The sequence below is a fragment of the Malania oleifera genome, chromosome 7, assembly GCF_029873635.1.
Source record: "Malania oleifera isolate guangnan ecotype guangnan chromosome 7, ASM2987363v1, whole genome shotgun sequence".
NCBI classification, from domain to species: domain Eukaryota; kingdom Viridiplantae; phylum Streptophyta; class Magnoliopsida; order Santalales; family Ximeniaceae; genus Malania; species Malania oleifera.
The window spans coordinates 16,016,773-16,088,861 of NC_080423.1; the positions used below are offsets into that span (position 1 = coordinate 16,016,773).

A 72,089-nucleotide genomic window follows, 5' to 3' on the forward strand; every position below is an offset into this window, starting at 1 on the left:
ATAGTTGTCGAACCTCGTTAAAAATTTTGTGTTTGCGCTCCCTCTTCCCTACTCTGTTTAATTTTCGTACTTTACTTTCTACACTTGTATGTTTATGTTCAATTTGTGCTGAATGTTATAATTATTTTAAATATTTGCATACATTATTATTTGTGGGATTCATGCTTGCTTAGAAATACCCTAGGTTGTGTTATACTGATTGTGGAATTAAAATATGGATAAATTAACCTAGAAAGAATTTTTAAATACTCAATTCAATCCCCCCACCCCCCGCCCCCACCCCCCTCCTAGGAATACACGATAACTCTCACACAACTATAGATAAGCCATCATTTGTCATCTTCACTACACTAAAATCACGCCCCTGTCTATATAATGAGAAGATATCCTTTTTGGAGGTTACATGAATGGAGGCATCACTATTTATCATCCAACTAGCCTCCTAGCAAGTAAGATTATTTTCATCATTATCACAAACAATAGAAAACCATCAAAAGTAGTATCAACTACATCTTTGTCTTCATATTTCTTGTCATCTTTTTCTTTTTCTTTTGCTTTTTCTTCCACTATCGACAATATTTCTTCATGTGAACTTTTTTACCAAAAAAAAAGCATTCAACGTCTTTCTAAGACCTCTGGTTTTACTTCTCCCCTATTTTTTGTGATGAGAGATTCTAAATGAAAAGATGAATATTGAAGAGCTTGTAGTTTTTCTCCTTGTATCTTCATTCAACAAGCTACCTTTTTACTATTGGACACAACTCCTTCAAAGACTGAGTTAGCGATGGAAACTCTAAAAGTCCCCTATTTATTTGCTAAAGAACCAAAAGGCCATAAAGCATAAATGCCATCATCAAAAGAAATGTTCATAGATGTTAACTAATTTATAACTCATTGCATTTCATTGAAATGATCAATAATGGAGGTACCATCCTTGTATTTCAAATACATCAACTTCTTATCATATACAATTTATATCTCCTATTTTTCTAACATAATGTTCAGCTGGTTTTATCCAAAGTAAATGTGCATCAATTTCATTGGTCACATGGTTATGGACATTATCATCAACCCATTAATTGTCGAATATAACCACATATTTGTCTATTCAACAATTTCCAATTGTCCTTAGTTTTGTCACTAGATTTGGCCAACTCGCCAAGAATAGGAGCATGAGAATTTTTGTGATAAAGAATGTTCTCCATTTTTCCTTTCCAAATTAATGGGACAATTACTCCCACTCAAACTATCAAATTTCAACTCTATCAAACAAGAAATCGTCATCAAATTGTCAATATCAAGTGGAAGGGCAACTTTACTAAGTCAAACGTATGATTTCATGTAGAGATTTCAACTTTTCCTACATAGCCATTAACCACTATTCTTTGTGCTAGTTTTCTGGGGCTTCATAATAAAACTTTGGTTCTTGATCTCCCATTAGTGGCCATTATAGATTCATGTGGGGAATACCTACTTGAGGGTTGGCAGTACCTTGCTGATCTCTTTAATATGTATCAAATGAAATTGGTGACACTCTATGTTCTGTAATTGGCTACTTATATAGCTCAATTACCTCATCAGTTGACTATATGTGGATCAACATCACCTAGATCAGCTTGATCATCATGTGGATCATCTCTAACTTGAGTCTTATACGATTTCATGTAGAGATTTCAACTTTTCCTACATAGCCTTTAACCACTGTTCTTTGTGCTAGTTTTTTGGGGCTTCCTGATAAAACATTGGTTCTTGATCTCCCATTAGTGGCCAATATAGATTCATGTGGGGAATAACTACTTGAGGGTTGGAAGTCCCTCGATGATCTCTTTAATATGTATCAAATGAAATTAGTGACACTCTATGTACAATAATTGGCTACTCATCTAGCTCAATTACCTCATCAGTTGACTATACGTGGATCGACATCACCTAGATCAGCTTGATCATCATGTGGATCATCTCTAACTTGATTCTTATATGATTTCATGTAGAAATTTCAATTTTTCCTACATAGCCTTTAACCACTATTCTTTGTGCTTGTTTTTTGGGGCTTCCTGATAAAACTTTGGTTCTTGATCTCCCATTAGTGGCCAATATAGATTCATGTGGGGAATACATACTTGAGGGTTGGAAGTCCTTCGATGATCTCTTTAATATGTATCAAATGAAATTAGTAACACTCTATGTTCTGTAATTGGCTACTCATATAGCTTAATTACCTCATCAGTTGACTATATGTGGATTGACATCACCTAGATCATCTTGATCATCATGTGGATCATCTCTAACTTGATTCTTATATGATTTCATGTAGAGATTTCAACTTTTCCTACATATCCTTTAACCATTGTTCTTTGTGCTAGTTTTTTGGGGCTTCCTAATAAAACTTTGGTTCTTGATCTCCCATTAGTGGCCAATATAGATTCATGTGGGGAATACCTACTTGAGGGTTGGAAGTCCCTCGATGATCTCTTTAATATGTATCAAATGAAATTGGTGACACTCTATGTTCTGTAATTGGCTACTCATATAGCTCAATTACCTCATCAATTGACTATATATGGATTGACATCACCAAGATCAGCTTGATCATCATGTGGATCATCTCCAACTTGAGTCTTATTCATCCTTTATGCGAAACCATTCAATTGAGGAGTTCTTGGAGAACTTTTTAATATCAAACACCCAAGCTATATCGTACTCATCAAATGGGCCTAAATATTCACCCCCATTATTGAATTAGACAAACTTCAATTTTCTGCTCATATCTCTTTTAACAGCAGCTTGGAATTTCTAAAATTGTTAAACATATCCTACACGTAGTCTTTGGTTGTAAGGTGTATAACCACACTTTCTTGGCATGATTATTGATAAAAGTAACAAAGTATAAGTCACCATTAAGTGTTCTAGTTTTTCATAGAACCACACATATGTGAATGCACCAAATGTAAAATATTCAATTTTCTAGATGGAAGAGCACTTTTAAAGGATACTCTATATTGCTCCCAAACTAAACAATCTTCACAAGACTTTGGAGACATAATTATCGATTTTGGAAGAAGCTTTTTCCTAAGTAGAAATTCATGTCCTTATTGAATTATGTGCCAAAGTATTTTATATCACAACTCCAAAATTGAATCATTCTCCATTGCATGAATTATGCCCTTAAATAGCTTTGCCTACATCAACTGTACAACACCTTTTTTCCTGTAGTCAAAACTGTAACGCCCCGAACCCTTAAACCCGAGTCCGGTGCGTTATACCTGATAATATCCTGATAGATCATAATCTATAACATACGCAGCGGAAAACATAAATCATAATCTCCATATAACATATACCATAATACCAAAGTTTTCTATTTTCTATCTATAAATTCATAAAAACCAACCATCACCTGCATTTCCATAAATACATACATCTCCAAAACATTTCAGTATGTTCACAAACATTCCTTTCATAACTGACTTAAAACATAAAGACATAAAACATAAATTTTATACATCCCAAAATTAACATAGAAATATACCCTTTTCTTTTTCTATTCCCAAATAATGCTATAAAAATCTTGAGCTCTTAAAGCTCGATCTCGAGGAAATCCTAAAAAAGATAAATTCATATTCGGGTGAGACACATTTCAATAAAGGAAGAAATAATATATTAAAACAGTGTGTGGCCAACATGAGTTTATAATCAACATAATATTTAACATTTGCAAATCTTTAACATAATTTATGAAATCATTCCCTGAACCTAATCAAACAAATGCAAATGTTTAACCCACGCGATTATCCGATGATAGGGGTGATTACCCGCCTATACAAGTAGCACCTCTCTGCTCTAATATTTAGGCAACCCAAAGGTCGCAATTAAAGCATACTAGGGCACTCACCTTACTCAGTAAGCTCTCAAGTGATAAATTGATCTCGTACTCACACAGTTCATACAAAATTTTATCGGCAAAGGCCCTAAGGATAGGGAAATCTACCCGCCCATACAAGTAGGTTCCCTCTACCCTAGTACGTTATGTTGCTACTGCCACATCTGTAGCTACTAGTGCACTCGCCTTACTCAGCAAGCCCTCAAGCAAAAGGTACGCCTCGCCTAATCGTAACATGTTCTACGTACATACATACTTCTAATATCATAATACATCATTTTTTTTTTCCATTATTATTCAATCATACACATTTGTTCATATTCATAGCTTAACATTGCATTGCATTTTACTTTAAGTGACTCTTTCCCATTTGTATCATTCACGTTTCACATTTCATTTCATTCCATTGTCATTTCATTGCATAAAGTTTTCATTTCATTCCTTTGTACTACAACTGCTCTTTAGCCATCATCAGTTAGTTCACATAGAAATGCGCTAGAATCTAACACAACTCCTTTTAGCTGTTATTAGTTAGTCTACATAGAAATGAACTAGATCTGCTAACATGGCTGTCTTTCAGCTGTTTTACATTTACATGGTTGCATTTAACATACACAGGCAACATTGTTCATATCACATTTTATTTTTATTGCTTTACTTACTTAACCTGCATCTCATACATTTAACATATATTTGCACAGAATCTCATGCCACATAGTTTAGCAGTAAAATTCATACATTACATTGCATGTAAAATAAGCCAACCAACATTTAACGTTTATATACTGAAAATACCTTTCATTCCTTACATAATTACACTGAAAATATTTTTCCACTTTCATCCGTTCATTTTCGCATATACATATATAATAAACAACCCTAAATTCGAAAAAAATACAATTTAAACAGTTGGCATTTTACCCATATCGAAACATATACACGTACATATAACACAATTTATTTTTCCATTGAATTCATAAAAATTTTTATTTAATATATATTTTTTCCCTTACCTGATTTCTTGAACTACGCCAACAAGGACCTCAAAAAATACGTGCGGCGCTCACCCGGACCCTGAATCAAAAATCCTAATTCCATTAAATAAATCCTAAATAAAATATTATTTTAATACTTCCTAGACCCTTAAATACCTAATAAATAATTATACCCTTAAATATAGTCAAATTATCAAATTTCTCAAATCTCACTCTCGCTTTGGAGTAGGGTCTAGACAATACCAATTGAAAATTTATCCACGTCAAAATTTAGTATGATGTCTTGAATATGTACAAAGATCAAATTTACCATTGTTAGTTTGCAAATGTACATCTCCAATACCTACAACTATAGATAAGCCATCATTTTCATCTTCATCACCCTAAAATCGCCTGTGCATATAATGAAAAGAAATCCTTTTTGGAGGTTACCTGAATATATGGAGGCATCACTATTTATTATCCAACTAGCCTCCTGCCAAGTGAGATTATTTTCATCATTATCACAGACAATAGAAAACCACCAAAAGTAGCAGCAACTACTTCTTTGTCTTCATCTTTCTTGTCCCTTTTTCTTTTTCTTTTCTTTGCTTTTTCTTCCACTTTCGAGAATATTTCTTCATGTGACCTTTTTTTACCACAAACAAAACATTCAATGTCTTTCTAGGACCTTTGCTTTTTTTTTCTCCTCTATTTTTTGTGATAAGAGATTCTAACTAAGAAGATGAAGATTGAAGAGCCCACGGTTTTTCAATCTCCTTGTATCTTACCTATTGGACACAACTCCTTCAAGGACTGAGTTTGCGATGGAAGCCCTAAAAGTTTCCTAATTATTTGGTAAATAACCAATAAGTCGCAAAGCACGTACTTCGTCATCAAAAGAAATGTTCACAGATGTAGTTAACTGATTTATAACTCGTTGCGTTTCATTGAATGATCAGTAATGGAAGTATCATCCGTGTATTTCAAATTCGATCATCAGCCCGTTTATCATATACAATTTATTCCTCCTTCTATTTTACTAGCATAAAGTTTAGCTTGTTTTTTTCCAGAGTAAATGTGCATCAATTTAATCGGTCGCATGGTTATGGACATTGTGATCCACCCATACAACCACATATTTGTCTATTCAACGGTGTCCAATCATCCTTAGTTCAGCCACTGGGTTTGGTCAACTCACCAAGAACAGGAGCACTAGAACTTTTGTAATAAAAAAGGTCCTCCAATTTCCTTTCCAAATTAATGGGTCCCATTCAAACTAGTCATTCTACTGGAGTGTTCACCTCCACGACCACACGCTAATAACCAAGCTCTAGTCTTATCCATAATAGCCCAACATAAACCTTCTTCTTAACCAACCAACAGTAATTAGTAGAATAATTAATTACCAAGTAATCAGGAACAAACGATACAGAAAGTATCGATTTAATTTAAATAAAATCACTTAAAATTAATCATTCAAATTGTACAAAACATAACGTGATTAGGCATTTAATTTAAACCTTCCATCAGTGAAACCTAGATTTTACATCGTGAAACTTTCTCTTAATGAATTGTTTGGGGCATAAAAATGTATATTAAATTAGCAATTCAGAACATACGAATAGTAACTTAGAAAGATGTTTGGACGGTGGCCCAGGCGGTGAATAATACAGACAGGGTGGTGCAGGGCACGCATGCCCGTGAATAGATAGATGTGTGGGAGGGAGGCGAGACCAGCGGTCAAGTGTGTCAGGGGCGGGCATTGACCACCCATCCTCCTAGCTCTATTCAATTCCAAGCTCTATTAATGGGAGCGAGTGGTGAGTACACCCCAGCCACGCAGTGCATCGTACATAAACGCAAACCACCGGCAAGCACCTGCCGGCCCTCCCTCTGCTTTAACACTGACCATATGATATCATCCGTGCACAAAAATCCATGCCTCTACTGCACATACATACAGTGCATATGTATGGCCTCTTCCATCTTTTATCTCCTCAAAGTACCCAACGCCTCTCTTTCCTCTTCATCTCGAAACCATAAAGCTAGCTACCTGGCTACAAGACAAAATCTACGAATCCTTGTTTGGTTGCCCACACTGCACACTTTATTTTTTCAGAGAGGTGAATCTCTAAGTTGCCTCGCTTCAATGGTGATATTTATTATCATAGCGCGGCATATTTTGAAAAGTAATTCTAAAATAAAATGATTGACGGTTTCATCAAATCGTCGACGATCACATTCGTCTGCTACAGATTTAAATGACGAAGATTGGTGGCAAATTATCACAATGAAAACTAACAAGCGTCAAGTATCCAAAATCATTTATCTCAGGATCATATATGGCAATATTTCAATTTTTTTTCTCAAATCATGGGATTTATAAATACCCATGCTAGCTTGTGTCCTCTCTAAAGTGCTTAGTGTTCACGGTTCAATAATTTGAATAAAAATATCATTGTTCTTCGTGTTTGAGTTTTTCTTTAATATTGAGAGGAAAAATAATGATTAATGAGGTGAGATTTGTATATGTTTGATAAAAAGTCAAATATCTTTTAAGTGGTAATGTAATTGAGATGGAGAGATAGTGGATTGGTTGTTAATAGACTTGTTATGTTAATCTGTCAAAGGTGTATATGATAGCGATAATGAGAGAGTTGTAGAAATTGTAGAAATCATAAAAAGAAAAAAAAATGAGAAAGGTGATCAAAACTATATTAGAAGAGACAAAGAGGAGGAGGAGGAGAAAGAAAGGGATAGAATCAAGGAAGTAGAAATAATAAGCCATAGAAATAGATGGATGTATAAAGTGGCCTAGAGGTCAAAATGATGGCCGGTTGTTTGTCATATGGCATGAATTGAGTTGAATAGGGTCCATTACAATTGAAACTAATCGCATGTTTATACCATTTTTAAGATAAACTTTTCAGTTAAAATTTACTCCAAATTGTCCACAGAACATAGTTATGGTTACAATGTAGTGATTCAAATTATATATATATATATATATATATAATTAATTAATTAATATTAATTAAATAATTATATATATGAATATAATATCATATAATATAATATAATAATAATATTTTTTATATATATATATATGTAAAGGAATGTCTCAGGAGCTTCCTAAGACATCCTTTCCTGACAACAGAACACACCCCCCTTCTCGCCACTCTCTCTCATCGTCTCTTTCTCTACTCAGATTCTCTCTTTCTCTCTCTCTCTCCTCAATTTTCTCGGCGAAATCTGCGCCAATTGAAGAATGGAAAATATCTCTGGATTCAAATTTCAGTTACCAACGTTTTAATCGTGGAGATTTCGTGATTTGGGCATCGTAAGCACTATTCCTAAGATAAAGTAAGGGGAATAAATTATGTCAGCTTATTTTAAAATTTTAACCAATTAAACTGAGAATATGAGTACGGTAATGTAGTATATGATTTTCTGAATGATTTAGGCATATGGAAATTGATTATTATATATGTATTTGGGAAAAATTAAGTGAGCAGGGTGATCAACTCATTTTTCCTGAAAAATGTATATTATGGGTTTAAGTAAAATTGTGTAGATGATCATACCCTTATTTTCAGTAAAATATATTTTTCCCGGATAGTTTATAAGATTATGAATTAAGCATTGAAATTGTGTGGCATGAGAATAATTGGTTATAACTGCAAAAATAAATTGGTTGGAATATATTTTGTGATGTTAGGTAGTGAAAGTGTGATTTTATACAAGAATGTGATTTTGCACTGAGTTATGAAGATATACCAAGTTGAGATATTATACCGAGACATGATTACATATAGAAATGTAAATTTATACTGAGTTGTGAATTTGATAGTTTGATATGATCATGTGAATGATTAGGCACTATACATCTACCACCTACGAAAACACATGGTAACCCTTACCTTACGCACTATACACCTCCCTACAAATAACGCCAAAAGTCATGCACACAAATTATTAAATATAAAACATATAATCATAAAACATAAATCATATATTCATAATAATAACACAAAAATTATAAAATATAAAACATATAATCATAAAACATAAAAAAATATATATATTTTTTTATGATAACAACACACAAACTACACTTGGGACAACCAAAATTTACAAATAAAACTACACGACGTAAACACTCACCGAAACATACTGATGTTTGTTAAAGTAATTATGGAAAATAGTTGATTGGGAGACGGCGGAACAAAACGCCTCAATCTCAATAAATGTGTGATATGAATATCTTATTGGGGGACGACGGAACGAAACGCCTCAATCTCGGCGAATGTATGATATAAGTTGCTGAATTCGAGGACGGCGGTACAAAACGCCTCAATCTCAGCGAGTGCAGGATATGAATGCTGAATTGGGGGATAGCGGTACAAAACGCCTCAATTTCAGTGAGTGCTTGATATATACAGATCATGTAATTTGTATATATTTAATGAATAGGGCTTTTAAACCAAATTAGGATCTGAAAAGAAATATGTGTTATGATATTATATGGGTGTGAGTACAGTTTCTCATTTTAAGTTAATTGATGGATGTATAATGCTCATACTAAAACTCATTTGCCACACACTGGTAATAATTTATTCTGTCTTACTAAGAGGTGTCTCACCCCAATAAATAATTTTATTTTTCAGGATCACTAAGAAAGCAAGTTTAGGATCTCAGGGTCAAGGTGTAGATATTACAGATAGGGTAAGTGCTAATATGGATTGGCGTATATGAATGTTTTGGTAACTTTTGGGATATAATTTGTTTTCGGGAAAATGTATTGTTATGGTTGGGAGATAGTACTCTGGTATGTATAGTATTTGGAAAGGTTTATTTGAGCTTCCGCTGACTATGTGATGGTACAAATGTTATGTTTTAAACTTTATAAATATATGTTTATTATTGTTATTATATCAGAGCATATTTTGGGGGCGTTACATACAAGTCATAAATTCAAATCATTTATAGGTTTAATTATAAATTGAAATTTTTTCTAAATATTAATGGTTCAATTATTATAGCTAACTTTCACGCTCAATAATTGTTTGTCCTATATATCGTTGATAACTAGGCAATCTTCACTTGATGATTAGAGGACCTCTGTCGCTTGGATTGGTAATTACTTGATGATTGTTTGGATGCTTTGGCGACAAATGGATTGCCTCGCATGAGTGATTGTCATATGTCGAAGCAACACTCTTTATATGTGTTGCCTATGTGACCTGTCATTGTGGTTCTTATGGTGATGTGGAGGTCAGCGATTTGCCTTTATTTAGCATGTTCCTAGACAATTGTCATAGGTAGGTAACCATTGCCAGATTTCAGGAAGTGCATAGAGATGACTCAAATAATATGGATAAATATAATTTGTTGAGCCGCCACTAAGCTACTATAAAAGAATTGACAGTCATGATCCCATGAACGCTACCAACTAACTTCAAATAGTTTCAAATTGAATTACACATGACAAGCAATCAGCTCCCATTTTTTATTATTACGTGTCTTTATATATTGAATCCACACACGACCATTTGGAATGTCGTTCATCACACCTCAAAAAATTCAAGGAGACACATGCCCTTGCCCCATCTCTTAGCTCCATCTCAAGATTAATTGTAGTTTGTATTTATTTTTATTGAATTACTAGCCATTAGATATAGAATACACCAATGTCCAATATAAAATTTTATTCAAGGGTACAAGATTGATTTCACCTCTGAAAATTTGAAAAAATTAAATTAGCCCTCCTCAAAATTCCATCTCATGATTGATTTTATTAAAATTTTATTCAAGGGTACACGATACTAAATCCACTCGTGTCACGTGGAATTCTATTCAAAGATACAAGTTTCATCTCGCCTTTGGAGACTCAAAGAGACACATACAGCTGCACGCCCCTTCTCCAAGCTTGTCTTGAGATTTATTATAGGTATTTTGCAAAGAAGATAACATATAACCATGCAACTCAAATTATGGAATGAGACATGCATCCAATGTAAACACCCGAATCTGGAAATTAAAATAAAATAAATATAAAAGAAATAAATAAAGGAAAATAAAAAGAAAAATTGAGGGGGAAAATGGATTTTTGGCCGGTTCAGGAGAAAACTAGCAACAGTTTTTTGAAGAGGAGAGAAAACTGGCGACAATTTTCGAAATTTACTACGGGACGGTAACTAGTAAATGGTAAATTTGGCCCAGTTAAAGAGAAAACTTGAAATGATTTTCTGGAGGCCTGGGGAAACCGACGACGGTTTTCTATGCAGAGGTGGCTATAAAGATAGTCCTGCGAGCATTTCTCAAAGGAAATCAAAATTTCCATTTCTTCCTCTCTGAAAACCTACGGTTCTTCCCTTTATTTTCTTCGATTTATGCTCCATTAAGGCTTATTTTGACCATCCAAAACCACCACGGGGTTCGTGGGATCTTTCTCTGCAAAGCTACTGGAGCAAATCGTTGATTTGGGATTTTGGGGCACCATCCCAAAATCGGGATAAGGGAAATATTTTAAAGTTTTATTATTAAATTGAAGTATATGGAATTTTGGAAGAATTAAATGAGTATTGTTTTGAGATTTGAGTAAGTTAGGATTTTTGGAATACAGAGTCTTGTATCCTGTTCAATTTAAAGCGGAATTTCGAGGAGCAAGTAAGGGGAAAACGTTATAGTAGCTTTTTAATTAATTTTAACCTGTTAAATTTGAGTATAAAATTATATATATATATATATATATATATATATATATATATATATATAGGTATAATTATCTAAATGGGTAGACTGTTGGAACAAAAATGATTTTAATGATGTATATTGCATTTAGGGAAAATTCTGTGGTATGAAAATAACTTTCATAATTAAATGATTGCAAGTACTGCTTGATTACGATTGTTGTTTGCGTATGACTACTGATTGGGTTATAAATTCTATTGGTTGTGAATACTGCTCAACTATGAATATTGTTTGATTGTGAATAATGCGGTAAAAGTGTTGATGTGCCTGGGTGATTGGTTATGCAATGGATGTGTAATGTTCTCTGGTTTATGTAAATTGCGATATAGCATTGGTGGTGGTATAAGGAGGTCGTTATATCGTACCTGATATAAATTGTCATATAACTTTGGCAGTGGTATGAGGAGGTCATTATATGGGCATTTATATTAAGGGGGTAAAACATTGGCAGTAGAATGAGAAGTTTGTTTTACCGATTTACTATGAATGAGGTTGTGTGTGTGTGTATTTGTAACCTGTGTGGTTGTAGTGCTTGTGTGGGCTATGGTGTATTTTGTGAAGGTGTTAGTCTTGTGTGATCAGTCCTGTGTGGACCGTGTATTTTATGAAGGTGTTAGTCATGTGTGGAATAGTCTTGTGTGACCATGTGTTTTGTATGAATAAGAGTCCTATGTGGACTATATTTCCTACGTGGATATGGACCCTGTGTGGGTGTGAATGAAGATTGTGTGTATGAATCTGTGTGGATGTGGGTTCTGTGTGGACTGTATCACTTGTGTGGTTGTGGACCCTTTGTGGGTCTGTATGAAGTAAGTGTGTATATGCGTGTATACATGGATCTCTATGAAATGATGGCAGTGGATGCGTGTGACTATAATTACATAAGTATTTATGGTAAAGTAGAATTCTCCACCCCAGGGCTTGCTGAAAAAGGCGAGTGTCCTAGTAATTTTCTGTTGGTACTAGAGCAGAGAGAATCTACTTGTATGAGAGGGTAAGCTTCCCTATTCTCAGAGACTTTGCCTAAATACATAACCCGAGGGCTAACTAAGTAAAGTGAGTGTCCTGGTATTAGTATTAGAGCATAGGGAAGTTACTTATATGAGTGGGTAGTCTTCCCTATTCTCGGGAATTATCAGTGAAAATAACTATAATTGTGTGTATAATAACAAATGATAGTGTTGTTATTGGTGATGTGATTTCTCAGCTTCTATGTTATTGATTATTAGATAATTATTTTTGGTATGTATTAAACTCTCTGCCACACTGTTATAACTTTTTTTTCCTTACTGAGAGGTGTCTCACCTCGTCGATTTATTATTCTTTTTAGGTCTTTCAGGTGATCGAGCTTATAAAGCTCTCGGGCAGGGTTTAGTTGTGAGTGTTTAAAAGAGCAGGTTTATAAACAGTTTTATGTTAAAATTTTCCTTGTTATGTAATATGGAGGATTTGTTATACTCTTTTATGGGTTTGTATATCGAACTCAGGTATTTTGTTTGAGATTGCTTAATTAGTTTTGCTACGTGAATGGTATCATAGACACCATATTGGTCTCATAACACTCTAAACCCCACTTGGTGGGTTCAGGGCGCTACATCCAAAGAGAGGATTTTACTAGATAATCCACCCATTAGTTTAAATGACTATAAATACCCCTATTGAGATTCCCATCATGGAGGAGACATGCGCGCGCACACATGCAGATGCAAAAAAAAAAAAAAATAGAGAAAATATGTCAAATAAACATAAAAATGGTCATAGAATGCACCAATGAGAGTCTAAAATGCTTCCAAGAATTTTTATGAAGTTTTTTTTTTTTTAACTTTTGCCTTTTAAAAAAATGTTAGAATAATTTTTTCACAAATATTTATTTTTAAAAATTTAAAATTTTATGAGAACTTATGAACTTAAATATTTTTAATTTTAGAATTTTTGGGAATTTTCTAGTATTCCTTTTTTTGTGCATTTGGTATCTTTATTATTCTTTGAAAAACTAAAAATAAAAATTATTTTACACAAATAAGCCCAAAATTTTTGCTCCGTGACTTTTTTAAAAATTATTAATTAATCCGTACACACAGGTCATTCAATTATTAGGAAACAATAATACAACATTTAATAGTATAAATTTCGAATATTTGATTTAGATTTGAATGTATTTGAACAAATTTTAATATAATTTTATATTACATTTCATCCAAATCCAATACAAATTCAAATTTAAAACTTCTCCAAACATAGATTAAATGTAACCATAATAATAATAATAATAAACTATAAATATTAGTTGTAATTTAGAACTTGGAAAAGGGTAAAAGTACTTACTAACCCTATTTTTGAAAACTTAAAATTTAAATTAAAAATTGAAGTAGAATAAAATATAAATCATACTGAATTTAATTCAAATAAAGGCAGGTGAAACATAAAATCTAACTTCTAGACACATAACTTAAGGAAATTTAAACTTAAAATTTTATGGTGTTATATAATTTAGGGAGTCCGCATCACTCACCATTGTCTTTAAAATTTGGGAGACAGAAACTGCGATTGAGCTGGGCCAGACTTACGGTTTGGGCTTTGGAGCCGCAGCAAACGTGATTCTATGTGGTATAAATATAATTTGAATGTCAGCAAGTCGCAGTAGTTGAGATGGCCGAGTTGGTCTAAGGCGCCAGATTAAGGTTCTGGTCCGAAAGGGCGTGGGTTCAAATCCCACTCTCAACAAAAACAAGACTTTTGTGACTTTTGTTCTGGCACTAAGTAGTGCAGTCATGTGGGTCAAAATTAATTATAAGCTACTTAGAAGTTAAAGATAGTTACTAAAGAAAATGAGGGTAGAGATGAATAAACAAGATAGAGTATATATATATGTCTTACAATTACCTTTATATGTTTATTAGAAATCTCTCTCTATATATTCATTTATCCAACAATTTAGGGTTTAAAATGAAAAAATCTTAATAAAATAATTCAAAGTCTTAAATTAATTATATGAAATTTTTAGAATATATTAATGGAAATCTAAGAATCTAATCTTGTCTAATTGAATGAACCCTAAATAAAAAAGAGAAAGCTAAAAATTGAATTAGCACCACAAATCTTATTTATTTGAGCTAAAAGCTAATGATGAGTGGATGCAAGTCCTAAAACTCTACATTTAGTGTTTTTTTTTTTTTTTTTTTTCCAAGTTGAGTGGGAGCTATAGCCCACACCCGAACATAAATCTAAGCCTTACAATTGTGATTACTAGGTTTTTAAAAAATTTTACAATTAATCAGTCAGAATCACTAACTGATACATTATTAATTTAGACATGACATTGTATTACTAATTAAAAAAAAGATGTCAACTCCTTACTACGTTCATTCTAAAAATATATATAATAATAACGCACCTTACAATTGTGATTACTGGGTTTTCATGTTTTGCAATCGCTTCACAATAAACTTATTTGTAATTTTATTATAAAACTGTCTCTGTATAAGTAAATAAGCAATCATTTGTCCAACAATTTAAGGTTTAATATGGGGAAAGATAACACTTTAGAGCACATTTGAAATTAGGATTCATAATAAAATAACTCAAAGTCTTAAACTAATTATATGAGATTTTTAGAAGATATTAATAGAAATTTAAGAATCTAATTTTGTTTATTTGAATCAACCCCAAATAAAAAAGAAAGTTAAGGCACTCCAAAACTTATTTATTGAACTTAAAGCTAATGATGAGCGGGGCCAAGTCCTAAAAACTCTACTAGTCCAAGCATATTGCATGTATATTATTTAGTGGCTTTTTGCAAGTTGAGTGGGGACTACATCCCGCACTCACATGAACATAAATCCACCCCTACCTCCTACAATGATGATCTCATTCCATTATCGAAATAACTCAACTACTGCCGCCGTACATGGATGATTACCTTCCTCATGTCATCTTTGTAGTCATCTACTAAAACCATTTACCAACTCCATCATTTTCATTGTCAAGAGGTCTAAATTTCCCACAAATTTTTTATCTGCTACTTGATTCGACGAAGCTAATAGTCAGATTTGCTAGTGTTTTCCTATAGGTATAGAGTTAGTATGGTATGCACACAAATCAAGCAATTTATAGGAGCAACATCTCCTAATTTAATATTTTACTAAAGAAAGTAAATACACCTAATAACTTGCAAGAAAACTTGCATACCAATTCTTTGGTGTTTAAAGCATGCGATAGGTTAATTTAAACTAGCTCACACCCTCATCTATCAAGAATTAACTGTTGATGACAACCTCAACTATATAGGTTGTGCTAGATGCAACCAACATGGCCAACAAGGCACCAACCAACTCTGCATTTGCATGGCTAGAATGTTGGCATATGTGAGAAAGCCACAAAATTGTATTTAAACAAAGGCATGCAAGTCATCAAATTACAAGAAATTGTCAAGTAACCGCCTTACTTGTGTATTAACCAACTACCTATATCATTGACACTACACAATGCTTAAACTTTAGTGTTGTGCAATAGTCCCCCTCAATCATAACTCTTGCAACATGTGAGCATATGCCACGTGCATTAAAGCATTTGACATACGCTGGGCTTATTTAACCACTCGGGGACATAACCGAGCCAAAACCAATAAATGTAGCAATGCTTTCAAAGACTTATGATCCCAACCATGTCCATCTTTGACAATGTGGAGCATTTATTCAAGCATCCCAACCATATGTGCTTCCCTTTAGCAATATTATAGTATGTATACCATTTAAATCCCACAAGATAGCCCATAACATGTCATCCCTTGATGCTAACTTGGCATATGAATTAATGTAATCACATGCCTTGGAAATGTGGAGTGATCAGAGGGCTAACAAACCACCCCAAACACACAACACCTTTATTGGGAAACTATCAAAATAATTCTCTTTTCTTTTTTAGTTAGACTGCCACCGAGTCATATCTCTTTGCCAACTTGCTTCTACCTCTAGCAATCCCTTCTAGTTGACTAAGTAGTAAGGTTTTTTGGTTCTTTTTACGAGGGGTATAAAAAACTTACCAAATAACCTAAAATCAAACTGAAATTGAACTATTTAACATTTAGGCATGATTTTCAATTTTGGTGTTCAGTTTCAATTTCTCAATTTCAAAAAAACGATTTTTAGTTTCAATTTCAATTTTAGTTATACCATCACTTGCATTCACTTGCATTGTAGCAGTCAGTATGTCATCAAGCAAATCAATAAAGAATCTTGTTTATCATGCTAAAATGAAGCATATTATAATAAGGAATCACTAGGTATTTGAATTAATTACTACTAGTGTTGTATCTTGTTAAGTTAGAGCACCAAGGAGAATGTAGCTAGTATTTTGAGACTTGTCCTTGAGAAGATCATGAATTGTTCAAACTTGCTTTATGTTGCAAGATACAAATTAATGAATTACAAACTTTAGGTATAGTTACAAGTCTAAGATACTCTTGAAGGGTGAATATTCTCCAAGGTAGAGATTATTGAGATGTGACTTGTATATCTTGAATAGATGCTCAAAGATTTCAAGTAGAAGAAGTATAGGGTAAGAGGCCTAAAAGGCTTTAAGCCTAGAGCACTATATCTATAAAATTTATGTACATGTAAGGACTTTCATGTAAGATCCTTTTATTTTATAGCTATGGATTCAAAACCAGTACCTTAAATCAAATTGTATTCTTTTATACTATAGCAGATATCTCACAAAGGACTTCAAAATATAGGCTCAATGTCGAACCAAATAACTTTTGGTTGTATTATTCTCATTTTTTCCTTCTATTATTTGATTTTTTTACCTTTATTTGTGTGCATAATTTATCAAATCATGTACATAGAAATTTAGTGCACAATCACCAAATAACTTGGGTGGACATACAATTATATAAGATATGCTATGATAATTATGCGCTTGGAGTAGGAACATAATAAGCTACAAACTTGAAGGATTAAGAGAAAACTAGAAAAATATCTACTTTGATCTTGAACACTATAAATAAACTGCAAATACACAATTGAGTTGAGTCTCCAATTATAGATCAAAAGGGCTTTAAGTTAATAATTTAAGATATCTTATGTTAGGATATAGAGATATAGTGGGGTTGTACATGAGAGTTGTACATAGGGAAATCATTTTTTTTTTATTTTTTGTTTTATAAATACATTATCTAAGGATACCAAAACTTCGAAGGTATTGTTTTGGTGTGCATCACTATCAAATTTTTCAAAATTGCAAACGAAAACTTCAATTTAATAAGATATGAAACAAGTAGAGTTAATTTTCTTTTTCATGTTTTTCTTGTCTTTCTAAAGTATCAAACACAAGTAATAATAATTTAGCAATGAATGACCGAGAGCAATACCTAGTCACAACCGTTGTCACTATTCATGATGAACATGGAACATGTAGTTTGATTTTGTCATAATTTGTGGTAAGAATTATTATTCATTTATTCATCTTCTTCCTCATCATTCCCACACTATTAATCTCTCTCTCTCTCTCTCTCTCTCTCCTCTCTCTCTCTCTCTCTCTCTCTCTCTCTCTCTCTCTCTCTATCTATTTTTTTTTTATTATCAAAATGGGGTAAATTATATTGATCAAAAGAATACTTACAAATACACGGGGCATTCTCAGGCCAAACAATATACATCATAACCCGGGCATACCCGGAGACCAATCATGGCCAATCCGTTGTAGCTAACAAAATCAATCCAATTACAACACTCCAAGCAAATCAAACAAGAAACATATCAAACTTATCGAAAACAGCCCTATAGACATATTTTTTTATCACAATTACCAACTCTATAGGGGAGATTACATGATTTTCAAATCTATATCTATTCCTAAAGTGCCATATAAAGTACACCGTCGTAGCAAGAGCAATTCTTTTTCCCGCCGCATGGACACCATTACCTTTCACTTTTTTATGGATCCATTTGGTGGCAACCTTAATGGTAGACATAGATCGCCTTAGGCCCTCCACACTTCTTCCAAAAATTTACATTTGAAGAACAAGTGATCCTATATCTCCAACTCTTCCTTACAAAATACACAACTCTGCTCAATTCCTTCCACTGGTAGTCTATCACAAGTAGGTAGTTTTCCTTTAACTCCAAGCCAAAGACAAAAGGCATGTTTAGGTAAGCTCCCATTGAACCACACCCCTTTCACCCATGGAACTCTATGGTTTTTTTCCCTCCATAACTCATAGATTTTTTTTGCATTATTTCCCCATTTGTTCATCAATTCAATAGCTAGATCAATGCTACCAGCTTTTAGCACAATTTGGTTTTTCAACCCCATTATCTTCTTGAAAAGGCATGAATCTCCTTTGTTTGGAGAGACATCCCAGATCTCGGATTCCTTCAATTAGTAGTGGTGCACCCATTTTGTCCACAAGCTATCCTTCTTTGAGTGAATATTCCAAAGAGTCTTTGTTAAGAGGGTGTTGTTCCAATTTTTTAGGTCAAGTATACCAAGACCACCTTCAACTTTCGGCAAACATACCTCCTTCCAGGCCACAAGAGACCTTTTTTTTCCATCCCACAGGAAAACTCTGCAAAGTTTAACTACAAGCTTCAAAATATTCAGAGGAATCAGGAAAATTGCAAGCCAAAAGCATTCCATGCCCTGTACAACAGAATTAATAATCTCAAGCTTGCTAGCATAAGATAACGTGTGGCCTGGCCAGCTCATGAGCAGATTGGAGATGTTGTCAATGAGGGGTCTATAGTGGACTGAATTCAGCTTTGTAGACAGCAGAGGAAATCCCAAGTATCTAAAAGGAAAAGCACCTGATTTCATACTAGACAACCTCAGCACATCATCCAGATCCGAGTCTTTCATTCCTTCTTGGTAGAAATTAGATTTATTTAGATTGACTATCAACCTTGAGCAGTAGGAAAATTCATTGAGGCACTTCAACAGATATTTGATAGAAGCATTATCACCACGAGAGAACAACATTAAATCATCTGTGAAGGCCAAATGAGTGATCCCCAAACTTTCACACTTCGGGTGAAATTTAAAGTCATTCTTGTTCTGTATAGATCTGAGAAGCCTTGATAGGTATTCAATGCACAAAACAAACAGAAGGGGAGATAGGGGGTCCCCTTGTCTCAAGCCCTTCCGCCCTTGGAAGAAGCCCGTAAACCTTCCATTCAAAGCAATAGAGAACGAAGTAGTTGACACACACTCCATAATCCAGATTATCATAATTTCTGGGAATTCCAACAGCTCCAATAATTCTTTAAGGAAGCCCCAATAAACTGAATCATAAGCTTTCTTCAAATTCACTTTGATCATATATCGTGGAGAAATCCTTTTCCTAGCATAACCCCTAACTAGTTCTTGAACAAGATAGATATTATCTAACATACATCTTTGATTGATGAATGCAGCTTGTGCAGGGCATATCAGATCATCGAGAGCAGGTTTTAATCTTGTAGCAATAAGTTTCGAAATAACCTTATAGATGACATTGCAGCAAGAGATTGGTCTGAAATCACTTACAAAATTCGCATGGTTGAGTTAGGGATCAAGGCAATGCAAGTGTGGTTTAACTGCTTCAAAAGTCTTCCATTCAGGAAAAATTCCCTGACAACATTAGCAAAATCAGGCCCAACAATGTTCCAAGCCTTTATGAAGAACCCCGATGAGAACCCATTAGGCCCAGGAGATTTATCCTCACCAATCCCAAACAAAGCCTTTTTAATTTCCTCATCAGAAGGGGCCAAGATTATATTATTTTTTCTAGCATCACTGAGAACGGGGCCTCTTTTGATTACCTGTATATCAATTCTTCTACATTCATTTTCAGTACCCAGCAGTTCATAAAAGTAGGAAACAAACTCATTTGCCACCTCATCATAGGATTTAGTTCTTTCTCCATTTTGTTTCATGATAGACGTGATGTGATTCTTGTTTTTGTTTCTTTTCAGCAATGCATGAAAGAAGGAGGAACCCTTATCACTAGACTTTAAATATTTGCTCTTAGCCATCTGTGAAAGGAACAATCTGTTAGCCTCCCTCAATTTCTCTGCTTTGTCTCTTTTGGTTCTTAGCACATTTTTCAATTCTTCACAGTCAGGGGCTTCATGTAACTTCTCTTGGGCCTCCAAGAGGTCATCACAAGCTTTCTGAGCACGAGATAAGATATGGGAGAAGTGCAAGGCATTAAGAGTACGTAAAGGCTTCTTAAGAGACTGTAATTTTCTTGTGAGGCAGAACTAACTACTCCCCTCAAATTCCTTCAGCCAACCCACCCGAACCTTGTCCTGAAAGTCAGGATGCGTGGCCCACATATTAAAAAATTTAAAAGGAGGTCTACCCAACTCCTGTTTAGAGAACAAAGAAACAAGAGCAACAGAGTGGTCAGAAATACAACCTGGAAATTGGAAATTAGCATGCACCATCCAGTCTGTAAGGAACCACTCTTGGTTAATCATAACTCTATCAAGCTTACACCATACAGAGCCATTTGTCCATGTAAGGTGGCAACCCGAGGAGTTAACATCTGATAACCCTGCAACATTAAAGCAATCACTCATATCCTTCAATTCATATTCTAAAACAGGCACTCCATTTCGTTTTTCATCATTGCTCATCACACTATTGAAGTCTCCTAAAAGTAACCAAGCTCCAGGACCAGAGCAGCTTGTCTGTATGATATCTTCCCACAACACTCTTCTTCCCACAAGGGAGTTAAGGCCATATACGAAGCTAATTAACAACTCATTTGTTGTTACCCTACACTTCACCTGATAGTGAACAACCTGAGCACTCATATGGTGAACCTGCAAGTCCACCTGGAGGGGGTTCCACAAAACAACAATCCTCCCAACATGATGACTCTCAAAGTTGTTAACTTGCTCCCATTTACTAAATTTTTTTTCCATCATTATCTCCAGTTTTTCTTTTGACATCTTTGTTTCCAAAATTCCCATCATATCGATTTTATTTATTCTAATGAGATCTTCGATCCCTTTTTGTTTCAGGGGCCTATTTAGACCCCTGATATTCCATACGGCAACCTTCATTTGGCTTGAGAGGGAACTAGCCCTCCTTTCTTGATTGGTTGTGTCTAACCTCCTTTTTTTCCAGATTTCTTGGACTTTCCACTAATATATCCCTCATTCACACCTTTACTGACCTGACAGGATAGACCACCCCTGCCACACCCAACAGCTTTCAATGTACAAACCATCTGCTGGGACACTTCTTGACAAGGATTAGGAACTCGAACAGAAATATCGGTTAATCCCCCATTCACCATTTCTGGGTACTCTTGGGAAAAACCAACAACTGTCTCATTATTTTCCTCTTCACCACAAGGGATAGTATTAATACACTCCTCTCTCTCTCTCTCTCTCTCTTGATGGTGTGTGAGGATGGGAGATTTATAATCTTTAATCGACTAGTGGCAATCTGGCCCAAGTACGCTGTGGTCACAAGAGAAGAAGGGAGCCCACAATAGTTCAAGAAAAACGAGGGTTTTATTACAATAATGAATCGCATTGCATAACCTAATCATGAATTTTTATTTTTATTTTTGAAGAAGAAGAAGAAGAAGAAGAAGAAGAAGACACCCTTTTGCAAGCTTTCAAAAAGTTTGGACTATATGTAGTTCAACATTACTACTTTTTGAATAACACAAAATAAAAGCATACACCATGTTCTTACTAGTGATTAACAAAAGTGAGTAACTCAAAATTGTCACATTGCTGAATGGGTTTAAGATTTGCAGAAGTCATGGAGTCACACCTGCAGCCAAGCCTATCTTTGGAGATGCACTATATATATATATAATAAGTGTTCCCAACTGTTAAAAGTTGAGATGGCCGAGTTGGTCTAAGGCGCCAGATTAAGGTTCTGGTCCGAAAGGGCGTGGGTTCAAATCCCACTCTCAACAATTTCTCTGGGTTTTTGTTTTCCCCGACAACGTAGTTATTTATTGAAACGCGCCAAACCTTATCCGCTTTCTGTGCAATAACGGTTTCAGGGAGAAAGAGGGGTTGCAATGTTCGTCTTCCAAACTTCATTCTCATTTCTCTCCCAACCTGTTTTCATTTCCATTCATTACCATCAAAAATTCTCTCAAAAACCTAAAAAATGGCCAATCAGAGCCGGTCCTGCAGCTCCAGGCGTCGACCTGAAGACCCTCGAATCCGCCATTGCAAAGGTTTGAAATGATCTTAATCGTTATTTATCTTTCGCTTCATCTAATTTAGCATCTGTTTGGCTGCCGAGAAAACGTCGGAAAACGCTGAAATATATATATATTCACACGCGCGCGCGCGCGCTTTCATATGTACTCTTGTTTGGATTACAGTGCCCTGTGACTGTTTGTTGAATTGGACATTGATGAATGCGTAATTTGACTCAGAAAGATAGCGATGCAGAAATTGTAATTTGTCTTTCGGTTAACATAATTTGGCCTCTGTTTGGTTGCCGAGAAAACGTCAGAAACTATATAAAACAGCGAGAAATTTTAAACTGAACTAGAGTAGCTGTTTTCTATTGTTTTGGATCATTCATAAATGCATACATTTTACGCAGAAAGATAGTGAAGCTGCTAAAGAGGCACTTGATCAGCTGAGGGAAGTTGGATGGAGCAAAAAATGGAGTTCTCAACCGTATGTGTCTCGCCGTACGGTCAGTCTCCATCACAAGTGTGAAATTCTGGGAAAGTATTGCTACGCTGACATTACACACATACATTAAATTAAATAGTTTTCATTGTTTCAAGTTTATATGCTGTCAAAAATTAACCAGTTTGGTTCTTTCACATTCTATGCTCCAGACTTCTCTTCGGGAATTGACGACTCTCGGAATTAAAAATGCTGAGAACCTCGCAATTCCAAGTGTGAGAAATGATGTAAGTATTGATATACTAATATTCTTCCGGCTGGTTCTGTTACACATAAACTGCACTTTACAGCATGAACTTGTCTAAGCTTTTTCATAAGCTTCCCTGTTTGGTTTAATCCATAGTGACAACGAGGCATTAAAAGTTTGAAAGCTTTTCTCCCAGAAGTTGAAAGCTCTTTTGGAGTAGCTTTTGTATTTGCTTCACCTTAAATATTTGAGAAGAACCTGCCAAAAAAAAAAGGAGGTTAGGAACGCGAATCATAGACCAATACCTAGGTTGCACACATAGGACGGTAGGAGGAAGAACAGATTTAGAGAAATGGTATGAGAAAAATTTAAGGGGTAAGATATTAGAGAGATTGGGAGAGGAAGAAAAACACCCCGCCAGGGGGGGGGGGGGGGGGAGAGAGAGAGAGAGAGAGAGAAACTTGCAGAAGTATGTATAGAAGCATGGAAGAATGCAAGGAAGAGAAAAACACTTATCACTGCTAACTAAAATTACGATTACTGAAGGGATGATGCATACAAGAATCTAACTGAGTGTACTAATTGAGGCCAAGAATAACTCTTCAAAGATGAAGATGACAGTAAATAAAAATAAGATTTATAATATGATCATCCTAATATACACCCATAGCCAGTTATTATCTTTGTCTGCTTCGAAACGTGTTGGCCGAGCATACCCTCATGCTTCAGAAAACATTGGCCGACTGCATTCTTTTAGGTCAGATATTTACGGCTGAAAAAACCTGCTTGAACATTGGTGCTAACTGGGGAGTGAGTGATTCACCAAAATGGGGATTGATTTCGATCGTAAGTCAGCCAGGTGTTTGGCCTGCTCCTGCTTAAGCAAACAACTGCTACAACACCATATTGGATAATTACGATATATAAACTTTCTTTAAATGCAAGTACCCCGATGTGCAATATGACTTCTCTCTATAGAAAGATCCAATTATGATTTCTTTTAACAGCTGAAAGCTTTTAACTCTACATGATGAAATTAAATGACTTCTCTCCGGGGGGGTATGGTAAGATCCAATTGTGATTTCTCTTAACAGCTGAAACCTTTTAACTCTACAAGATGAAATTAAAATTATTTTTAAGTGTTTGGATTTGAGTTAACTCTACAAGATGTTTATTTGAAAGAATTGGTTTCAAACTGCTTTTCATGAATTTGATATCTTTTAGTGATGCAGGCAGCTTTTCTTTTTACAGTTGTGGGGACAACTGGATTTTTGGGGGTTCTTGCAGGCCAGCTTCCTGGGGTAAATTAATATTCATCTCTCCATGTGTCTGATAATTTCATAAAGATTTCTGTTTAGGAGTGAAACGTGAGGATCTATTTTGGTTAAACAGATTGTAAAAGAACACATTTGATATATATTGTCATCCATGATTGACCTCACTGCGCATTTAAGATCTTTCTAGTACATAGTCATTGAAATTTTTTTCTTTTTTTTTTTCTTTTTTTTTCAATCATAAGACTGGTATTTTTACTTGTAATCAAAAAGGACAAAAGGGTTTTGAGGCGTTTTGATACTGACATTTTTTTATCATCCTATCTGCCATTGTAGGATTGGGGTTTCTTTGTGCCATACTTGCTTGGAAGCATCTCTTTAATCGTTTTGGCTGTGGGTAGCATTTCCCCTGGGTAAGCATTTTTGTGTTTGAAAATTATTCTCAGGCAAACAGTGTTTCAGTTGTTATTTCATCCGTTCAGTGTTGAATTACCTTTAGGTGCCTCTGTCAAGTCCAGTTAGAGAATTAAGTCTTCAGCCAGAGAAGCATAGATAAAAAAGTAACAGAGAACTTGTGACTCATCAAATTGCAGTTGATACTTTCATCTGCCTATGCAGGCTTCTTCAAGCTGCCATTGGGGGCTTTTCATCATTTTTTCCAGATTATCAGGAGAGGATTGCTAGACATGAAGCAGCACATTTTTTAGGTAAATCTCATTGTGTTAAACAGGTATAGTGAAAATAATGTACAAGAGATCAAAGAGTAAACAATTTCTGATATTCTGACTAATATATTGTTGCAGTTTAATAATGTGATAAACATCTTTCTTGTCATAAAACTTGCAATACACTTAAAATTTCCATTGCCATATCAGCTAGTTTAGAGTTTGTTCTGAGTGAACAGAAGAGCCAGCTCAGGGTTCTAGGGATTTATTTTCCTTTTTGTTAGTTTTTCAGACATAATTTAATGGACGCACGTGTTTGCAATTTGATTGTAATTTGATGTAACAAAACTCTGCGAGCCGCAGTTGCGTATTTGCTTGGCCTCCCTATTCTGGGATATTCATTAGATATTGGAAAGGAGCATGTCAATCTCATTGACGAAAGGTTGGAGAAAATGATATACAGTGGCAAGGTTGATGCAAAGGAGCTAGATAGGTACCTATTCGAAAATTTCAGTTCCTTGTACCGCTTGTTTAAAATTTTGGGAAATTTGATGCCTGGAAATTATATTGAAGAGCATATATGTATATTTATCAAAGTGTGATTTGATGCACTTGTGCATAGATAAGATTGTTTCATCTGCTACCTAAAAGATTAAATTTTTTTAGGTTGTTAGGCACTTAGGCCAATAATGCATATCAAGTCTTAATGCTCCCTGGCACACGCCTCATTGCACATGGTGAGAAACAAATAATAAATAACCCCAATTACAGGAAACAAGTTAGTTTTTAGTGACAAAAATAAATATGGACAAGCAGCCTAGAACTCAAGACCTCTTGGCAATATGGCTCGTGTTAAAATTACCACTTCACATAAAAGTTTCAACTTATTAGATTGAAGTGCAACAATGTATGATATTCTTAGAATGCATTTTGCCTAATATGCTGGACATAGTCAAACCTTGTTACTAAATTCTATATAATAGAACTGACACAGCGAGGAGCAAAGAATGGGTGTTAACAGGAGTGATTATTCTTATCCTAGATGAATTATTGAATTATAGGTTTCTACCAATAGGAATAAGAAGAAAAATGTGGCACTTCCAGGCTCATTGGAAGTGCTAAAGACGATCAATTGCCTTAGATGGCTTTTTATATTCTCTAAACACTAAAATAATCAGCACCCTTCTAGATAACTCATAAAATTTGAAAAATAAATGAAATTTATGTTGTAGATTAGGAAAAGAATTCACTCATAAAATATCACAAAATTCAAACATCTCCATCGGGGATAAAAAATAACTAAAACAGACAATTGAGGGAAAGGGGGGGTGATGCTAGGACTCTTTCAAGATGACCTCTAATCTTAGAACGTAATATTGGCTTGTTCTACATCAAGAGCTTATCAGATGAGATGAAAGATGGAAAGTGGAGCCCTCATGCTTTCTTTCCCATGAAAATGTGGGTAGAAGAGGGGGCGAAGTATTTTCTCATGGTAACCATGTGTTTAGAGATCAGTGACAAGAATATTAGAAAAACTAGCTGGTAAAGAGAAAACAATCCTAAAATGATGTAATGTAGGTGACATTTGACCTCGCCAGGTTGGCTGTTGTAGCAATGGCTGGTCTTGCAGCGGAAGGTCTGCGATATGATAAGGTGGTCGGTCAATCTGCTGATCTTTTCACCCTTCAGGTTGGTGTACACTGATAGCCCAATTTCAAAATTTCTCCAGATCCCCCATTTGTTCTATGATCACTGATACGGTATCATCCCCTTTTTATCATACTCAAAAGAGACTTATAAACAGAAGCAAGCCACAATTAAGCAAAGATCAACAGCAAAATCTTACTAGATGGGCTGTAAGTACTTCTACAGTTCATTGTGCTTCATGGCTTCTTCCATCTTGAGAATACTATATATATATAATTAGAAATTGCTGACAACTAAAGGAAAAAAACAATGCAGGTTCTATTTGCTGGATCCCTTATAAAAAATAACAAAGAAATTCATGAAGCCCTGATGTCTGCGATGTCAGCCAACTCAACTGTATTGGAGTGTATTGAAGCGATAGAGAGGGCTGAATAGCCTGATTTTTAAAGCCACCTGTATTGAAGCTAAAGATGTTCTGAGCCACTAAATATATCTCAAATCCAAATCAGTATATGGACTCATTCTCACATTGATTGACTTCACAGTCCTCCCAAGTATTTCAATCATGTACTTTATTTTTTGTAACCTTGTATGAACAGAAAAGTTGCATGTCTACAAGTTTCTCACGGAAGTTAAAGTTGATACAGGTCATGGCTCTGAGAACCTTTCGGCCCATCTGTTTCTTGCAGATTAGTCATGATTTATGTGCAGGGATAGGAACTTCACTAACTGAATATTTTCTTTAAGCCAAACAAACAGTTGAAACAAAATTTACAGTCACTAATAAATGAAATATATAAATAAAAAATTAAATACAAAGATAAGAGGCCATTTTATTCATTTGAAAAGAAAAATTCAGTCCACCTCGTGGTGTGAAACAAGTACATTGCTTCAAAGTTCATTTTATGCTTTCATAAATTAGCCGTACATGTACAGATATTGTACAATACCAGTCGCAACCAAGTTGAAGACACCTGTGGAATTTTGGCAATCTTACTTTTGAGGCCGTCCATACATTGAGAGCACATCTTACTTTTGAAGTCGTCCATACATTGAGAGCATATCTCTTAGCTTTTTTCCTTGAGGCTCCAAACTCTCAAAAGTCGTGGAACCAGGAATCCTCCAACTCCAGTTTCCAAACTGTATGACAGAAAAAGCAATATGAAGTCGCGAGTTGATAATAATTCCCTTGAAAACTGTATTTTTACTGAAAAATGCAGCCACCTAATTGAAGTTCTACTGCTTTATGTTTATTAATTCTTCGGTCTGAGCCCTGAAGAACATTCAAGCTAGAATATCTATGCATTACATGACATATGCAGGGTAAAAGCGTTGCAAACAGGAAAAATCATCCATCAGAGAAAGGAGAAAAAAAACAAAAGGCCAACAAATGAAAGAAAGAAAAGTTTCTTTCGGCGCCTTGCTAAAACACCAGGATACAAATGAAACAAAACAATGAATTTTCACTTTTCCAATGGTAAGATCTAGTAATAAAGAAGAGAAAGAAAATATACTGCCTGAAGCATCTGTGTAGCACATTGTCAACTTTGGATCCAAAAAAGTAATGAATAATGAACATCTGCTGACATATAATGTGATTTCAAACCAAAATTTAAAGATAATTTTTTTTTTTTTTTATATACAAACCAACTTGTTGAACTGCTGCCCTTCGTTTCATGATCAGGTACATGGGAGAACCTAAATTAACAATCATATTACTACAACATTTAGGAATCTCAAAACTAAGATGATGATCCATCAAATAGCTCAGACAAAAATTATTTGCACTAAAGAGCAATAAAAAAAATCAACTACGCACCATCTGTTATATATGAATTGGCTAAAACATACAAAATTGATAAATAAAAAGAATGTGCTAGAAGCATAAACCATTGTGTTAAAATAGAAATACCCATACCTATCAAGATTGTTTACTCAAGAACGCCCTTATATTATCTATGGTATAATATTTGGAAAAAAATATATATATCATTATCCTAAATTTTTATGTTTACACAAAAGTACCCCAACATGGGTCGGTCCATTGCAACATTACCCCAAAATAACATCACGATTTAACTTTATATTTTTAAAAAAAAAAATTTCTTAAAATGACCAACTTTTTAAGTAAAATTTTTAAGAGTTTTTTTCTCAACCATTAAAATTCTCAACAAATAGTGTGAATGCAACATACTAAAAATATCTATGCAAAAATCTCATTACTAAAAAATTCCAAATCCAAAGCCATCAGTTCAAACTAATAAATTTAATAAATAAATAAATAAACTCACTTGCACTCAAAATTTTTGATCAAACAACATAGAGGCAAAAAATATGAATACTAGCAGTGCAGGTGGGTGGGCATTAATATTGTTACAATAAAAAAAATGCACATAAAAGGGTTAAAGTTTCATTGTACCCGTATCAAAACTAATAATTAAAGTTCATTTGTACCATGTTCAACATATAAAATAACTTAAAACAAATTCCTTTTATTTTATAGCAAATGCTCTGCTTTCTTTTGTTGACCAACATAAAACACACTTGTATTTAACTTGTCCACTTTATTTTTCAATTTTCTCATGCCTCAAAACTTTATGTAGTTCTATATTAGAGAAAGGGTATCATTTTTAAACTCCAAATGTAGCATATTTTCTTATTCTTATTGTACTAGTTTATACTGTATGTGAAATTACAAATGTGTACAAAATGTAACCCGTTACTCTTAAGAAAAGGTATTTTACTTTTTTTTAAAAATATTAATTATTTTACACCTATCACACATTAGCTATTACCCTTACTACACACACACATACATAATTGTCTCAAATCAGTTTAACCTTTACTTCCCTAAACTTTCTAACTCAAAAAGAACTATGTTATCTAAGTTTTAAGTTCATACAAAAACTATAAACATAGATATGCTTATAGATTATGATCAATTGTTGATTATTCTTGTTTGTATCATTCTAAGAGTTATGCTGTTAATATTTAAATTCATAGTAAAATTTAGGGAGATGATAAGGTCAAACTAGTATTTAAAACATGATGATTATAATATATAGTTATAATTACCAATCTTGATAAAGTAAGATAATTCAATCATCTGTTACACATACTATTTTAGAGTTCTAATTAAAAAAATAAAATATTAGTATTGTAAGTTATAAATATCATATTTTAGTTACAGTGAAGAAATATAATATGCAGATGCCCTAAATGACAAAATAGCCTTGAACATTATTCATAATAAAGCAGTTGCGATACAGCATCATCAATCTGTTTGAAAAAACATACAAACTTCACCCAACAAATTATCAGTTTATACAACAACCAAGACTTCCGTCCACTAGGTGAGGAAGGCTACATGAATCCTTTTCTGCCAATTTACACAATCATGGAGAATTTCTTCCAAATTCAGGGTAAATTATCAATTTATACAAAATAAAATAATTTAGATATCTTATTAAATTTAAAATTATAATTTTATTATTTCAATAGCAATATATAAGGCAAAATTGAAAATTAAAAAAACTATAAATATTAAATATTAAATTTTAAATAGAAAAATATAACAATAACATATTCGATTAAAAGGCTTCAATACTGCCATGTGTAATTTCTAAAACTCCTCTTAGTAGACGTTTAACTATGAAAATAAATTCTTACTTTTCCTAGTAACTATTAATATTACTTCTCATATGTGATCTTCAGGTCCTCTTATAAACGCAATAAATTATTCAATTGCAAAATCACACATGCAACACATGACAAATATATTAATTTTAACCTGCACCAATTTAAGCCAAGGGGATTGCCCATGTTAACCTGCACCAATTTAAGCAGCTTGCTTTTACCTGAGTTGCAGGAACGTTCATCCTTGCAGAACTCCCAAGCCCAAGAATATCTTGCATCGTGATGACTGCAGTTTGTGCTACTGATGATAGTGCAGCTTGAATTAGTGCCCATGAGATATCATCGTCTTCAGTAATTTTAAGATACTTCAATACCTAATAAAACAATAGAATTATTTAAACAAAAGTATGAAAGGATGCCAAAAGTTATCTAACTTAGATGTGAAATTTCACATGCTAGTGCAAAGCATTGAGTAGGAACTCACATTGGACTTCTCTTCCAGCTGCAAGATGTCCCACCAACCTCGTGTCTAAATTGCATACAAACGTCTTCTATCAATCTCTTTGAAATTTGACAGAAAATCATATCTTATTGAAAACTGAAAGATGCTATCAAGAATTGAAGTCACGACTTTCCCATGGCTAAAAACATACAAAGACAAAAAGATCAAATAATTTCTAAGATCAAGCAATATACTATTTCTTGTGGTATACAGATCAAATGAGTTAGCTGTGACTAAATACCAGGCATTGCTCCATTTAATACCCTCCTGGGCAAAGACAAATGCATTCATGAAGCAAACACTGAAACTCTAGGAATATAGGAATTTACCGTGTCATTATCATGAGTCCCAGCATACACAACTTGATTGCACTCGTGATTATGAGGCAAATGAGGGTTATCTGCATCACTTCCAAATGCTAGGACATGAAAACACAGAGCAGGATTACAATGTTGCATCATATAAACTCCAAGGCTATTTGTTAAAGATAACTATTCAAATTTAAAAAGGACAACAGCACACTAGCTTAAACCAGAGATGAGTCGCTACCAAACTGGAGAACAGCCATTCCAGGTGCCCCAATGGATTTCCTAAGCTGAACTACATCCTTGGTGATTACTCCCTGTAATGTTACAGCATTAAAAAGGAGACAAGAACATATCAATCCTATAAAAATTGGATCAAAAAACGCAATCGAACAAGGGATTTTCTGCTCAAAAACACCCAATATTCTTCATAAGAATCATTGATGCTAAGATATAACAAATCATCTGAAAAGGTGTGATGGGTGGGGGGTTTTATTTATCCAAATAAAGTAATCACCGAATCAACAACCACAAGAATTTATATCAAAGTTATGGAGACTACTCATAGATGTGGCAACTTTCAGCACGTCCTCTGATTTCCCACATCACCACATGAATCAAGATTTAAGGAAAATCATGGAACACACACACACAGATGAAAGCTTCCACATTCTACTTTACCACCTCATTGTTTTTGACAGCATCCGTTTTCATAGTTTCCTCAACAAAGCAATATTTCAAAAAATCATTATATTCAATAAGAATCAGTTAAAAGAAAGACATATTCTTTCAAATTATAAAAAAGCAGAAAAACTGTAAAATATTACTTTATTAAAGCTTCTTAAGTACATTATATTAATTAATAATTACAGCTTAAGTCTTAATTGGATAGGCAAACCCATGCAATTGTTTTTCTTTGTGATGCAAGAAGAAATTCATTAATAGAAAAGAGTGAAAATTACTGAGTAGAGGATAAGATATCATCCCAAATACAAACAAAAGCAGAAAAGTAGCGCATCAGTAGTTTGGGATCTGAATAAACATACCAAATCTTCTGCTATTATGTTGATCTTTCCAGAAGCTTTGAATATGGCATCAAACACAGATTTTCCTGGTCCTGCCTACTGCCATTAAAAGTAATGCAACTGGAGTGGATTATAGGAATGATGGAAGAAAAACATAATTTGACCTGAACTATAATGATCTGACCTTCCATTTCCCAACCATTGCAACCTTTGCTTCTGCATATTCATTGGGCATATTATTAGAATGCACTTATGCAACTCAGCATCAAGCCAATCTATATTAGTATAAACAACTCACCAGAAGGAACAGCCCAAAAGCCAGCGAATCCCCGGAAATGATCTATCCTGAATTCGTCATATAGATTTTGTGCACGGCGTACACGACGTATCCACCAAGAAAATCCATCTTTCTCCATGGCTTTCCAATCATATAGAGGGCTTTCAGGTAAAAGATTAGAAGTTAGACAACAAAAAAATTTTGGCTGATGATTAAAAAATGCATGTTCTGTGCACAGGTAAGGCATTAGAAAGAAGGAAATAATGTTATTGGAATCATACAACACCACATATTGCTAGAGTAATTACTGAGAAATACACGCACACATTAGTGTCACAGGACCCTTTGGATCCATTCAAAGCACTAGAGAAAAAAAGTTCCATGCTCTATGAAAAGAATTAGAGCCTTCACTGGAACACATATGCGCAATAGGATTTGCAAACAGAACATTTTTTGTAGGCCCAAGTGTGTATGGCTGGCATACCTGCCCCAGAGCTGACCAGTTTCACTGAAGGCATCAGGGGGAACACCACTTACAAGAAGAGGAAAACCCTTCCTGTTCTGCCAGAAAATGAAGATCAGGACCCAACACTACAAATAATTTGCTTTGGAGGCAAGGTTAGATTATAAAAACACACATATTCCCTTAAGAGACTACTCACCATCAAAAATTGTTTCTTATTAGCCCAAACATCTGCACTGTGATAACCTACATAAATAGGCATGTCTCCCATTATACGGATTCCCTTCTTCCGTGCATAGCTGCGAACCTTATGCCATTGCCTTTGGAATAAGAACTGTTGTGCAATGAATATGCTTATCTGCAAAAATGAAAGAGCAGGTGGCTAATCATGAGGGTTCCATAGATACCATGAGAAATTAGATTTACTAAAAGCCCATAAACATAGCCTCTTCTTACAAATTCCTGTTTGCTTTGATAAATGCTTTCCAAAGCTGCGAGATGACGATTCTTTAAAGGTTCTGGCCAATCATACCAACTGAAAGTATTCAAAGTATTGTCGATAGCGGCAAAATAAGCAGCATCTTCAAGCCAACCTACAAAATTGAGGAAAGAAATTGGGAATATTATTAAAAAAGAAAGGCCTCTAATAACTGGGGACCATGACAATCGAATACCAAAGTATGAAATCCAAACCCAGACCATGAAGGCTCTGCGTTGGGATGTTTTCAATACGGCTTTCTTTTGGGATTGTTGGGGTGTGATTAGGGTGGATTTGGTGAAGATTATTAACAAGTTTTATTCGAATGGGGTTCTGAATAGAAGTATCAACTCTAGTTTCAGTACGACAATGTCTAGTCAGTCTACCAAGGTCACTGATTTTTAACCTGCTTTTAGTAGTGTATACAAGATAATTGCTAAGGTTCTTGCAAATAAGTTCATTTTTGTGTTAAGATACTATTTCTCATGCTCAAAGTGCTTCTGTAGGGTGTAAGCAGATTGTAACTACATTTTGGTAGAAAATGAGGTAGTGGAAGATGTTCATTGGAGGAAGCGAAAGGTGTCATCTTTAATCTGAATTTTGAAAAGACTTATGATAGGGTTAATTGGAATTTTTGGATAAGATCTTTGTTAAGAAGGGTTTTGATGAGAGGTGGTCTTGGATGAGGGGATGCTTGTCTAATGCATTTTTTCTGTAATTATTTTATGGACAAATTGAGGTTTTACACAAGGGGATCCAAAATCTCCACTCTTTTTTATTCTAGTTGTTGATATCTTAAGTAGATTGTTAGAAAGGGCTATCTTAGAGGGTTTGCGAGAGGGATTGACGTGGGTAATCAAGGGGGTTGTGTGCCATCTCCAAGTTTTGCAGATGATACTAATCTTTTCTAATATAATCATAAATAGTCTTTATTGAAAACTCCTACAATCCTTTAAATCTTTTAATAGATTTTTGGTTTAAAAAATTAATTTGGAGAAAAGTGGGATCACTGATATTAATTTTAGTTCTAAGAGAACTTTAAAGTTGGCTTCTTTAGTTGGATGTGGTATTTTAGAGTGACTTATTTAGAGGTTCCTTTAGGTGGTAATCCTATGTATTTTCAGGATCCAAAGGAGGGGAGGGTGTCTAAGAGTCTGGATTGTTGGAAGGGCACTTTATTTTCTCTAGGTGCTGGCACCAAACTCATTCAGGCTTGTCTTTCTACTGTCCCTCTTTATTTTTTTTGTCTATTTCTAAAGTTCCTACTGTATAGCAGTAAAATGTTGAGATAAACTATAAGAGATTGCCTTTGACTTGAGGTCAGAGAGGAGGGTTCCGTTTGCCTAGCTGGGAGATCATTTGTAGGTTTATGATAGAAGGTACTTCAGGTCCAGCTATTCAGCTAAGTTCATGTTTGAAAACATTGCCTCATTGGGTAAAAAGATACAGCAGTTTCCTCAAAGAACTCCCATTGACACCAAGTTATTACAAGTAAATGCAGGTGAATGGATGGAATGCATATTTGGAACAAGCTGCTATTTTGAGCATTTTTGGAGGATTATTTAGCAGATTTACTCTCTTCATTCCTTGTACCAATTACCTAACTGTTTTGATAATGGTTGCAACTTTGCTTTCAGGAAGATATTTTATAGAAAACTATTACTTGATTCATCTATTTTTCCTCATCTTTATCAATATCTTCATCTTTTTTTCTTCTTTTTTTTTTGACAAAGAAATAATTGTATTAGAAGAGGAGTGAGGATATACAAACACAATAAAAATAAAAATAAAATAAAAGGAGAATAAGAAACCCTCCTTTTACAACAAGCAAACCAGCTACAAGATCACGGAAAAACAGAAAACAACTTAATTAAGCAGAGCCAACCAATCCTGCTATAAGTTTTCCAAAGAAACATGTTGAAGGAAACCACTGCTGACCCCCACAGCGATGCAAGCTAAACCACTCTACTCTGAGCAAGTTGTTAGTTGCAGCCACACAATTGAAGATTCTAGCATTTCTCTCCAACCAAACAGACCAAATAATAGCCATAATAATGCACCACCACAAAGCTTCCTGTCATTTCCCTTGCCAAATCCCCTAAATGTAATAGTACAAAAAGCCTTCAATGTGGAGCGACAAACCCCCAATTTTCACAAAAGATAGCAAATAATTTATTCCAGAATCCATACAGCCAAACTAAAAGGGCAATGAAGAAACAAACGTGAGCAAGTCTCCACACTCCTCAAACAAACAACACAAATATCAGGCAGCATGACTTATTAGATCTTCTCTTGCGAAGCAAGACATTGGTATTGATTTTCTCAAGTATCGCAAGTCCAAATGAAAGCTTTAATATTTTAGGGAACTCTAGCTTTCCAAATCAAAGATTACATGACAAAAAGGAGCCCCATTAGCATCATGAGTCAACTAAGGAAAAAAATGACTTAAAAGGGAATTCCCCAGCGGGATCTACTACAGAGTGAGCATGTTTCAGTTAATTGAACCAAACCCCAAAACCATTAGTCAAACCAAATTTCTCAGTTCGCAAGAAATGCGTCCCGAAACTGAACCGTCTAAAAATAGATAATCTAAATTCAGTTAACTAGTTTTTAGACTAATATCCAATGGTTAACCAAACTAATCAACATGTAAATTTAAAATATTAATCATTAAAATTTAAGCATCAAGTGCAATACAACTTTTTTTTTTAATTTAAATTATTAAAATGTTATATAATATTATATGTATATTTATAACATATCAATTCAATTCAATTCGGTTAATTGTGATTATTGAATGGGCTGAACTAAAACAAAACCGATAACCAAAAAAATTTAAAATTCTAAATGGAAAATGAACCAAAAAATGGTTAACTGATTTTTCGGTTCTGTTTGGTTCAGTTTTTTTATTTTTATTGTCCACCCCCAACCTAAGCTCCACATCCTTTCATCACTTCCCAAATGAACATGAAAGGAATCGAGCAAGTTGGTCAAAAGAGCTAAGTCATTAATCTCTCTCATCAAGATTTCTCCCAAAATGGAAGTCTCACAATGACCACCATATTGCAAAAGAAGAAAACTTAACAGGATATCATGAAGATTTGATAACCAAAAGACACAAGGATATGAAAGAGCCAAAGACAGACCCCCCCCTGCCCAAAGATCCTCCCAAAAACGAATTCTCTCCCCATTACCCCTGTATACTGGACTTTAGAAAGAAAATGTGATAAATTTGAAAAACTTCCAAGGGCTCAAGTAATATTAACTCCCACTTTAGCAACCAAATTTGTTGTTGAATTACCTTATGCTAAAGAGAATAAAGTTCTAAAGGAAAAAGCCACAACAATTTTCCCGCCAAAGATGGTGCTTTTAGCCACCAAGTTACCTAGACCAAGGCCTCCCTCTTTTTTAGATATACTCAAGAGTTTCCCAAATTGCAAGATGGTCTCTACATCCCTCACCACCATTCAGTCACAAGAAATCTCTCATCAACTTATGGTTACTTGAAAGAGAATAGATGATTCAATCTCCAAAATGCCAAACAATAAAAAACAGAAGTAGATGTAAAATCCTATTTTATGCTGGTATTGAATAGTTGTAAGTGAAAAGGAACAAACAGAAATCCCAAGTAGTACATTTGATATGTGACTAGTAAGAAAGATGCATAACAATATTTGACAAGCTGATTGAAGATGAGACAAATATTTTCAGGAGGAAGAATATTTCTGTGACCAGCCTCAAAATAAATTAAACAAGGCATGGATCAATATGAGAAAAAGTATACATCCAAAGGTGGCTCTCCTTTCAGCGCATGGGAGAAGATTAAAATGTGGAAAAGAATATGGATATTATACCATCTTATTTATGTATGAGATGAAAATTATTAAACTCATAGTGATTATTGTGTAAACGTTTTGCCCAATTTCATCTAGACCTTTTTTTAAATAGATAATAAAAAATAAAATTGTTACTTGTAAACAAGAAATTATTTCCCTAAAATTTCATTTTTTTGCTAGACACTTTCTTATGTAAAATAAAATTTCTTTAAAAAAAATAAAGAAGGTATGTGAACTTCAAAGAACAAAGCAACCCCACATATACTCCAACCAACAAATAACAGACTTGTGGAGATAATACAGAATTTCATCAAAAACACATGGAAATAATACATAATTCCATCCAGATCTTTTTAAAAATAGATAATAAATTCTTTGTTGAAGCACTAGTGTGCACTAGTAAAAAATTGAAACTGATAACCCTAGAACTGAGAAAAGATATTTATCTTTTTTCTTATTTTATTGCTTCAGCCTTGCCAGTTTCTTTTTCAAATTATATCAAGATTTAATATAACAACAACAAGCCTTATATATCAAGATTTAATCTTCAAGAAAATAACCCATGTAAAGGAGTGACTTTGGGATGAGGAAGAAGAATTACAATTCCCCTTATTAATCCAATAAAATCATTTTTCTAGGAGTTCCTGCAATAAATGAGGTATTTTGGAATTGAGGTGAGACCTAGTGCCTAAAGTTGAAGCATTGGTGCATTAATCATTAGTAAACAATTGACACTAATAATCCTAGAAAAGTGACAAGTATGCATCTCTTCCTTATTTATTGTCTCAGACTCGCTGATTACTTTTCAATTTACACCAAGATTTATACTCTGAGAAAATGTAAGCAGTTAATGGAACCTAACCAAGAATAGATGGACACTTGGAAATTGCCCAGATTTTTGTGAGTAAAACCTTTTCCTTTTTGTCTGTAGAGGTCTACATGCATGAAAATATTATATAATTCAAAAAACACAGAGCCTCACTTGATATATCAGGGTCACCACAGAAATCTTCAAGCTGCCCCTTGAGCTCTCCTTTACTCATTATAAGCCTCTCTGCAGCCTAAGAAAGGACTAAATTAAGTATCTTTGCATGATCACTCCAAAAAATGATATGCAGACAGGATATTGGTGTAAAAGAGGCTTACAGCAATATTTAACACAACAATTTTAGTGCCTTATTGATACTGTTTGTTGGAGTTTAAAAAATAAAAATGCACGGGTTATTTGAGACTTTGTGTCTATAAAAAAAACATGAGCATGCAGAAATGATAAAATCATTGTGTTGCGCGAATGAACACACAATCCCTGCCTGAGTTTGATTTTAGAGAAACAGAAAACAAACAATTTAAACTTGCCATTTTGCCAAGATGGTGCACCGGCAAAGAAAGAAGAAAGAGAAGAGAGGATAGAGGTCTTGGGGAAAAAAAATACTCAAAACTTAATTCAGTACAATAACATCAAGCCTGAAAACCCTATCATATTATAACAATTTATAGGAAATTGAAAATAAAAAAATTACAACTAAGGTCCTTACATTAAAACACCAAAGACTTCATCAATAAAAATAACCCCATAATTAAAATAAATACTACATAGTACCTCTTTCATAAGAATTTTGGGTATTCACCAAACCTTCAAGAGGGCATCATATGGGCTCAAAATTAATATGGTGAAGAGTGGTTTAGCAGATTCGAATGTACCCAAGGAGCAAGTCAGGGAGCGGGCCACTGAAGTGGACTGTGGCATTCTGGATTGGCCATTGACTTACTTAGGGATTACTCTGATTCAGGCTTGTCTTCCAGCATCCCACTTTATTTTCTGTCCTTTTTTAAGATTCCAATGGGGATTGCTAGTAAACTTGAAAAAATTATGGGAGACTTTTTGTGGTCTGCAGGGGGGATCATAAAGATCACTTATAGATGGATGAGGTTTGTTGGCCTAAAAAGGAAGGAGGGCTGGGTCTAGGTAAGTTGGGGTCCCTTTTAGCTAAAGGGTTATGGCACTTCCCTCTAGAAGAATCTTCCCTTTGGCTTAGGTTTGGGTTGGATGAGAACGAGTGGGATACTAATAGGAATTTAAGATGTTCTTTGGGGAGTTCATGGAGGTCCATTTCTCAGATTTATCCTTCCTTTACCCCTCACACGAAACTTGTAGGGGGGGAGGGGGTCACATATCCACTTCTGGAAAGACCCTTGGCTGGGTAATGTAGTTTTGTCTACTTCTTTCCCTCATCTCTTTTGACTGAGTGTTGAGAAAAATAGAGCAATCTTTCTTTTCGTTAGGGATTTGAGCAGTCCTTTGGTGTCCTAGAGTCTCTTTTTGAGGAGATCTCTTAATTGTAGAGAGATGAAGGAGTTGTCTTCTTTGTTATCTTTATTGAACAAAAGTAATCTTTCATCAGGGAGATATGTTTGCTCTTGATCCTTGGATTAGTCAGGAGTGTATTCTTGCAAATCTTTTTTGAATTCTTGATCTACTTTAATTCTTCATTTCCACTCTTTACTATTATATGGAAGGCTAAGGCTCCCTCAAAAATTAAGGTTTTCACTTGATTGGTTGGGATTAATAAAATAAATACTAACAACTTGTTACAAATTATTAGACCTTTGAAGGCTCTTTCTCTCAATATTTGCATACTCTGTTTCAAGAACTCTGAGACAGCTTCTCATCTCACTTTACACTGAGATTTTGCTTGGAGGATTTGGAATAAGCTGTTTGGTATTGTCGGAGAGAGTTGGTCTACATCAGTGAAAAAATTAACTTGGGAACTGATCTGGGATAAAATTCAGTATTTGGCATCACTGTGGTGCATTGAATTTGGGTTTTTCAGAGCAAATAGTTTCCAAGAGATCCAAAGAGATAGGAGGAATGTGCTGGCTTGTGATTTTCTCCTCTTTCTGTAGGTTTTAGTTGTTTTTTTCTGGATTGTTCCAGGTTCTTTGAGAGATGTCTCAATCTCCCTCTTGCAAATTCTTCTCTTAGTAATTTAATTTACTTATGCTATCAAAAATAAAATAAAATAAATACTAATTAACCAATTAAAATCTTGTAGGCCTAACTAGATTTCATTTCCTGAGACTGAACCTCCAAAGAGGATCACAAGTTCACAACAGGCTAACCATGCGGCTGCCATATGTCCTACATCAATTCTCTCTGGCTGACAAAAGCTCAAACTCATCAAGTTTGGAAAGCAGCCAAGAATACCATCACGAGAACAAAAACTAACATGCTTCATTAGAACAATGCTTTCATTAGAAAAATGCTGACATTTTTGCTTCAGCTTCACCATTGGATGATCTCGAGAAGACATTATCTTGAACTTGTCTTGAAAGTATATAACAAATCTTAAGGTGGAAGAATGTCACATTGCACTATCTCAACTAGCAAGCCAATCTTGAAGGTAAGGAAGCAATTATGAAGAAGGTAAGGAAGCAACCATCATTCACCTTCAAGTTGGTTATTATTCACCCAAGTGATCTTGCAAGGCTGAGGATGGGACTCGACCTCCAAGTCTAGCTTCTTGACAACTTCATCAGATATCACACCTCTACGACTCGCAGAATCAATAAGTAATGAGCATAACTGCTTCTTACAAATTACATGATTCTCAAATATATAAGTTCTCTTACAATGAGATAAGGACATCATAGTACCATACAACTTGAAGCCTTGGCGCTTGATTTAGCAAATGTCTGTCAGAACCTAAGGACTTGAACCAAATTTGTCTTGAACTTTAAGGGGCGTAGAGAACTGGTCAAATGATTTATCACGCACAATAGGCTCCTCAAACCAAAAAAGGCTGTAGGAGGATAACTCAGCATGTCCTCCTCAACCTACATCAGAACCTGTATTGCATCTTTAACTGCAAATAAGCGACAAAAAGCTGCAAGCATGGAGGCAATCACAAGCTCCAACCTGATTTATTTAATTCAATAATAATGTCCTCAGTCCTCTTTCCATTCCATATGCTTCGCAATCATGCCTCTTGCCTTACATTGAAGAGCTAGAGATGGACATACTAAAATCTGCTGCTTTGCTACTTTGTAGCCCTCCTCTTGCTTTACATTAAAGAAGTGGAGATGGACACAATTCTGATAGTTAAAAGGCACAAACTGCTCCTATATAGCTCAATTCATCTCATCCCATGTTTGGACCGCTTCATAACATCGCACTGGTTATTTCTTGCTGCTTAATCCACCAAATTCAGGCAATTCTCTTGAGTCTAGATTCAACTAGGGCTAGGAACCAAGCCACTCATGAGTGGCTATGTAAGATCTCGTTTGGGCTCATTTTTATATAAACAAGCAATTCCCAAGCCTATTTCCCAGGCTCATTTAATAAACAAGTCCAGCCTTATCATATATGGGCTCAGCTCATGATAGCTCAATTAAAGGCTCGGATAGGCTCAATAATAAGCTTGGATTAGGCTTGTTCATGGACTCTTTTTCAATAGACTTAAATTAGGCTTAAGGGTGATGGGCTTGTTAGATTAGTAATTAATTTATTTAAAGCTTCAATTAAACAAAGAGCAGACTGAAATAATTGATTTAGGTGGGGAGGGAAGTTTTTTATAAAAACATAAATGAAGGATATTCCTTTCTTCTCAAACAATGTGGGACAAAGGAGAAGACGTGGAATCTTCTAAAACATGAATGAGAGCTACTCCATTCTTCCCAAACAATGTGGGACATGGGAGAAGACCTACAGGCTACAACCTAGTTTCTTTGCAAGGCAGGCACTCCCCTCTGGCTCTATTTTTTCCACATCAACTACGTCAAAAATTTGAGAGCCCACTTCTCATTATAAAATGCCACCTTGCGCTACTAAATGATCATGTTTATGGGTAGCAGGCTTGGGCTTCATCTACTCTAGTAGAATGGGTCTGCTCTTGGAGTACACTTTGTACTCTGATCCATGACCCAGTTATGGTTATAGTTTGGTACGCAGGAGCTTTGTGCACCGGGCTGCTTTTTTTTGTTACAAAACTAAACCAAATCAGAAAAATCAAGCTTTGTGGGAAGGTGAAATGAGCTGATCCTGAGCTTGAAACTGAGCTTGTAATTTTAGTTTTGAGCAGAGCTCAAGACAAATTTTTTAGCTTGCTCCTCTCTGAGCCCAAGCCCGAGTGCAAACTGAGCCTAAACACGTTAAAGCTAGGCTCAGTTTGGCTCGTTTGCAGCCCTAGATTCAACCAGAAAAAATCTTCAAGCTTTGTTCAAGTCATAACAACGAATATAATCCTCCAAATAGTATAGCTAATCATCAAAGTAGTCAAGAGGGCAATGGCCATTAAAACTAGAGCATCTAATTTAATTAGTCTACAGTCAGCCCAATCGCCTCTAGGTGCAAATTGGTAAGAGCAGCATTAGTGGCACCCCTTTCCTCATTAGATATACACCCATGGGAGCATTGCCGAAAAACATAGGAATCCATTTGGTATCACTGTCAAAAATTCTAGAAATGAAAATTGGGAATCACAAACTGAAACTAAAACTGAAACTGAAAGCTAGCAACCAAGTTAATATTTCTAAAAAAAATAAAAATAAAAACTAATTGAATTTATGTTCAATTCTGTCCTTGAATCAAATAACAATTAAAAAAAATCATTAAAATAATAAAAATGTAAAAGAAAATAAATTTAAAATAGTATACCAAAAAATAAAAATTAAGTAGAATTATTTTATTTAGTTATTATTATTTTAAAATCATGATTATTGCTCCAAGAGCAATCCTATTGTACATGAAAACTAAAAATGGTAAAAATGATTTTCTGAATGACTTTTCTTATCTTTCAAATTTTTTTAATTAATAATAGAAGGAATGATTTAATCTACAAAATCCAATTTTCGATATTAAAGTACTAGAGCAACATGTTCAAAACAACTGAGAATCATAAAATATTTTTTCAGTTTTCTTTCCAAAAATGGACAACAAAAACAAATTACCAACATAAACATTCATTCTATGTAGCAACATGTTGACAACAACTGAGAATCTTACAATCTTATTTTTAGTTTTTTGAAACCAAAAAGAGAAAACTAGCAACATAAACAAACGTGTAGTCATTAGCCTATTTCTTCATTGTATAGTAAAACAGAAAACAGAAGCGACACCAAACAGCATCTAAGACGACAATTTATAGAACATAGTTTTAACCTTCTATATCAAACATTCCTTGTGCTGCGGCCTGTCAATGAAGATTTGACCTACAAAGTCAACTCTGCATTAGTCTTAGTCATCTTCTTTTTGGCACACCAATCTCTTTCCTCGTGGAGCTGGTCCCCCCCCCCCCCAACGCACTTTTTTTGTTGGGCAGGGGGGTGGGGTTTGACGCTATTACCTTTTTGCATTGCTTTTGGTAGCAGCAGGGGGAAAAAATCATAAAGGGATTTTTTTTTAAAAATTAAAACGTGGCTTATACAAGTTAGCTCAGCCAATGCGTTTAACTAAACTGGTTACTTTGGTTAAGCCATCCAATCCTGATGGATCAATTGGTTCAGACTGCAGTGAATATTGTATCTGAACTGCTCAGTTTTGTTCAACCATTGAGAACATTGAAGGATAAGGTTTCATCCCCAAGTTCTTTACAGCAGGCAACTAGGGCTCAATACAAGACATAAGTGGTGCATTAATCACAAAGTAGATCGTTATATCAAGGGAAATGGCACAGCAGCATGATGGTGGTGGTGGTGAGGGATAGATGGTAGTAGAAACAGTTGGATGACAACAAATGAAGGACAGCTGTTGCAAGTCAAGCAAAAAGGCTTGAGAAAGACGCAATTGACAGTGCTGTGGACAGCATTGGGGTGACATGGCAAGGCAGAGAGGCAGGCTTCTAAAGAATTTGAAATGGTGATGATGAGAGGACGGAAATGGGGAAAAGCAACTGCAACAGAAGGCAAAGCTATGTTTTTAACTGATTTTTTCAAAACTTGGGTCAAGTGTTCAGATAGGTATATGCTGTCAAAAAATAGATGAAATAGAAGAAGAGATAATGTAGGGGAGGAAAGGAGGGGGAGGCCAGAGAGCAAAACAGAGAAAAAAGAACCAGGTTCGGCTATAATACCAACAGTCGGTTTTACAGACCAAGAAATATGGCAATGAGATAAGAGAGAGAGAGAGAGGATTTACAGAAAAAATGCTCAAACTTAAACTTCAATAATATAATTCCAAGCCTGAAGACCTTATTGCATAATAACAATTTATAGGAAATTAAAAAATTACAAAATTAAGAGTAAGTTCCTTACATTAAAAACCCCAAGACTCCATAATTAGAAATAACCCCCATAAAATAAACAAAATACAAATTAACTAATTAAAATCTAGAAGGCCAAACTCAATTTCATTTCTTGTAACTGGACCTCCAAATAGAACCGCAACTGTCTAACCATGTGGCTACTAACCTACGTCACTACTTCAGAGTTCCCAAAGCTTAAGTAAAGCCAAGCCAGTCCAGGTTCAGGATTCAAGTTGCAAAAACTGGCTCCTCTGTACCAGTACTAAGAGTTGTCTGGTCAACACAATTAGATGGACTGATGACTTAACTCCTCTTGCACTTCATAGAACTGCCAATATCTGAAGATTTCCAAAGCCCAACTGTCTACTACATATCCTCTATTCATTCGTTCAACCACAAGAATCATACCTGATGCTGCCTACACATCGATACTTGAATGTAAAGCTCAGAATCCACATAACCCAAATGACATTCTAGACCGCATTTGGCTATAACTAAGAAGTATTTCTACTGACGATGACCTTTAGTTTCAGTAGTTCATCTTTAAATGCTCTCTATTTCAAAATGATGAACACAATATGCTCCAACCTGGTTCACTGAGTTGCCAAAAGTTTTCCCTTCTTAATATCCAGATAACTTTGCATCACCAGAATCCAAACTGCCTTCTCTTTTGTACCAGTTTTCAATTCATTTGTTTTTTATAAGTGTATCAGGCTTTAGTTCATTATCCTTGAGACCATGCTTTCCAATAATGAACGCAATGTATAAAATTAAAGTAATTTCTTACATAATTAAAACGAAAAAAAAAATCAGCAATAGGAAAAATTACACTGCCGTGATTTATTCATACTTCTGATTTCGTTGATCTCATTCAAACTTCCACCGGAGAAACTCCCAGTGCTGTCAACAAAAAGACCCAATACAATATATAGGTGATTATATGAAACTACAAGAGCCCTAGGAGATTTCATACCGAGATTCAAGTGTAAATATCTATGTTCTTTATTCTCCTATAATTACTCCTCAATTTTATTTTAAGTTTGAGTCTTTTGACAACGTCATTATTCACCAGCTGCTCAACTTATTTGGACAAACCAAAAAAAAGTAAATCTATGACAAAGGCTTGGAAGTCATTAACTTGAATTTTATCTTTATTTAGCAATCTTGACTCTTCTTCTTCTTTTCAAGCTCCCCCATCTAGTGTTCTGACTAGCAGAATACAGGCCATAGGCCATCAGCTAGTGCCAGTCCTGTCACGGACCCTAGTGGTGAGATCTGGATATGATCCTAACCCTTTACATTTTCACATGGACTAACAATTTCAAAACGTGAACCCATGCACTTGCACTTAAGAGCCCTTTTCAATTGTTAAGAAAGAGATAAAAGCAGTCAATCTAAATAAAGACAAAAAGTCTTCAATTCTAAGAGGGAAAAAAAAAAGAAGATAAAAAAGAATAAAGGATATCATGCCAATTATTACTTGTAAACAGAGAACAAGAAGTTGCAGGCCTTCTGTATTTGAATTGATAAAATTAATATCATGCAAATTATTACTTGTAAAAAAATAAAGGACACTCTAAGCGTAAGAATTATTGTTTGGAATGCTCGTGCAAATACTTCACCTTGGCTATCAAAGGATCCTTTATGTCAGCAACAGCAGAGAACCTCACACGATCTGCCTCACTGTGTGGATGATACAGCATCGTTGCATCAACACGGTGAAACCATATAACAATGGCCATAAAATAAAGCCAAGAATCAAAGTGCAACTGCATATTGAAAAACCTTACATTGGTCTAGGAAGCTCATGTTCCATCAACAAACCATCTTTAACAAGCTCTTCAAGAGAAATTAAAAGAGTGTTACCACAATTTGCATCCTGAAATAAAAGTATAATATAAATTATATTCAGTTATGGCAATCATTGGACAATAATTAGACCTTATCAAACGTCAAACGGTCACAAAAGTCCGACAATGTTCATAATCCATATATTCTTATGTTGAATGAATTCAAAGGAATTCAAAGCATTCATAAAACAGGTCAACGAGGTCATACAAAGTATATTTCATAAACCAAAAACACCATAATCATAATAACTAATCATCTGTATTCTCCATTTTGAACAAGCTACCAAATTTCTTTCTAACTGTCAAAAGACTAAAATGTATTAGAGGATGCCCTATGGAAATCCTACAAGTCTATTGTTCTTTATATAGGATTTGAGATGATTGCATGACATTTCTTTTATTGCGTTTCTGAGACTGCATGACATTTTCTATTGCATTTTTATGACACCATCACTTCACATCGAGTCTAGCACACCAAAGATTTAATCTCCTCTTACAAATTCTTTTTTCCTTTTTTTTTTTTTTTTTGGTGCAATCTCTATGGATTTTTTACCGTAACTACAAAAATGAAATCACCGCTTTTATCAAACAAAAGGGAAGTAGAACCCCCATAAATAAACATATTAGCCATGCTCCTAACCACTAACTACTGGGCAAATCTTAACTGCTCCGTCGAAGCTGATAACATTTCATGTGAAAATGGCTTGTAAGAGCATGATTTCTAGATAAAGACTATCAAGAGCCTTATTATGGGGGATACATTTACTTCGTTGTGCAATGAATCACAAAAATTAAAATTGATAACCCAATCACAAGAGCAGCGTCACCTGGCCTGAATAGGGTGATCCCTCTTCATTGGCCTTCCTCCCGGGGGGAACAAGAGGAAGAACCTGCAAACGAATGAACATAAACAATTAGAGGATTTTCAGAAGGTGCAAATAAACATTTCAGGACATAATAAAAATAACAAAGGATAAAATGAAAAACAACAGCTTGATTACGGAGAATATGGGTCGGAAGACAAGAAGATTATGAACAGAGCAGAAACTTTAAGAAAAGGAACTTTCGCTCGAAATTCTAATTTCCAGAATTTCCCGGCATCAGATGCTGATTCATTTGAAAATGTACCAACCTCTGGCTAATTCAAAAGCTCGTGAACTATCACGCGGAACGAACCTGCCAAACGGAGCAACCAGCATCGTGAAGCCAATCGAGGAAGCGACAGGCCTGCTCGCCCAGATCGCCGATGCCGTAGGGTCCTGGCAGCGATGTCGGGTGAAGGAAAACGCCGGCACGTCTCCGGCTGCTGGGATCAGCCTCCGGGAACCACTCGCTGTAGTTGATTGGCAAGTCCTCGCCGACGGCGGCGGCGGTGGAGGCGATATCGAAGGAATCGAACCCCTTTTTGAAGCGAATGCCGAGAGTTTGAGGCTGTGGTTGGGATTTGAATATAGAGATTGTAATGGGAGAACTGGGGGCGAGGGAGGAAGGGAAGGATGTAAGAGGGAGACAGCGAGAAGAGGGAAGTGAGAGTGAGAAAAAAGAAAGAATCGCCATGAGAGAGAGAGAGAGAGAGAGATGAGTAGCAGAGTGCAGAGGGCAGAGCTAGAGGTTGTCCACTGAACTCTAGAGCCTGAATGCCGCAAGCATACAACTGTATATAATAATTTAGTCGAGCGAGAATGGCGACGTGCCAACGAGACGAACCGGTTGCACAAATCGAACCGGACGACAGGACTATTTTTAGAATATGTTTGGAAATATTATGAATTTGATTTTTAGATTTGAAATATAGACTAATTTTAACATAGGAATTTAATAATTTATATTTATCAAAAAAAAATCTATCATGAAATAAATAATGAACAATTATTCACAAAAATTTGTTGAAATGATTTGTGAACTTGATTTCCTAATGAGAAAATAAAAAAACTTGAAGGACTTGAGATGTATTCTATGGGATCTCTTTCTAATGCTTAAGTCAAAAATCGAAAAAGTAAAAGTGAATATTGCTCTTTTACCTTTTTCGAGAATCTATTTTTATAAGTTGTTGGGCATAAAACCTAATTTAAAAAGGAAAAGAAGAGGAGAAGACTATTTCAATTTTTGGTTCTTCAACGCACCTTATCTTAAGGTCTTCAGGGCACCTCAGTTGCACTTCTCCAAGGTCACCTCAATTGCACCTCTACAAAATTGCGCACCTCTTCAAGGGCATCCAGTTGCACATCTCCAAGGGAACCTCAATTGAACCCCTCCAAGGTGACCTTGGTCACACTTCTTCAAGGTCGCCCCAGTTGCAGCTCTCCAAGGGCACCTTGATTGCAGCTCTCCAAAAAGAACCTTAGTTGCACCTCTCTAATATCACCTCTGTCACACCTCTCCAAGGTGACCTTAGTCGCAACTCTTTAAGTTCACCTCGGTTGCACCTCTCCAAGGGCACCTTAGCCTCACCTCAAAATATGAAGAAATCGCCCAATTACCACTATCGAAGAAGTCATGGTCGCATATAAATCCATGTACACAAAATAATTATAGGTGAACAACTATCTACTTAGGCATAACCACTTGCATCAAAGGTAAGATACCATATGCAAACATGTGAAAGGTACTTAAGCCCTCTTGTGAAATGAGTCACACGGGCAAAACATAAAGGATGAGGGACTCTCTCTCAAAGTATGTAAGTATACACTCAATCAAACAAATAGCTCTCTTTCTCTGAAGAAAACCTTTTCAATTTATGAGATTAATACACTAACTTAAGCATCGTAAAGATCTCCACTAAGACCTCCCAATATCCTCTTCTCATTTTGTAGACTATAGAAGTGACATGTCATTGAATTTGGAGCGACAATCCATTATTTAGCATTAACGTATGTGATTTTTGGTGTAATCCCAAGAGAGGAGTGAATTGGTTATTTTAAAAATCTAGGTCAAGTTTATATCTTATTTTTAAAAAACACAACTAGAATGTCTCAAGCTTAAGGCTTCTCAAGCAATCAGAAATGCCACAAATATTTAAGTATGCAGATATTTAAAACATACACAATAATCACAATAAATTAAACATAAACATACAAGTGTGGAAAAATAAATAGTGTAGGCAAAGAGAAAGCAAACACGGAGATTTTTACAAGGTTTGGCTATTCTCACCTACGTCCTTGCCTAAAGACAACCGCTTGAGGATTTCACTATGGTGAGACTTGAAAAAATAAAATAATTAAAATAAATAAGGAAAAGAGGAAGAAGGTTTGGGAATAGCCCAAACCGTCGACGGTTTCGTGGGGAGGTAGAAAAATCGTCGACAATTTTCTTTTTACCGCGGGACAGTTATAGGTAAAACGGTAAAAAAGGGTAGGTAAAATCCAAATCATCGACGGTTTTGTAAGAGGAGCAGAAAACCATTGACGGTTTGCCCCCTTTTGATGATCAGGAACCACTACGAAGTTCATGGGAGGATTCTCTGCAACTTCACCGGAGCAGATTTTTAGTTTGAGGTTCCAAGGCACCACTCCAAAATTGAGGTAAGGGTGTTAAATATTAGCTTTAATTGTAAAATTGGAGTATTTGGGATCTAGGGAATATTAAATGATAATATTTTGGAGATTGAGTTGATTAATTTGGGAAAAATATAATTTCAGGGTTTTGAGCTTCGAATGTCGTGGGGCGTAAATTTTGGGTTTTAGCAAGCTCAGCAGGAAATAGGTAAGGGAATAGATTAAGTCAGGTATTTTCAAAAATTTATATATGATTTAATGTCGTTTTTGGGAATACTGGAATTGAACAGAGAAAACAAATTTTATAGCATGTTATAGTATAATATGGAGTAAAACTCACTCGTGTGGCATGAGTATAAGTTTAATGTAAATAACAGTATGTCAAAATATATTATATTTCATAGAATAAGTATGATTTTATAGTAATTTTTAGAAAGATCATAAACACTACAGAATCTAAGATATATGCAGTATATTATGATATGATAGCCAGTGCAGATGTCGTGTAATGATAGCCGAGGCAAATGCCGTGATATGATAAGCCTGCGTAGATGCTGTGATCAGTTTTTATAAGACAATTTTTACTCAGAAATATGTGAAACCCAGATTTTATATCATAGTTTATTCAGAAATTATGAAATGACAGCTTTTATTCAGAAATATGTAAAAGCCAGATTTTATTTCAAAAATATGAAAATGTTATTTACGAACAAAAATTTATTATGTGAAATGCATTAAATAGTAACAGAACTCAGATGGCTACGTAAGTTAAGAGCACGGTACCGTTGCTAGCTAGCCAGATTGAAGAGAGGAACCCACTGTGTACCAACCCGTTAGAGGTTTTTTGGAGAGTAGGTTGGGCGGACCAAATTGGTGTATAGCCAACAGTGCAACCACACTATTCAGGAAGTGTGGGTCGGAGGCCGATTAGTCCCGCAGTGTAGGCGATGTGCAGGATACCCTCTGTGTACTGACTCGTTAGAGGTTTGACGAAGAGTAGGATGGACAGGTCAAGATGGGTGGGCAATTGTGCGTAGTTATGTCATGTTTAACTTAACCTGGTAGGCCAGCCAACGTTAAGTCCAGCCTATGAGCCGCATAACCCGAATCATAGGGGGGTGAACTCATGATATTCAGTTATACATCCAGGGTATGATTCAGTAATATATAGATTTAACAGATGATTTAAATGATACAATAATTCATTATGAAATAGTAAGTTTATACTTAAAAGTACAAATTTTCATGTGTTATCAGTTACAACTTAAAGATATATTATAGTTATATTATTTGCAGTATATTTTTATAATATGATAAAACTCACGTTGCCACACACTGATATTAGCCTATTTCCCTTACTGAGAGGTGTCTCACCCTAGCATTACAAATATTTTTGGAAATCCTGACAGACGAGTGGAGCGAGCTCCGTGATAGAGGAGTTCATTAATATTACCCCAGTTGCAAGGTAAGTAATCATGTCAGAGACAAGACATATTTTTGGGGTATATATGTGTATATATAGAACAGTGAATCTCTGGTATTGTTTATAAGTTAAGTATATTATAGTTTCCACTGCTTAGATGACAAGTATATATAAATAGGTAATTTCCCTAGTACCTATGGGTCCGGGTTGACTTTGACTACGTTATATGGTATTAGAGTATTATTAATAAGTGAAAAAAAAAATAGCAGAAATTTGGGGTCGTTGCACACTATCCACTCCTTAAACAAGGCGGAGCCACCTTATACACACTCCTTCACTCGGACGGAGTCCCCCGTTACACCACTCCTTATAGGTGGAGCCAACTCTGTAGAGACCCGGAAAATTTAAATAATAAGAAAAACAAAGAAAAGATGGAATATGGTTTGGTGTAGACCAAACCGTTGACGGTTTAGTGGGAGGCCAAAAAACCGTCGATGGTTTTGTGTAACCGCAGCTCAATAACGGTAAAACAGTGAAAAACGGAAGGGTTAAAATCCAAACCGTCGATGGTTTCATCTGGCAGTGCTTAATAAAATAAATCTTGCAAGCCCATTTCATGTAATCAAAAAATTAAAATCCCTCTCTCTAAAACCTACGGAACCGTCTCCTTTCTCTCTTCGAGTCTCTCTAATTTCAGCCCGATTCGACGATCAGACATCACCACGGGGTCCTAGGAGTGACCCTTAGCAAGTTAATCGAAGCAGTTTTATGTTTTGGGATTTCCAGGCACCACTTCAAGGCTGAGGTAAAGGAGATGAATTATTAGTTGTTTTACAGTTTAACTAGTTTTGGAATGTGTAGGCCTAGGAAATGTGAATATGATTATTATTCTGAGGTTGAACTAATTAAGGCAGGGTTTGTGAATACAGGGGCTGTGTGAACACCGCGGGCGTCAGTCTAGGATACTTGTAGGCACACTCTCAATAAACATGTAAGGGGAATAAGTTATACCAATTAGTTTTAGAAATTTTTCTGGTTAAAGTATAGTATAAGATTATGAAATATCAATATATGATTTTCTGGATATTACGGTATATGAAATTATGGGCATGAAAATTTATGATTTTTCAAATGAAATGCATATTCGGGAAAATTCATAAATTTGGGTTGCATGAAAAACTCTACAGATGATATATTATTTTTATACAGCAGAAAATATAATTTTCCCATACAGTAGTAAAATACAGTTTTCCCATACAGAATATAGTATTATAAGCATTACTCAAATTGTGTGGTATGAGAAATACCAGTTTTAGTACAAAAATTTGATACAAAATTTTACATAACTTTTACAGAACCATGATATTAAAGCTTTTACAGAACCATGCTATTACAAATATTATAGAACCATGATATTTCAGTTATTACAAAATCATAGTATTACTATTATTAAAGAATCATGGTATTACAATTATTACAGAATCATGGTATTACAGTTATCACAGAATTATGGTAAAACAGTAATATATAGAAATAGTATTATGCAGTATCAAAACCCTGATGGACTAGGACAGAACACAGAGCACGGTACCGTAGCTAATACAGCATAGATAGTGCAACCGTACATCTCAGATAGAGTGTAGTAATGGCAGTCGATTGTGCCTCAGTGAAGAGTATAGGAGCTCCCTAACAATTCATGTAACGACTTGCCTATTTTGCCTTGTTTTTTCCTTCTTGTAATAATAATATTAATAATTCTAACATTCTTCTAAACTATTATAATTATGATCAACCTGAACCCATGTGTACCAAGGATATACTTGTCATACAACTCTGATACCTAATCAGCGGAAAACATAAAATCATGTACATGCCATGATACACCAGAAACTATACTAGAGATCTACTAAATCTGTCATAAATACATATACAGTCATCCATAGAAAACCAAAAAAAAAAAAATTCCTAGGATCTCAACCCAAAAATTTATTTGACCCTAGCTCGTTCACTTACCCTATTGATAGGGTAGTTCAGTCCACTCCTACTGCTGCAGGGCTCTATCTGCCCTCCTACTTGGATTTCTTGAAATTGTTTGTAATTCTAGGGTGAGACACCTCTTAGTAAGGGAAATAAACTAACATCAATGTGTGGTAACATGAGTATTTTTGTGTTATGCATGATATCAGTACTTAAATCATATCTGGTAAAAACTATCTATATCGTATCTGAGTAAAACATATTTCATCATAACATGATATAACATACTAAATTACAGCACCTGGAAATCGTATTATATAAATGTACAATAAATGAATAATACCCTGGATGGATAGCTAGCTGATGTCATGTATTAACCCCACATGACTGGGTTGTGTGGCTCAAAGGCGGAACCTAGCAATGGCTTGCCAACCATGCTAAGTCAGACATGAGTGTGTAAGTACGATGGGTTTGCCCCTCCTAGTCCAGACTGCCAGGGATACTCCTGCACTACCATGAAACCACATTGACTGTCATCTCCCACACTCTACATAAGATGTGTTATAGCACTATTCATGAACATGAACTTGAACTTGTACTTGTTAGCTACGGTATCGTGCATCGTGAAAACTAAACTAAGTCATTCAGGTTCTGATAACATATAGTACATTTCATAATCATATTAGTATCTGTCATGTTAATATTTCATGAATTCTTACATATCATACATAATAACGGCATCTGAGCCAACATGAATCACAACATCTGCGTTGGCATATCATAACATGAAAATCACGGCATCTGCGCCGACATATCATAACGTATTGAACATGAAATTCATGTACTAATTTACATAATATCTATAAAACATGGTTTCAGTATTGCTTAATAATTTTCCCGAAAACTTGTGAGTTCATGCTCATTCTTGAAAATCGTAATTTCGTGATTTAGCTAAATTATCATGAAAAATCATACTCATGCCACATAACTGTAAATAACCTTCGACGCGTAAATATGAACTAAAATCATGTTTCTTAATGATATATATTTAAAATCCATTTCTTTATTCAACAACAGTATTTCCCAAACACAGTTTCATTATATGCATATTCCCTTGAAAATGAATGTTGTATTCTGATAAATAATTTCATGCAAAAATACTAACTCAGTTTATCCCTTTACCTGGCTTTCTGAGAAGCCCACAAAACAACCAACCCTACACTTGTAGTGTTCCCAGCACAATACCCTGAAATTACATTTTTCCCCCAACAAAACTTTAGTATTATCTTACCCTACATATTCTCCTCAGTCCAGAAACACCAAATACCTTATAAAACTGAAAATAACTAACTTACTCAAATTTTGGGATGGTGCCCAAGTTGGCCTAACCGACGAATCACTCCAGCAGATTTGTAGAGAATCTTCCCAAGAGTAACATGGTGGCTTTGAATCGTCAAATTGGCGTAAATTAGGGCTGAAATTCTAGAGAGAAGGAGGAGGAGACCAGTTTTTAGAGAGAGAAACGGCCCTACATGCAATTCTCTTGCAGAAAGATGGTTTTTGGCTTTTTAAAGAGTGCTTGTCCACATGGCCTCATCGACGAGACACGTCACCTCGTTGATGAGTCCAAGAAGGAGTTTCATCGACGAACCCTTACTCCTCATTGAAAAAATTCAAGTCCTGGAAACTGCCCCTCAGTAACTTCTCGTTGACGAGACACGCGTCCAAGAAGCCGGTTTGTCGACAAGACCTTGCTAACCTTCTTTAAAATTTTTCCTTTTCTCACCTCTCCTTTATTATTTAATTACGATAATCTCCTGGTTCTTCACAGTCTAGATCAGGTTAAGCAGGTCAATCGTACTATAGACGAGTTATAGCTTGACTTAACTTGGTAAGCCAGTTCTGGTTAAGTACAACCCACAGGCCGCACAACCCAATCATGCAGGGTTAATTCATGATTACAGTTATCCATCCAGGAAAATTTTCACAGTTATTTACATATACGTAGATTTACAGAAACATAAAATATGAATTACAGCTAGAAGTACGTTCAAATGGAAAACGTGTATTCTAAATGGTATAGGTGTGAGTTATGATACGGATTTACATTTAAATGCTATCTTAGTTACAGTTTAAATTAACAATTATGTTATTTGTGTAAAACCCATCTGTCACACACTGGTGTTAATTTATTCCATCTTACTAAGAGGTGTCTCACCCCAAGAATCTTAAAACATTTTAGGTAATCCAAGTAGCTAGGCGGAGCGAGCTCCGAGATAGGAGAGTTGTAGCATCAGGATTACAGGGTATGTGTTTTTGTTGGGGGACTGGGGTTATGTTTGTTTAATGATGGGGATTTTTGATGAATTTTTGGGAAGTATGCATACATATTTTGGAGACTCTAGCACTCTGGTATTGTATATAAAGTTTAGGTGTATTATGTTTTCCGCTACATTGATAGAATGTGAATATGAACAAGAGTATCTCTGATACTCCACCTTGGGTTCGGGTTGACTTTATTTTTATTATTATCATGGTATCAGAGATATAAAAAAAATGGTAGAAATTTTTGGGTCGTTACAACCTCTCCAAACGATACCCCACGCCTAGCACGGTTCAAACCCAAACTGCAAAATACAAATGAAAAAAAAGTTTTTGCATACAAGGAAATGCTTCTTCAAAAGCTAATTTGTACAATGAAAACCTTAATGCACTCTCATAAGATAAGATTTAAGCTCAATAGAGTATGTGTGTTTCTCTCAAGAAGATTTTTGCAATATATGAGAGTAAATGATCTTTGAGTATAATGTGTATGATAAATGCCTCAAAGATTCAAACCCAATAAATGATTTCTCCAAAAATATTTTTCAAGATAAGAATAGGAGAGGCTAGGGTTTTGCTCTCAAAAAGATTTTTACAAAATAAAGGTAAATGAGAGTAGTTGATCTTTGATGTGAAAATAAATGCACAATAAATGCTTCTTCAAAAATTCAAGAGCAATAAATGTTTTCTCCAAAAAATGATTTTCAAAACCAAGAGTATAAGAGAACCTACAGTTTCTCTCTCAAAATGTTTTTTTTAAATGAAGAAAGTAGATGAGAGAATATACTCTTTGATTTGAAAAAATGAGGGTATAAAATGCCCAAATGTGTAAGAGTGTAATATAAGATTAGCAAAAGTTGTTTTAAGTGCTTTGGGCAAGGTATTTATAGGCAAAGACCCCAAGTGACCGTTTTATGAGCATTTGGCCATTATAATAATTGAAAAGTAAGGTGTACTCCCAAGAGGGGGGTGAATTGAGATTTTAAAATTGTTGAATTTTAAGTTAATCTTACAATTCAATTTAACTTGATGTTGATATAATTATTATCAACCACCTTATTTATATTACCCAACAATTAATATGATGTTATCAAGTCAATATATTTGAAAGTCACTCAAGATCTCAACAAACTTGTTTTAGTAGAGTAATTTACTTTACAAGATTAAACTCAACAACTCAATGACTAACCAAATTTTCACAATCAATTGAAAAATGATAATCTTGATTAATTCCAATTGATCAGTCTGAATAGATAAGATAATTACACAATCTTTATATCTGCCGTGTATTTCAATGATCTCAACTTTTAAAATAAAACTCAATCCAATCAACTTAGTATCCAATGATATTCCAATTTCAAGTTATGTGAAGACGCAGCTTGATCAAATTTAGGAATCAATTTAAGATGGTTTAGAAACCAATATCAGATTTTAGTTTTGCTTTTGAATATGTTAATCCAACAAACCATATAGTATGCTGATAAAGAATCAAACTTAGAAATTTAGCAGCCTTTCAAAATTCAGTCTTTGATACCTATCAATCAACGTACTCCCTTTAAGATTTCCGCAAACTTTGATATTTATCAAACAATGTACTTTCTTTAAAGTTTTTGCAATTCCCAATCACAAAATAATTTTCAGCAATTTAAATAAGCATCCACGCAATTTATATATGCAAAAAATTAAAGAGATTTAGGGAAGAGAGTGACACCGAGAGTTTACGAGGTTCAGTTATCCCCGTCTATGTCCTCTCCTTAGGCAACACACTTAAGGATTCCACTATACCACTTTTTTACGGGCAGAGCAAACCTTTTAGAACACTCCTTTAATAGGATGGAGCCCTCCTCTCCAAGCGATACCCCACACTCAGTACAACGATTCAACAATCCTAAACCGTCAACAAAACAACAAGAGAATTTAGTGTACAAAGACACTCTGAGCTGATTAGAACAAGTTTAAAACACAACTATATACTTCAAATCAAAATATCAAATATAGAGAATTTGAAGCTCTAGAAATTTATCACCGTGATCTTCTTTATTTGGTTGAAAGATTCAGAATTTGTGTGCAAATATCGGTGAGAAAATCTCAGCAAGACTTAGTAGAAACTTCAGCAAATTTTTGAGCAAGAGAGCTTTTGAAGATTGTGAGCAATAAGGCTTGATTGCTAGTTTTAATTCTTGATGTGTAAAATCCTTTGTCTTGGGGGGGGGGGGGTATTTATAGAGTTTAGAAAGTGTATTTCATGTTCCCCAAGTGACTTGGAGTGTTTCTCAAGTTTTCATAACGTTTAGAATTCAACAACTTAATTTTGGAAACTTCTTGTAGGGTCAGTCGACTGGACTCAAGAGGTCAGTCGCCCAAGCCTTTAAAAATTAGTAAAAAATCAAGGTAAGTGTAGGGTTGGTTAACTGGGCTCATCAGGGTCAGTCTACTGGGCCTTTATTGTCTATCCAATTTTGCTCTGTATAAATGTTCAGTCGACTGGACCAGCAAGAGTCAGTTGTCTGGACAGTTAAAAAAACTATTTTTCAATTTGTTTCCAAAATATTTTGTGCTCTTTTATACTTGTCAAAACACATTGATACTCTTGAAAATATTTTCTAGGGTTTTTCAAAATATGGTCTCTAAGTTAATGATTTATCCTAATAAGCTTCAAATAATTCATATTGACTGAAGTACTTACATAAAGACTTTCTTTCGACTTAAAAATGTTCTAAGCTTGGAGTCTTCATGTTTGTCTTTGGTTGAGTCCATCTTAACTTTGAGCTTCAATACTCTTTTAAGCTTTCATCAAATCATCTTTGAATGCATGCTTTTATACTCTTTAAGCTTTCATTTTTCAACTCGTCCTTGGAATGTAACCTTTCAATAAGGCTTGCGATCACTTAATCTTGAACTTATATACTTGATTCCTGAAACATTATATACTTGATTCCTGAAACATTATCACTTTAACCAAAACATGTTAAATACCCTTGATTTGTTATCATCAAAATAAAATCCGTAAGTCATGTTAGGCCAATAATAATATTAAATTTAAATTTTATGGCCATTTCTACTTAAAATTGGCTCAACCCGAGAGTTCCAGTCAACTGACCCGAGGTTCGGTCAACCTGCCCAAGGTGATTTTCCTTTCTAGCGCGGTTTGATCGACTGGGCCATTGATCCAGTCTTTCGGATCTTCAATCCATGAGTTTCGGTCAACTAGGCTTATGATCCAGTCGACTACGCTCTTTGAAAATATGCATTTTAGCCTTGTTTTGAACTTCAAAATCTTTTTATACCTTTGTATGAGTTTAACTCTTTAAGTAAAAGGTTTTCTATGAAAATTTTGAATTCCTAGGGTCAGTATATGGTTCTTATTTAGCTTTCCATCAGATCAAGTAAGACATACATATACAATTTAAACTAAAAGCATTACAGCTGAAATAATAAATGTCTTCACTTTTTGCTCTTCAAATTTCCATGGAATGGGCCAGGTGATATGTGTTTTAAGTACCTCATGGATTCCATATTGCATTGACTATTTGTGCCAGTTGAAATATAAACATGTTCATACACTAAACACACAAATGAGATGCATATGATTTGTCATTATCAAAAAGGGATATGACTAAAAAAGTCAACAACATAAGTGAAACACACCCACTGGCATTTAATGTTAGGGACCTTTAATTTGTACGAATTATAAATTCATAAAGGGTCATGGCCTTTTATTTTTCCCCTTTATTTAGGAGTCATAATCCTTCTTATCTTTTGATTTTATTTGCTTTTAAGTTACAATGTCATTTTACCTGCATTAGTTGCCCTCCACTAATGAGGCTTGAAATTATTTTCATAGTTAGGAGTATTTTTATATCATTATATTTATCACACCAAGGAAAACTATTAACACGCATCGATTTTAATCTTTTGATCAAAAAAATAAATCACACAAAGAACATTCTCAGAAAAATGGAGATGAGAGATTTTATGTGGTTCGGCAAGGTTGCCTACGTCCACGGAGCATGCACCTGGAAAAAAATCCACTATGAAACAATTACAGTATAAGATCTAATCAGTCTCTCCTCGATCCTAGATCCCCTGTACAACCCTTCACCTTCAACCCGTTGAAGAAAAGTTCTTCCTGGAGAGAACCCCCTCAAGCTCTACTTGCACAAAATGACTAGCAATCCTTATATTTTCCCATGGCTTACAAACATATATATAACACCACACAACCGTTGGATTTAGAGACGATCCAACGGCTATGATAAAAGCCATGATAAATAAATAAAAATAAACATATTTTTTTAACAATCTCCACCTTGGCTTTTAATCACAGCCAAGCACAACATTCCATCCCCACACTCTGGGATGTTCTATCAACAATCAACAAGAGACTACATTAACTATGAAAACTAAGGTGTAGCTCCAAGAGGGGGGGGGGGGGGTGATTGGGTTTATTAAAAATTTCTTTGATCCTCTTTATGAGCTCTTGTCTCTTTTTACAATCTCTCAAGGTATTCTCGTATTTTCGTTAATTAGGCCATACACACTAACTCCTATTTCCTTTTAATCAATTCACAATCAATAAACACAATCAATTAATTTACCATTCACACACAATAACCACAAGACAAGAAATCAATTCGATATATTTAAAGATCCTTCAAATGAATCTTCAATTCTTGTTGTTGATTTATGAATTTGAATATTATAATGACAACCAAACACCTTTTCAATATCAGAACTTAATTAAACCTTCAGCTAACAAGTTTTGGGTGTTAACCAATCAACGTACTTCCTTTCGGTTTCCACAAGTGATCAATTAACCAACGTACTCCCTTTCGGTTTCCGCAAGTCCAAGAACAAATTAGGCCTTTTTGGGTTTACTTAAATTCTAATAAGTATTACTTTATGATTTCAAGTATTAAAACATTCATGCAAGTTATATTGTTGCTGAAATTAAAAGGAGAGTAAGGAGAAGAGAATAACACCACCACTTTTTACGAGGTTCAGCTTACCCTTGCCTACGTCCTCACCTTAGGTCAACCACCTAAGGAGTTAACTAAATCTTGTTCCTTCCAGGTGGAACAAAAAACCTTACACAATTTACCCTCTTTTTTAGGAAGAAAAAAACCCCTCCAAGCACTAGCCTGTGCTTGGTCCAACGATCCAATCAATCCTTTGAACCGTTCAAAGTACAAGAAGATGGAAAATAAATCTGCATACAAAAAATACTCTCAAAATTTAGAGCAGGTTGTACAAATTGAGATCTAAATTGTACTTCTAAAAACCAAAGCAAAATAGAATATATGAAGCTCTAAAGTTTTAGAAGTCACCGATGGTTCTTAAAAAAAAATTGAATTGTAACTCGAAACTGAGTTTTGATATTTTCAATCTACCAAAATGGTAGAATTCCTCTCCAGCAAAAGATGTGAGCAAATTGAACTCAAGGAGAATTTCTTTCTCTCCAACAAAATGATGTGGGCAGATGGAGCTCAAGGAGAATTTCAGCACAAGAAGAGTTTCAGCAAAAGACTTATTAATCTCTCTTCTTTTGTATTTTATCTTATGTATATTTTTCATTACCTAAGGTGGTATTTATAGGCTTTTTCAAATATCAATGTCCCCATCAAGTTAGGTAATATTTGAAAAAAAAATGTTGACTTAATTTTGAATTTCAATATTTTTCATTACCCAATGAGGTATTTATATACTTTTTCAAAGATTAATGTCCCCATCAAGTTAGGTAATATTTGAAAAAAATTGTTGACTTAATTTTAAAATTCAAAATTTTTCATTACCTAAGGAGGTATTTATATGTTTTTTCAAAGATCCATATCCCCATCAAGTTAGGTAATATTTAAAAAAAAAAAAAAATTTGTCGACTTAATTTTAAAATTCAAAGTTTTAAAAGTGAACTTTCCGTTTGAGATCTGAAATCTGCTCCGCGTGGCAATCGTCTGCCACGACATGACAGTCGTATGCCATGGTGAAATCTGAAACTCAGAATGTTGGCAGTCATCTATCATGGTTAAATTTTAAACCCAGAACACTGGCAGTCGTCTGCCAAGACACTATCTTCAGTTTAAATACTCAAATTTTGCTAGTCGTCTATCCATAGACAGACAATCGTCTGTCAGGTGTCCGACTTCTTTTTTATTTTTGAAAACTTTCCTTCCTTTAAGACCTTTGTTGCTTTGATTTTAAAAATATATTTTAAGCTCTTTTAACAAGATATTTCTTAGTTTCTTTTGATTTATGAGAGCTTTACATATCTAAATGGCATTTGGTTTAGAAGTACTTACAACAGTCCTTCTAATTATGATCTCCTTAAATCAGTAGTTCCTTCAGCCTTCTTCAGCCTCTTGAGGTTCACTTTTGACTTTGGGTTTGCTTGCCCTTAACTTCTTCATTTGTCGTCCATTGCCTTTGATATTCTGAGGAGCTTCTGCTAGATTAGCATTGAACTTTTAGTTTATCAACCTTGAGTGTCCTTTTACCTAAAAACACATTACTCAACACCACATGTTAAAGCATCATTCATTTTGTTATCATCAAAACAAGATTGAAAAGCTTAGTTAGGCCAACAAACTAAGTCCATACAGCGCTTGAACTTAGCTAATGTAACAGGCTTCATGAGCATATCTGCAGCATTTCCTTCTGTGTGGATCTTCAATAACTGAAACTTACCACTTTCAACCCAATCTCTAACTGCATGGTATCGCACTTTAATATGCTTTGTGCGAGAGTGGTAAACCTGATTCCTTGCCAAGTGGATCGTACTCTAACTATCACAAAATACGTGTAACCTATCCTGCATAATACCAAGTTCCTAAATCAGTCCAGTTAACCACAAAGTCTCCTTACCTGCCTCTACTAAAGCTATGTATTCAGCTTCTATAGTAGACAAAGTTGTAGTAGGTTGCAACATAGCCTTCCAACTAATGGAACCACCAGCCATGGTAAAAATGAAGCCAGAAGTAGACCTCCTCTTATCAAAATCACCTACATAATCGGAGTCCACATAACCCTGAACATTACAATCATCAGTACTTTCAAATAGGATATCATTATTAGAAGTGCCACACAAATATCTAAAAATCCGTTTCACCACATTCCAATGCATTCTACCTGGATTAGCCATATATTTGCTTACCAAATTAACTACATATGACAAGTCTGGTGTACTACATACCATAACATACATCAAACTCCCTATTGTACTGGCAAAGGGCGCACTAGCCATATCCAACTTATTCTCATCAGTAGAAGGACATAATTTAGCATACAACTGAAAATTAGCAGCTAGAGGAGTACTTACGGGTTTAGCCTTATCCATGTTAAACCTTTCCAACGGCTTCTCAATATACTTACCCTGTGACAACCACAGCTTATTCTATTGTCTGTCCTTCCTAATTTCTAGGCTAAGGATCTATTTACTTGCACTATAAGATCCTTCATCTCAAACTCATCTTGTAACCTGGCTTTCAACACATTCAATTCATCAATACAGTTAAAGGCAATCAACATGTCATCAACATATAGCATAAGAATCACATCCACACCACTGTTAAGCAATCTGAAATAAACACAACTATCATAACTACTTCTAACATACCCAATCCTCAACATATAAGAATCAAACCTCTTATACCATTGCCTAGGGGATTGCTTAAAACCATAAAGAGACCTATTCAACTTACATACTAGGTGTTCTTTACCTTATTCCACAAACCCCTTTGGTTGCCCCATAAAGATATCATCCTCCAACTCACCATGAAGGAAAGTGTTCTTTACATCCATCTGTTCCAAATCTAAATGTCACGACCCGCTCATTTTCCACATATTTTTTTTTCATCATAAAATCAATACCACACATCTCATATTCCAGTTCAGCAGGTCATAATCCACCTAGACCCGTGGGTACCAGGGATACATCAGAACATACAGCAGAAGCCCTAGCAGCAGAAAATATACAATCTCATGCATCTCATCATTTCATATATCACAATATACCAGAGTTACTACAATCGCTGTACTTCTATATATACATCCCAAAAATGAAATCTAAGGACAAATCCCACAAAACCTAACTGTCCCTACCAAAAACTTACCCTTCAAAAAGGGCAGACATCCAGCACTAGGTCAGCAGGGCTTTTCCCGCTCTCCTATCAGGGGCTCCTGAAAAATTTGTAAGATTAAGGGGTGAGACACCTCTCAGTAAGGGAAATAAACTAATACCAGTGTGTGGCAACATGAGTATTCCGTGTTCTACATATCATACATATCATATTCAGTACTGTTTATCAAATCTGGGAAAAACATATGTATATCAAAACATGGCAGAACATACTGCATTTTTATAAACATTTCTCATTTCATATAATAATAATAATAACATAAAACAATCTTGGTAGGTTAGCTGGCTGTTGTCATGTATTACCCCCACATAACTAGGTTGTGTGCCCCGAATGCGGGACTTGACAATGGTTGGCCGACCACTGCCAAGTCAAACATTAGTCTGTAGGTCCGATGGGTCTACCCAGACTGGTCCGTACACCAGGGGCGATAACAGCACACTTCTGGAAAATAACCACATCGACCTCACACTACTCCGTACAGCGGCATTAACACAGATATCATGATCACGAGGACCATGAACACATAGCAACGGTACCGTGCAAGTACTAGCCTAGACCAAGCCAACCAGGTTCTGATATCATATACATATACTAAAAATCGTGATACATGGATATCTCATATCAATAATTATCAAATCAATCATATCATTTTTCACATATACATATTTCATGATAATCATCGATCTGTACGCCGGAATTACACATTTTATCATAGTTTGGCCCATATACCGGCAAATCACATAGCACGGCCCGTACGCTGGAAAATCACATAACTCGGCCCGTACACCGGAAAATCACATAGCACAACCCGTACGCTGGCAAATCACATAGTTCGGCCTGTACGCCGGCAAATCACATAGTTCGGCCCGTACGCCGGCAAATCACATATACATATAAAAATATCTCAGCCCGTACGCCAGTTTTCCCATCATAAAAACCCGTGCCATAATCACATTCCCAGAAAACAGTTTTTCATACATTTTATACTCATGCCACACAAGCGGATTTTCACATATTCAATTATACAGTCATTATCATAGTATTTTTGCAAATATAAAACATATATATAAACATATATACATTTTCCGCAAATCAGATGCTAAATATATATACATACATTTTTTCAAAACAAACTAGCTTAGTTTATCTTCTTACCTGATTCCTGAAAAGCCCCTAAGAAAACATTTTCCGCACTCGCAGGGTTCCTAACTCAACACCTTGAAAATGAAAAACCCCCAGTAATAAATTTTAGTATTTCTATGTGTGTAACATTTCTTATAACTAACATTAAGTCAAATTCGGCTTAAAAAGCATTACCTCAACTTAGGGATGATTCCCAACATCCTCAATCAACACTCCTGAAAATGAAAACTCAAAATATTAAACTTTAATATTTCAACGTGTATAACACTTGTCTCAACTGTCACAACTCCAAATATTGAGTAGAAGGTCTTACCCTAGATTTGGAATGGAATCCAACTTCGTTTTCCTGACGATCTGCCCCAGCAGACTTGTAGAGAACTCCGCCAGGATCGTCGTGGTAGCTTTGGATCGTCGATCCATCAACTAGTGGGGCCGAAAATGAAGAGAGAAGGGAGAGAGAGTCATAGAGAGAGAGAGAGAGAGAGAGAGAGAGAGAGAGAGAGAGAGAGAGAGAGAGAGAGAGAGAGAGAGAGAGAGATTTCTTAAAAATGAAGAAATTCCCGGATTTTCCCTATTTATAAATAGTGGAATTTGTCGACGAAGGACGTCAACGAGTCATTCACAAATTTCGTTGAAGAAATCCACCCCTCGTCGACGAAATTCAGTCGGCTCAAAAACCCCTCTCGGTATTTTCTCGTCAACGAGCCACTGTGTTCATCGATGAATTCTCTTAAACCTTCGTCAACGAAACCCTATGTTCGTCGACGAAGTCCTGCTGATTCCATTTTTTTTTTCATTTTTCCTCCCAAAGTTCAATGTCATCGACGGCCTCCTTCTGTTTCTGATCTCCATTTCCCTCTTTTTATTATTTAAATACCATTCCAAATTTGGGTCGTTACACTAAATCATGCATGACAACCTATGCTAACAAAGATCTAATAGAAGCATGCTTAACAACAAAAGAAAAGATTTCATTATAATCTATACCTTTTTCTTGTTTGTATCCTTTTGCTACTAACCTGGCCTTATATTTTATCTCTTTTGATTCTGAAGTAGGTTCTTTCTTTCTGAAAACCCACTTACAACCAATCATCTTCCTGTCCTTGGGCTTCTGAACCAACACCTAAGTGACATTCTTATGAAGAGACTCTATCTCCTTAACCATGGCTCTAAGCCAACTATCTTGTTCAGAACTCTGAATTGCTTCCTAAAAATCAGAAGGATCTCCACTACTAGTAATAAGAGCAAATGCTACTAAGTCCTCAAACATATATCTGACCGAAGGCTTAACATTCCTCATTTCTTTGTCGTTGGCTAGTCCTGTAGGATCATGTCTATCACTTGTCTGAGGAATTTCCTGAGGACCTGTAGTCTGTCTTGTAGACACCCCATTTTTTTCCAGGCCCAATATAACAAAATTTTTATTATTATTAATATTACCATTATTTTTATTATTTTATTATTATTACTATTATCACTATTTATTAGTCTTTTATTATTATTATTATAACTATATTATTATTATTATTATTATTATTATCGTTATTATTTCATTTTTATTTTTATTTTTTATTTTTTGCTATTATTATTATTATTGTCATTTAGTATTTTTTACTATTACTATTAGTATTGTTATTATTATTAGTCTTATTATTATTATTTTATTGATAGCATCTTTATTATTTTTACTTTTACTACAATTATTTATTATCATTATTATTATTAGTATTATTACCTTATTGATTTTATTATTATTATTATAATAATTTTTATTACTATTACTATTTTCATTATTACCATAATAGTAAAAGTAGAAAAAGAAAAGAAAAAAAATGAAAAAGGAAGTTTTTTTTAGGGTTTTTTCAGAATTTTTTATATAATGAGGGCGCACAGCGCAGGGCAGCACACAGTCCCGGGGGGGGGGGGGGGGGGGGGGGGGTGGGTGGTGGGGCGCGCGCAGAAGCCAAGCTAAAAAAAAACACGATCTTTTTTTTCTTCTTCTTCTAGCTTCTTCTTCTGGAGATGAGTTTCTGCTCCCAGCTCCTCACGTACCAGTCCAGCAACCATCTCAACTCCTCTCCACACAGTTCCGAGATCTCTCCAGCCATCACCTGCAACCAGCAGCGGCTGACTTCAACCACGAACCAGCCCGAAGACTACCCCACTGCAGGAGCGGCTCTGCACAGCAGACCACTCGGAGCCACAACAGAACAGCCGCGCCCGAGGCCAGCCTCCTACTGGTTCTGCTGCTACACTCCGTTAAGCTCCCATCGATCTCCCTCGCTTCCTCCACACAGCCTACGAGCCACAGCAAACATCTCCGGCTAGTCACAGAACCAACCCCGGCGAGCACCATTCTGCAATCGTCCACACCCAAGCGCCCCAACAGCAGCAACCTCCCTCAACTCCGGCTCCCGGCAAGATCCATCCAACTCCGGCGGTACCCCCTCTCTGTAAGTCCTTCTGTATAAATTTCTCTTGCATGCGAACACACTCACACACATGCACGTATTAGTTTGCTCTGCCATGCTCTGTTTCATTACTTCAATTCCAAGTTTTTATTCTGTTCCTTAGTTGCTTTCCTCAGTTCACTGTGCATATCAAATAAAAATTTAATATGGCTGTAAAAGTTGATTTTCTTTTCTTCTTTCTTTTTACAATGTTTGTCTTACAGTTAATCTTTATGTTAATATTTACACTTTATTTTGTTATTTTTGTAGAAGTTTTATTGTAGAAACTTGTCTAAATATTCAAAGTTTAAAATTTTCTTTTGTTTTTAGGCATGTAATACTGTTTGGGATATTTATTTATTTATTTAAGTCTATGTTTTTACATTTATAATGAGGTATATACTTATGTTTATATTTTTGCTGTTATTTATTGTATATTAAATGTGCAATTTCGTTATTATAGGGTTTTTATTTTTGCTCCGATTTAGATCTTTGTGGTTTTCATTGCATATATTTAATTTCAATATTGTTAGTGAAGGATTTTTATTATTGTTCAATTCTCATATTTAGGGTTGTGGTTATTGTTATTTAATGTGCAATATTTAGATATTAAGTTTTTATTTATTGTTATATGTTAGGGTTTGTTATTTGTTAAATGTTTAGTACTTGTAATGTTTAGTTCATGTTTAGCATCAATTATTTTTTTTTAGTATATTAATATAGCTATTAATTATTAGTATCTTAGTATTTTTAGTATTAACTATTTTTAGTATATTAATATGTTTAGTATTAATCATTATTAGAATCTTACTATATTTAGTATTAACTATTTTTAGTATATTAATATATTTAGTATCTTAATATATTGAGTATTAATTATTCTTAGTATACTAATATATCTAGTGCTACCTATTTCTAGTGTGAGAATATATTTAACATTAACTATCTTTAATATATCAATAAAGTATCTTAACATATGTAGTATCAACTATTTTTAGTATATTAATATATCTAGTATTATTATTCATTTTTAAATGTTTATTATTACGTATATTTAGTATATTAATATTTCATTACTTACTATAGTGTTTTTCAGTATATATATAGAGTAATGTATTCTATTATTAATATTTTTTTTAGTATTTTAGCATTACTTATTAGAGTATTAATATTTATCATTATTTTTATCGTGATTATTATTTCTGTTTATATCATATATTGTGTTATTTGTACTATTATATATTTGTATTAATTTAATATTTTTTATTTTTATTATTTATTTTCTTAATTTTATGATTTTTTTCCCTATGATTTTAATGCGGGGGTATGAGCCTTTGGGCTTCACGTACCTTAAGCTCTGAGGGAATATATATGTATATATTACATTTATTTATTTATTTATTTATTTTTCATGTGTATTTATAAACTCATAAAATGAGTAACTTAAAGACTTTTTAAATTAACTTAGGGATAATTTTAAATTAATTAGATACCGTTCATAAGAACGGGTGCGTAGGGAGTGCTCGTACCTTCCCCTTGCGCAACAGAACTCCCGACCCTAACTCTGGTACCGTAGGCCTATTCTATCCCTAACGGGGTAGTAATCATATGTTCTAACCACACTAAAAGGTTAGTGGCGACTCCAACATTCCATATTTTTCCTTAAAAATTACAATTGATTTTGATTTCGCCGCCCGGGGCACACGCGCGCTGGGACGTCGTGACATGTCTCATTGTATCTTATGCAACAGAATAAAAAATAGTAGTCTGAGTATTACCCATACCTGAATTCTGAATATTGTCTAGCTCCACTTGAATAGGTACTCTCGCTAAATCAGACTCCACCTTCTTATCAACATTCTCCTTCAACATGACTTCCTCATTAAAGACCACATCCCTGCTAATGACCACCTTCCGTGCTATAGGGTCCCACAACCGATATCCCTTCACTCCTTCTTGGAAACCAAGAAATACTCACGGTTTGGACTTAGAGTCCAACTCAATCTGTTCTGTTCTTGCACTTGCACATACGATGGACAACCAAATATTCTCAACACAGAGTAATTTTTTGGCTTACCTGTCCATACTTACTCGGGAATCTTTGCATCAATAGCTGCAGAAGGAGACCTATTTACCAAGTAGCATGTCATACTCACTGCTTTTGCCAAGAATTACTTAGGTAGATTAGCCTGAATCCTCATACATCTTGCCCTCTCTAGTAATGTTCTGTTCATCCTTTCAACCACCCCATTCTGTTGTGGCCCATGTGGAATTGTATAGTGCCTAGTGATTCCCTCTTCCTTATAGAAGTCAATGAACTTACTGTTTTTATACTCCAGTCTATTGTCAAATCTTAGAAACTTCACATGTTTCCCTGTTTGCTTCTCTACCTGAGCTTTCCATTCCCTGAACTTACTGAATACCTCACTTTTGTGCTTTAGAAAATACACCCAGACTTTCTCAAAACAGTCATCAATAAATGAGACAAAATAAATAGCACCATTGTGAGACTGTACCTATACTGGACCCTATACATGAATGTACTCCAGCACCTCCTCGCTCGTATGCTTTCCTATTTTGAAACTCACCCTACGCTGTTTACCAAACAAATGGTATTTTACAAAACTTAAGCTTACAACAAGAATTACCTCCCAGTAAGTTCCACTTATGCAGCTCCTGCAAACCATGCTCACTCATGTGACCTAGCCTCATATGCCACAAAGTAGTATCATATGTATCTGTATCTGAAGAGGTACTAGCTGCAGCTCCACTAGTCACTGTGCTACCCAGAGTATACAAATTGTTCCTCAGATGACCCTTCATTACTACTAGTGAACCTCTAGCCACTTTCAGCACACCATCCCTAGCTGAAAAAGAGAAACCATTACTGCTCAAAGAGCCCAAGGAAATTAGATTCTTTTTCAGATTTGGAACATGCCTCACATCCCTAATGGTTCTAACCACACCATCAAACATCCTGATTCTAACCATTCCAATACCAAGAATACCACAGGAAGCATCATTACCCATCAACACTGTCCCTCTAGAGATTGGTTCATAGGAGTCAAACCAGTCCCTATATGGACACATATGATATGAGTACATCGAATCCAAAGTCCAGGTATTGGCTAAGTAACTGGAACCTATAGTAATAGCCAAAAAATCCCCATCAAAAACTGATGAACTGCTCTCCACTACAGTAGCCTGCTTAGTCTTCTTCCTGTTCTTTTCCTTTAAATCTCTTTTCCTCAGATAGTCCTTCTTCATATGCCTTTCTTTCCTAGAATTAAAACAACCACTCCTCTAGTTCCCACTTTACCCCTGGACTTGGATTGAGATTTCCCTCGATTCCAATTACCCCTACTAGAACTCCTGCCCCGTTGTTGGCTAGACTCACCCTTAGCCACCAACTCTTCTCTATGTCCTGGATAATCTGGTTTGTGAAAATTCTCACTCTCTAAAATGGCAGTAGTCACTTCATCAACTGTAGGAGTCTCCTTACCTAGCATTAGTGTGGTTTTCAAAGTATCAAGTGAACTGGCAAGCGAATACAATAGAATCAGTGCTTTATTTTCCTCTTCAATTTTTACCTCAATACTCAGCAACTACGTGATTATCTTACTGAAATAATTGAGTTGGTCTCTAACTTCTATGCCCTCAGTCATCCTCAACTGATACAATTGTTTTTTCAAATACAATCTATTAACTAGGGACTTGGACATATAAGTATTCTCAAATTTTTTCCAAATCTCAGCTGGTGATATTTCATTCAACACACTGTATTTAATTTTTGGAACTAAACTTAAGCGAATGGTACTTACCGCTTTCATTTCTAGCTTCTCCCACTGATCATATGACATGGTCCCTGGCTTCTTGTCTTTCCCATACAGTGCCTTAATCAATCCCTATTGGACCAACACATCCTTCACAATGCTCTGCCACAGACTGAAATTATTTTTCCTATTAAAGGGCTCCAACTCGAACTTGGTCGTCAAAGTACTCGCCATTTAATTTTTTTTTTCTTCTCTCCTCTGACGTTAGTAGTGACGTTAGCACCTCTTAGGATGACGATTCTGAATCTGGGGTTGTCACCCAATTCTGGTACTGTTCATCATGTTCTTCATCCGCAAAATTTTTTTTTTTCCTTCTGGATTTTTTTTCACACCTTCAATTGAAAAATGATCCTCCTTTAATTGAAAATTTCCAAACTAATTTTTTGGCACCTGATCTGAATCTTTGTGTACCTTAATCTGATTTGAACGAACCACTCTAATCTTGAGAACTCCCGCGGAAAAACTTCAGATCCAAAAAAAATTTTCTTTCGATCCGATATGATCTATCAGATTTGCACCCAATTGAATCGTGCTCTGATACCATTTGTTGACGCGCAACAATTTTAATCTTCGATCAATAAAATAAATCACACAAAGAAAATTCACAGAAAAATGGAGACGAGAGATTTTATGTGATTCAGCAAGGTTGTCTACGTCCACGA

General features: G+C 35.0%; 2 protein-coding genes and 2 non-coding genes across 5 annotated transcripts; 3 read left to right on the forward strand and 1 right to left on the reverse strand.

The window, feature by feature from the left end:
• The first annotated feature begins 14,253 nt into the window (after positions 1–14,253).
• Positions 14,254–14,334, forward strand: TRNAL-AAG (transfer RNA leucine (anticodon AAG)). The gene has a single exon. It is a non-coding gene; the product is annotated as a tRNA-Leu (tRNA).
• Positions 14,335–22,450: 8,116 nt separating this feature from the next.
• On the forward strand, positions 22,451–22,531 carry TRNAL-AAG (transfer RNA leucine (anticodon AAG)). The gene has a single exon. It is a non-coding gene; the product is annotated as a tRNA-Leu (tRNA).
• An 8-nt stretch (positions 22,532–22,539) lies between these two features.
• On the forward strand, positions 22,540–27,716 carry LOC131159685 (uncharacterized). Its single transcript, XM_058114771.1, has 10 exons — positions 22,540–22,801; positions 23,179–23,274; positions 23,423–23,497; positions 24,690–24,758; positions 25,068–25,144; positions 25,350–25,438; positions 25,760–25,889; positions 26,995–27,085; positions 27,187–27,252; positions 27,359–27,716. The coding sequence occupies exons 1-10, from the start codon at positions 22,640–22,642 to the stop codon at positions 27,476–27,478; spliced, it is 975 nt and encodes a 324-aa protein (XP_057970754.1). The 5' UTR covers positions 22,540–22,639; the 3' UTR covers positions 27,479–27,716.
• Positions 27,717–27,851: 135 nt separating this feature from the next.
• On the reverse strand, positions 27,852–48,311 carry LOC131159684 (4-alpha-glucanotransferase, chloroplastic/amyloplastic). 2 transcript variants are annotated; one of them, XM_058114769.1, is made up of 16 exons: positions 47,830–48,311; positions 47,481–47,543; positions 46,594–46,682; positions 46,426–46,486; positions 38,548–38,626; positions 33,708–33,844; positions 33,451–33,609; positions 33,273–33,349; positions 32,810–32,949; positions 32,696–32,727; positions 32,533–32,607; positions 31,731–31,803; positions 31,511–31,599; positions 31,164–31,208; positions 30,901–31,053; positions 27,852–28,183 (listed from the first exon to the last, which is right to left on the reverse strand). In XM_058114769.1, the coding sequence occupies exons 1-16, from the start codon at positions 48,208–48,210 to the stop codon at positions 28,073–28,075; spliced, it is 1,764 nt and encodes a 587-aa protein (XP_057970752.1). In that variant the 5' UTR covers positions 48,211–48,311; the 3' UTR covers positions 27,852–28,072. The 2 variants fall into 2 exon arrangements, with proteins under 2 accessions (XP_057970752.1, XP_057970753.1); XM_058114770.1 differs by lacking the exons at positions 27,852–28,183; positions 30,901–31,053 and having other exon boundaries at positions 31,184–31,320; positions 47,830–48,269.
• Positions 48,312–72,089: the final 23,778 nt, after the last annotated feature.

What these genes read in the sequence shown, in the direction of transcription:
- LOC131159685 (XM_058114771.1), top strand. Translation starts at nt 22,640, where the DNA reads ATGTTCGTCTTCCAAACTTCATTCTCATTTCTCTCCCAACCTGTTTTC. An exon ending in CGTATGTGTCTCGCCGTACG is followed by an intron (nt 23,275 to 23,422) that starts GTCAGTCTCCAT and finishes TCTATGCTCCAG; the next exon opens with ACTTCTCTTCGGGAATTGAC. An exon ending in TTGCAGGCCAGCTTCCTGGG is followed by an intron (nt 24,759 to 25,067) that starts GTAAATTAATAT and finishes CTGCCATTGTAG; the next exon opens with GATTGGGGTTTCTTTGTGCC.
- LOC131159684 (XM_058114769.1), bottom strand. Translation starts at nt 48,210, where the DNA reads ATGGCGATTCTTTCTTTTTTCTCACTCTCACTTCCCTCTTCTCGCTGT. An exon ending in AATGGCTGTTCTCCAGTTTG is followed by an intron (nt 31,600 to 31,730) that starts GTAGCGACTCAT and finishes TTCATGTCCTAG; the next exon opens with CATTTGGAAGTGATGCAGAT. An exon ending in TGAACGTTCCTGCAACTCAG is followed by an intron (nt 28,184 to 30,900) that starts GTAAAAGCAAGC and finishes TCTGTCATACAG; the next exon opens with TTTGGAAACTGGAGTTGGAG.